Genomic DNA, 72,089 nt, shown 5'->3' with positions numbered 1-72,089 from the left:
AGGAAGTTATTTTTATTGAGAAAATAGAAACCTTCAGGATTTAATAACTTGCTTGAGGCCATCCAGTTAGAAATACCCAGAGCTAAATTCTGAAATATGATGGTTGTTATTATAAACCCAATGGCTGCCCTGCCCGTGTCATCAGCACATCTTTAGTAGGCTCCCTGTTAAAATCTGTGGCCATTTTGGTTGATTGATGGGAACACTAGTCATGGAGAATGCTGAGTGCCTGGGGAAGTTCCCCAAGGAGGATCTGAGACACCCTGAGGATATGGTGCCTTCTGCAGTGCTCTAGACTCAGCCCTGCCCACTGCACTCGCTGAGCTGTAGGTACCACGTCTTTGGTATCTGGCTACATGCAGAGTATAGGTCACTAACAGAGAGAAAGAGAGAGAGACTGACAGCAACAGCAGAGGCAAGTCTAGACTGGCCTTTGTTCATCCTTGCACACGTGTGGCTGGGGTCAGTCCACAAGGGCAAGGAGAGGAGGAATGGACACCACTACTCCAACCTCAGAACCCAGCACACTATGCTCCTGAATGCCACAGACCTGTCTAATCTTCATTCGTTGCTCCCAGGAAAATGGCTGAGGGGTAAGAGCTTGTTTCCTAAGCTCTCCACAGTACACAGAAAGACTCATGTAGCAGGAATGCAGACTAGAGAAACACGTACGTATTACCCATGATTATTTCTGTTGATATGCAGCAAGATCATTCTTTGAAGACAGTGAAAGAAGTAAGGAGCGGTTGGCAACTGGCCTGTTATGTCTGAGAACAGATTATTTGCAAAGTCCTAGTATCCCCCTCGTTTCCAGTAATTTCACAAAATGAAAGCTTGAATTGTACACACAGTGAGCTTAAAAAAATGTCAGTTGCAAATAGATAATTTGCTATTTCAAAGCCCTCAGGGAAGGAAACAGTTATTTTTTACTTCTCATTTTTTTCTCTCTTTTTCCTGCACCTCCCAACCATGTGTGTGTGTGTGTGTGTGTACACAACGTTGTGGAATGACCACATGGCGCCTTTTGGGTAAATTTGCAAAGATCTTCTCAATTCCCCTTTTGTCTCTTAAGACATAATTATTTATAATTTGTCTCCCAGTGGATGGAGAGCCATCCAGTGTACAAAGAGCCCACCTGGGATGAAGTGTCTAAGAAATTACACATGTAGAAATGCAATGTCCAAAAGATGTCATCACTCAGGGCTCTGAGCTAGAATGACCCAGAATGGAGGAAAGATTATGGCTTTGCCACCTAAGACTAAAGGAGCTGAGACGCTTGTGTGCATGCAGTCAATCAGAGAAAAAACTACAACAGAAGATAGCAACCATCCAGCTCATTCATAACTTACAGAATCATTCTGTGGCATCCAACAGGGAACTGGAGATAACAGAAGCCATCTGGATGAGTTCAATCGAAATGAACCAATATTTGATGTATCTCGTCATCTATAAACATAAGAAATAGGGACTTAAATGCTTCCTTTTAATTGATATTTCTGAAAAGGTTCCTAACTTTGCTAACTTTTCCAGGGTTGTACCTGAAGACAGTCAAACAAATGACTTCCTAACTCAAGGCCAGGGCTGACTTCCTGGGTGTGCTACCTGAACAGTATCCCAGGGTCCCACGCTTAACAGGGTCCCTCATTTGGTTTGATGTTCTGCTGTGGCTATCTTGAAATTCCTAAACATGTTATCTTTGAGCTTGTGTTTTGTAAGTGAAATGTGACGGGACAATGGAGCATGTGAGTGACAGAGGAGTTATGTGTAATATGCATGTTCATCATCATTCTTGCAGCCCTGTTTACAAATAGCATTCACAATGCCCAATGAACAGATAATTCTGGTGGACCCACAAGGCCATGGAGTTCAGCGATACTTAAACCAAGTGCTGGGTGAGTGTGTTAGGTCTACACCTGGGCAAAAGGGGCATTGACAGTCCCCATAGGTCATGCTTTCTGTCTGAACCAACACTTGCCTAACATGCAGAAAGAAGGTAAGGGCATCCTAAGAAACATTAATGTGCAAAAAACTCTGTCCCCTCTTGTCTTGTGTTACTTCCTTGAATAAACCAATGGCTTATACTGACAACAATGACACAGAATTAGGGAAGGATAGAGCAGTCCATAGTTCATCTTTCTTTCAGTCTTTCCTGACTCATCAGTAAGCAAAAGAGAGAGACAGCGTTGTTAGAGTATGTGTGTATGAAAAAGTGAAAGTGTTTCCGTTCATCTGGTAAAAACAGGATACACATACATGTGTGAGTTTTGAAAGTCAACTTGTGTCATCTGAAGATGCTTCATACTAGTTAAATGCTCTTGTATTTGCATTTAAAACTGGCATTGTGCTATATAAACAGTACATTTCATGCAAATACTTCAAAATTTTAATTTTTCTTTAACTTAGAATGATATTAACTACCAAATAAAAACCCCCACTATGACAGGTCAAGAGAAAGACTAGGGAAAAAAAGAAAAGTTTTATTTTAACACCTTTAAAGGAACTTTTCTCCTGCTTTTTAAACTAAGATCCTCAAATTTTCAACACTAAGACCTGTGAATGATATAGCTAGCCCTGCTCAAGGTCTAAATAAGTGCGTAGGCCTATGGTGGAAAGAACTGTGTTAAGTGAACACTCCAGGTAATAATGACCAGAGAGAACACTGTCCTAGGGCTCAGCTCCTCGAACAGGAAAGTGACCGAAGCCCAAGGCCACTGGGTACAGAACATTATTAAAAAAACAAGGCTTCCCTTGAGCTGTTCTTTTATCATAATTGGTCTGGAAGGTTGGTTTTCAGGAGGAAAGTCTTGCAGCACTTCCATCTCTACACTGTCTTTACACATTCTCAAACTCACCACTATCCACCCAAATGGGAATCACTGGGTTATAATCACAGAGACAAAAAAAAAAAAAAAAAAATCAGGTTAATGTGAAGAAGTCATGAAAGAACAGGGTGAGAATATTTTCTTTTCAAATAAATATGTGATAAAGTAACAAAATACGGATGTGTTTCTTCAAAGAATGTAACTTTGAGATCATAATGACCTTATTTGCCTTTAGTTAAATGTAAAATAAAACAGAAAGCTCAGATATAAAGTTTCAAAGGACTTCTAAAACCACAGGATGAGTGATCAGTCTCCTTTGACATGGAGAAGAGGGTTAGGGAGGTTTGCAAAGGCTAGGAATAAACCACCTTTGAAGACAGAGTAGAGATGAGTGAGTCACTCTCTCTGAAAACCTAGATTAACCCAATGAAGCATACGTTGTCTTTCCAATTATCACTAGACAGATAGTTGTAAGAATTTAACAAAGGTTTGGACACAGTTAAACCCACAATTTGGATTAAGGCAGGATTTATAATTAAAGAGGATTAACATTTTTTTTCAACTTAATGAAATATCAATCTGCTATAATTAGGAAGGAAGTAACAATGAACAGCTTAATAATTTTAACTAACAATCATGTATCAGTGCACAAAGCAGAAAAGACTAGACCCTGAGGACTGTCTATGAAAATTCAAAGACAGGAATAAATAGCTACTAAAACTAAGTCACTTATGATTTTATTTTTTCCAAAAGTGATGACTAAGATGAGCCACTCTAAGATTCAAAGGATGCTATCTTTACATCTTAGCTGCATCACATTCCATTTCACCCTCCTCTTATTCACACCAACTCCTCCACATCCAGACCCTGTCCATCATAGAGATAAACTTGTCTGGCTTATTGTTCGTAAAACTCAGGCTAGTTGAAAACTATTTTGGGTTTCTTACTCAAATCAGATTTCAACTGTGATTTTTCAAAAGTTAATAGGTTAGTACAGTGGCCTGTTGTGTCAACAGAGTCCTAGAAAAAAATTAATCATGAAAGCAATAGAAAAGGTCAAAAGGAAGAAACTGAAAATGCTACAATAAAGAAATCCCAGAGCCTATTATGTGTATTTCTAAGGTGTTTTAATTCAAAGGCAGAAGCATGACAAAGAAAATAAGATGATAGTACTCAATCACGGTTGCTGAAAGGGAAAGGTGACATAAGATATTAGCAGGGCATGGAAACAAATTTCAGCAGCTCATGATGACTTAATATTCTCTAAAGAATCGAATGAAAGAGGAGAAATTCTAATAGAGGTAGGAAAAGAATCTCTGTCAACAAATTATTTTTTAACTGTTAGGTGAAGTTAATGAAACTGGCATCGGCTGCTATGGAAAATACAATCATCGTTTCAGCACTGAAGAATGTGAAGCTCTGAACTTTTGTCAGAGCGTGTGATTAATGTTGTGTTCACACAGTGATAGAGCAAGGTAGGGCTACAGGAGTTGATGGCAGTGCTAGAACAATTTTCTACCATTCCCATCCACCTTAACCATCCTATGCTGGTCGTTAGTAATGCCACACGGGGCTCAAAAAATCGCAAGTTGCATTATGGGTACCTTGGCAATGGAGAGAATGTGGGGATAGTTTTACTATAGTGGGAGTCTGAATATGTGCATGAGTGAAATGGAGTTTCTTCATGATCTTAGAGTCGAAGAGAAAGAGTGTTTATGTCATATGCTGGTATAGCAAAGCTTCCTTATGCTGGCAATGGACTTGGCACTGGCCCTTGAATCTATTTATCTTTCAAAAAACCAGAAGATAGTTTAAGGAACCATGTGATTCCCATCCAAAGCTCTTTTTGTAATTTCAAAGGTCCAACATTTTTTTAAAAAGGAAACGGAACTTTAACCACACAAGTAAACCCCAGAAGTTGAAAACTTGAACAAATAAACAAAAAATAACATATAATTAATATAACCCAACATATAAATACTATCAAACATGTGAAAGATTAATCTTTAAGGTAATGACAACAGTTAGGTTTCTTTCTTCAAATAGTTTTCTAGAAATTTTTTTCTTAGTAGAACCTTGCTGATAAAATACTTGAATTAAATACTGCCCAACTGAAAAACTAGTGGACAAGAAGGTGCTGACAGCTTTTATTACACTTCCCTACTTAAACCCTTCCAATGGTATCAAATTACACGGCCTGTGTAATTTGATCACAATTATCACAAACTTCGTGGCTTCAAACAATACACATTTATAATCTTACAGTTTCTGCGAGTCCAGGGTTAGAAGTCCGAGCACAGCTCAGCTGGTCGTCTATTCAGGAGCTCATCAGACTGCAATCAAGATATTGTCCAGGGCTGGTTTCTCATCAGAGGCTCAACGTGGAGGGATCAGCTTCTAAGCTCCCTCAAGTTGGCAGGTATCATTGCCTTGCAAGCTGGAGGATTCAGGACACTTATTTTTTTTAGGTTTAGAGAGGGTATAGTTTCTCTACAATATGCTCCCATTTCACTTTTTAGGACTTAATCGTCTTTCCTGCTCTCCTTGATTTACTTTAAAACAAAACAAAACAAAACAAAAAACAGTATTTCAGGAAATTTGGGCCTTATGCTATTACCTATGTCTTCAGTTCTCAGCCACTATATTTTTGCACAGGCTCCTTTTCCCGAAATTCCTTCTTACAAACACCTACATTTGTTGAAGGTGTATCTCAAATGTATGCTGCATTTCTTTTCGAAATGAAACATTTTGCTGATGATTCTTGTGAAAATTGTCAATTCTGCCATTTAGTTTTGGTTCGTTTCAGAGTAATTATCTCTTGGAAGCACTGGCTACTGCCCAAAAAATACATCCTAAGAAGATGACTGGGCCATGGAGTAACCCACAGACTCCATACTGCTTCCTCACTGCATTATCCCTTTTCTTTCCTCTGATTTCTCAGTCTTCTTGTGTTTTCACATTATAGCTGTAAATTATGTCCTCAGCTCCACCTGTCCTGGTTGTCGTTGGTTTTCTAAATACTGTCTCTGCTCCAAGTTAGAGCTGCCCTCACCTGCTCTCAAATTGCCTCCATTGAATTATCTTCTTATCATTGAAATGCTTCGTTTTCATCCTCAGCTGGTCTCTATTTAGGAAGTGCCCTAATTTTAGAGTGTGAGAATCACCTGGGGGAAATGTATTTTTATGCAAATCCCTGGGTTTCCCTCCCAGAATATGTATCAATAGATCTGGTGTGGGTCCCAAGATTTCATATTTTTTTTCAAGCTCCATAAGGTTCTCTGATGTAGGTAATCTGTAATCACATCCTGAGAAACAAGATTGCACCTATTCAACCCCACTTTCTAATTTCAAGTCTTTATCAGTTTTCTCGTGGTTCCTTCTTTACCCTCATCTCAGTCAATGTCAGCAGATGACTGAGCTCGGTGGTTTTCAAACCATAAAGTGGTTCCCTTATGTTACAACAACCTGGGAGGCTCATAGAAATCCCAATACACAACCCACTTCTCATACTAATTAAGTCAAATCTTTTTTTGGAGTTATTTTTTAATCAAGGTATAATTACATACAGTAAATGCACAGATAGTAAGCATATAGTTCAATGAGTTTTGACACACGTATTCATCTGAGTAACCAATGCTGTAATCAAGATATAGGACACTAATATCAACTTAGAATGTTTCCTCTTGCCCTTTCCGGTCAACCTCCCTCTCCTCCAAAAAGTAGCTACTATTCTAATTTTTATCCTCTTAGATTACTTTTTGCCTGATTTTGATGGAATCAAGATGGAATCATGGAAGTGGTTTCCCTGGCTACTGGCTTCTTTTGCTAAACATAATGCTTTTGAGATGCATTCACATTTGACATCATTATTATTTAAAATTTTTGAAGTATTTATAATGTGCCATCAAATTTGAGAATCAAAATCCATTCTAATATTTTTCACCTTCAACTGTATATTATGATAACGTAGTGCCCTTTAAAAACATCAGTACTTAGCCAGGCACGGTAGTCACGCCTGCGATCCCAGCACTTTGGGAGGCCAAGGCAGGCGGATCACTTGAGGTCAGGAGTTCGAGACCAGCCTGGCCAACATGGCAAAACCTTGTCTCTACTAAAGATACAAAAATTAGCCAGGTGTGGTGGCAGGTACTTGTAATCCCAGCTACTCGTTAAGCTGAGACAGGAGAATCGCTTGAAACCAGGAGGTGGAGGTTGCAGTGAGCGGAGATTGAACCACTGCACTCTAGCCTGGGCGACAGACTCTACCTCAAAAACAAAACAAAACAAAACAATCAAACAAAAAAACAATACTAAAACCTTCAGAATTTCTTATTTAATTGATCTAGGGTCAGATCTGAGCATAGGTACTTTTAAAAGCCCCTCAGTTGATTCTAGTATGTTGCCAGGGTTGAGAATCTCTGGATTAGCCTCAGAGGTAATGGAATTCCACTTCGACTTCATGCAGATCTTCCCCCATCTTTCTTTCCCATCTCTGAGGAACTGCTGACCTTTCCCCTTTCATTTGTGCTCCTGACCTAATAATAGTGATTATTTCATGAATGCTTGCTGTATGCTAATGATTTTCATATATTATTTTGTTTAGACTTGCATTAATCATGCTTTTTGGAATAAACAAGATGATGGTTACAGAAGGAGGTTTTACAACTTGTAAAAGCAGGAACCAGGATCCAAACATCTGCTTATTGCTCATGGAGTCATACCTCCCAACTATTTTATGTCCATTGTCCTTCAGTCATCCTTCTTCAATCTTTCCATTGACTTTTTTATTTCCCTCACTCTACACTAATGCTTAGGTTTCCTCTATCCTAAAGAAAGAATAAATTAAAAACCCCTTCTTTTAAGTATGTCACCCTTTAAGCTACATCCATATTTCTTTCTTTCCATCATTTCCAGCAATTTGTAACCTCCTATTTTGCTGTTCAACCTATTGCACAAACAAGCTTTGGCCCCTACTACCACCGAAATGGTTTTTATGTCACCAGTGATTTCCTAACAATCTTTTCAGCTTAGTTTTCTTTTTTTTTTCTTCTGAGACAGGGTCTCACTCTGTCTTCCAGGCTGGAGTGCAGTGCATAATCATGGCTCACTGCAGCCTCCATACTCCTGGGCTGAGGCAATCCTCTCGCCCCAGCCTCCCAAGTAGCTAGGACGTGCCACCATGCCCAGCTAGGTTTTGTTTTTTTTTTTAATTTTTATCTTTTGTAGAGACAGGGCCTCATTATTGTTGCCCAGGCTGGTCTTGAACTCCTGGCCTTAAGCAATCCTCCCATCTTAGCCTCAGAAAGCACTGTGATTACAGGTGCGAGCCACCTGCACCCTGCCTCATTCTGTTTAATTCTTGACCACTCTTTCCCCATATTTTTTTCAGATGCTCAATTGATTGGAAGAGGCCAGTGGGAGACAGCTTATTCTCAACTAGCAACAAAAATCTGAAGAACTTATATTAATTAAGGTCAAATGAGGAATCAGATTTATAGTTCTAGTAATAATTACTAGTAACTATAGGCAATTGTTATTGCTTATTTTGTACCTATTTAATGCGCTGCGTACTATCCAAAGAGGAGACTATAAACTGCTCTCTCGAGATGCAGACAATCTTGTTGAATGGGCAAGACTCAAGTTTATAAAACTATTGCCATTTTAAAAATCATTAAGCAGTTTAAAAATGAATCAATGTTATATTGTATGGTACAAAATACAAGTACAGCAAGTATTCAAGTTAGAAAAAAATGTATTTCTTGGAAAATATACTCACAGAGTACCTTATTAAACCTGAAGTAAATTATAAGGTACAAATCAGAGAGGTGGGATAAGAAGGATAGTTCACGCAGGGACACTTGCACCAGCAGAAGCAAAGAGCTCCATTTCTCAAGGATGGTTTTCTCTATTCTTTGGCTTTTTTATAATCCTCTTCTAACACTTCCTTTAGTCTCCAATTTCCACCTCTTTCTGCTTCCATGGGTCAACACACTTCACACTATAATGCTTCCTGAGCAGAACGGCAATCCCATCTCTTAGCTGTGCCTCCTATCTAGATCTATTAACTGCCTGGCTCTTTAACCACCTTTAGAAGATCCTAACAGCATCTCCCAAATTATACTGGGATTGGATCTAAGGAAGGACAAACTAACCAATCTCTTTCTCAACAGAAAGAGTCCTTTCTGCCCCAGAAGAGTCCTTTTTTTAAAGAACTGTCCACAAGGACTGTTCTATTTTAATAACATTTAAAGATCATGTTCATGTCGAAGCATAGTAGGTGGCTCACATTGGCACAACAATATCATACTTATTTTTTTGAAGAAACAAAGCTTTACCCTTCTAAATTTTCATAATTAAGATCCATTTAATCTAGATTTGGCCTTACGAAGTGATCTATCCAACTCTGCTTTTTCTAGATGGACTAAAAAATGCCTGGAAATGAAATCTCTTTTCCAGCTAAATGAGTTGCTTTCAAAACTAAAATCCAGGCCTCAAACTTCTAGTACTGTCTCACTCCACTATACCATAATGTCACCCTTCTCGCCAAAGAAATATTATCGGAATCTGGAAAGCATCACAGTATCTGAATTTGTTGCCTAACAGAGTATAGATCACACAGATTGCTTTATTTAATCAGTACATCTTAACTGAGCAATTCATTCTGAAGGCACTAGAAAATAAGTTAACCATTTTTCAAAAACCAAGACAATTCATCTCATGAGAATACTGCTATTATACCAAACATATAAAATTGTGGCCAAAGTTATAAAAAAGTCAAACAAGGCCATACATGGTTGGGAATAAGGTCAATCATTGGTTGGAATACTATCTGGAAGCATGATCATCTGAAGTTGAGTATGACGATGCTCAACTGATTGGACAGAGGCTCCAATCAGAAAACGGAGTGGTCCATGTTGTCACCAACTATGTGTTCCTTTCTAAATAAAACTCTGAATAAGAACCAAGATAATTTCTAATATTTTAGCCCAGCTAACCCCCAACTAAACCATTAATGGCTCTTTGGAGAATGCTGTAATACTAACTCTGCCTTCTATGCAGAGTTCCGCGGGGCTTTTTGGCACAGTAGGCTTTAAGATGTCAGTGCTTCCTAGTTAGAGAAGTTTTGAGTTTCTTGATTATCATGATGATAAATCCCATTTCCTGCTTTACATGAACAATTGCAGCGCATCACACAGGTGACACCTGTGCAGCTCAAGTAGTTATAAATTTAAATGCTAGAATCTTGTTCTATTTGGTTCTCATTTTAAGGAAGACAGTGCATTTCTGAATCTGGGCAAGAGACCAATTTTAAATAGGAGTTGAATTTTACCCTCATATAAGTCTTTGACTTAGGGTTGTTAAAAGACAACCTCAAGGTCCTAAATTTGAAGTTTAATGTACAGTCTAAAATAGTGACATCACTTTCTAATGCAAGTTGCTTTAAAGATAGATATTATTCTCTTTACATAGGGACAGGATCTTTATTGGTTAGTATTTTTTTTTTCCTGCAAATCACTATTATGTAGAGAAAGAATTTGAGTTGTGGTAAGACGTAAAGTTTAAAGGTAAACATTAAAAGATACAAGACACAATTAATTCATAATAATCATCTTGTTGATGGAGCCAATTTAGAGTATTGGATTGTAGTACATTGTTGTCTGAGAAAGCAATGGTTTCAATCAAGTCACCTAGCCACCCCTAGAATGTAGTAGTAAGAACAGAGGGCTTGGCACATTGGTTTTACACAGACCTCTATGGCTCTGACCCTGGGCTTGTCGTTTGGACCACTCTAATTCTGTGTCCTCCTTTGAAAAGTGAATACATAGGACTGAATTTTTTTAAAACATCAGTTTAAAAAATTATAGTAAAATACACATAAAACAAAATGTACTATCTTAACCATACCGAAGTGTAGTTCAGTGGCATTATCACTGTGCAACAATATTGTTATGCAACCACCCTACCACCCATCTACAGAACTCTTTCATTTCCCAAAATTGAATTTCATACTCATTAAACAACAGCTCCTCATTCCCTCTCCCCACAACTCCCGGCAACCATTATTCTAATTTATGTCTCCATAACTTTGACAACTCAGGCACCTCATACAAGTAGAATCATACAGTATTTGTCCTTTTGTGGCTAGCTTCTTTTGTTTAGCGTAATCTCCTCAGGGTTCCTCCATGTTGCAGTATGTGTCAGAATTTCCTTCAGTTTTAAAACTGAATAATGTTCCATGGAATGTATACATCACATTTTCTTCACCCACTGATAGGCACTTGGGCTGCCATCCACATTTTGGCTATTGTGAATAATGCTGCTATGAACATGGGTGTACAAGTATCTGTTTGAGTCTCACCTTTCAATTCTTTGGGGTATATTCCCAGAAGCAGAATTGCTGGCTTGTGTCGTAATTCTATTTTTAATTTTTAGAGGAACCATTATACTTTTTTTTCCATAGCACCTGCACAATTTTAACTTCACAGGACTGGATATGTTTAAATGTCCCTTCCATGTCTAGAGTTCTAGGACCCAGTACTTGTTTTTAAAATAACCTCTTTAAGTCATTTCCTCTTTAGCTGGAAATCCTGCTCCCCGTGGAAAAACACTGGGATGTCTTTTACTTCAGAAAGCCTTCATTTGGGTTATGTGCCCTCCCGGCACCCTTACTTACAAGTGGCAAGCCCTCATCATGTTTTACATTTATTTCTTATTTTCCTATAAGACATGAGCTCCTGGAAGCAAAGGTTATGTATTATTCTTCAATATTTCCTTAGTTCTTGACACAGAATAATCAAACAGCAAATGTCTGATGAATGAATAGGTGGGAACAAAACAGGATCAAATATTTCCAAATGAAGAATTGAAAAAACGATTAAACATAGTAAAATTAGAGGACTTTTTTTCTCCTAATGCAAAATATTTTCCTGGAGAGGCTGGAACTCAAATAATCAAAATGATAAGCATGATAATAAAAATGCCTACCTAGGGCTATCCCAACCATTAGCCAGGGCGGAATCTTTCCACCTGGGCCCTGGTGGGACACCTAGCCTAACATTCTTGCTCCTGCTGGCTGGCATTCCCAGAGGATGGGCTATACAAGGTGTTTGATGCCCATCAACATGGAAGTGCAGAAGAGACATTCAATGTCAGTCCATGGAAGAGCGTAGAGGGGCATTCTCCAAGCACCCCCATTCGCTAATACAGTGAACTCCTCTTTGATGCTGGAAGAGATCTGGAAGTTCAGCGGTTGGGGGGGCCCTAGTATATTGGACGATGCGGCTGAGGTTCAGAGAAGAGAAAAGGCGATTCCTAAGTTATGCAGCAAGAAGGCTACCTACGCCCTAGATCTGGAGATACAGACGCTCTTCGCAGGGATAGAAACTATTTTTAAGATAGCTTTTTAAGATATAAACTATTTTTAAACCACTTCGCTAAGCGCTGGAGGGCAGGGTTGTAACTGGATACAGGAAAATAACGCTTCAGTAAGTCGCCTGCATCCCACGCTAAATAAGAGGCTCTGGACGCCTGGGCGACAGAGCGAGACTCCGTCTCAAAAGGAAAAAAAAAAAAAAAAGAGGCACTGGGCTGTAGGAGAGTGGTAATATTTCTGGACCCAGACAAGGCGGCCACAACCCTCCCGGGGCAACAACCCTCCCGCCCGGCTGGTTTTTTGGAACCTCTGCAAACACTTTCTCCGGGGTCAGTTTCCCGCCAAACCGGGACGGAGGATGTCCAGAGGTCCCGGGAGTGGAAGCCGCTGTCCCTGTGTCCACTGGGAAGTGGGCAAGGCGGGATGCTGCCGGCCAGGCTGCCCCGGGCCAGGACCCGGGAACACTCACTTGCTCGCTGGGCCTCTGAGGGGTGGGAGGGGCGGGGCGGTGCGCAGCCTCCCCCCGTCAGGTCTGCGGTCCGGGCCCAGCCAGGCTGCACAGGCGCGCGGGGCGCACGTCCGCGCCGGGGCTGCCAGGTGAGTCGCGCGCGATCGGGGAGCGGGGCCCACGGGTCGGAGGGAGTGGGTGTGGGGGACCCTGCGCTGACCTGGGAGCGGAGCCGCAAGGTGCCCGAGGAGCATGGGAAGGAGCGTCCCCGCACGTCCCCGCAGCAGGCAGGGGCAGACGGAGCAGCGCCCCCTTCTTCTTTGGAGGCAGCAGGAGCACCCCAGATCCGGTGGTGGGAGGCAGAGGTTCATTTTGCGGAACAAAAAGCCCAGGGCGAGAAGACATTTGACTTGGAGAGAACTGGGGGAGTTAGGGATTGCTGATTTCATCTCATAACTTTTTTTCACACCCAAGCGAGGGGTCTGGGAGGTGGGCAGGGAGAGCGTTTAGGAGACAAACAGAGTTAATCCCTCATCCCATTGATCACCGCCGCGCTGAATGTTCTCAAAGCTCACCCTGCATCGTGGTGGACTGTATGGTGTTGGAAACGACCAAAGGCACTGCCCCACCCCGACCCCCAACAAGCAAGGAAAATGTTTCCTGTGAAATGTCTTTCTTCTCTGTCTTGTTTTTTTGTTTCGTTGCTATGGATTCGTGAACTAGCTTGTAATGGTCTCTAAACCTCTAAATCGTATGTATAATATTTACGTGTCCATGCATGCATTTTTCTGAAGCGAGCTTTCAGATATTGTATTTGTTTCTCCCTGAGATTAAACAGGCAAAACCATATCTTTGGGCTGCATCAACATGACCTCTTAATAGTCTTCAGGGAAACTGAGTTGCAGATTCTTATTTAAAGAATTAGGGATTGGCCGGGTGCGGTGGCTCACATCTGTAATCCCAGCACTTTGGGAGGCCGGGGCAGGTGGATCACCTGAGGTCAGTAGTCTGAGACCAGCCTGGCCAACATGGTGAAACTCTGTCTCTACACAAATACAAAAAAATTAGCCAGACGTGGTGGCACGGGCCTGTAATCCCAACTACTTGGAGACTGAGGCAGGAGGATCCTTTGAACCCAGGAGGCGGAGGTTGAAGTGAGCCAAGATCATGGCCACTGCACTCCAATCTGGGTGACAGAGCAAGACTTTGTCTCCAAAACAACAACAACAACAACACAAGTGAACAAAAACCAATAAAGTAGGGACTGAGGGAAGAGCCTTGAGGCTCCCAGAAGGGTTGGGGAGAAAGATTCCTGCAGAGACCGGGGAGGACAGCACTCACCCAGTCACAAATTCACCTGTGTTAAGAACTGGTCTGTTTCCCACCAGTATGAAGTACAACTAGGTTTCAAACATGTAGACTGGGAAATCGAAGTGAGTCTTTGTGAATGGAAGGTCTACTTAAGTTTCTTTTTGACAACCCAAAGTGACCGCAACTTCGGAGCTTCTAAGGACTCTGGAGAGAAGGTGACAGATGAAGTGTTCCGACTGTGCACCTCCCTGGTCCATTGGCATCTTGGGAAAAGGAGGAAAGAACCAACTGTGACCTCAGCATGGGAGCAGAACCAGAAAAACCCAGGGAGTCTGGGGGAGAGGTAGGAGAGCTGAGAGAGATACAGGTATTGTTGGATAAGGAGCTTAACTTACCCAACAAAACTGATCTGCAAAACCAACAGGCACCTTAGGAAAATCACCTTTCATCATTAATCCCACCTTCCTTGTTCCCACCAAATGGGCAGGAGTACTCTGTGGAGGTGAAGTAGTATCTGCTGCCACTTACCTAGATAGCATTTCTGATCCTGCCTTCCTTACCCGCAGAATCTTGGAATCCCAATCTGTGAGGTTCCTAGGTGTGCTGGCATCAGGATAGCAGTCCACAAACGGTGTGTTACCCAAACATTAACATCCTGTAACTAGCCTCAAACAATCACAGCAACTTTCCAATTTCAGAGAAAAAAAAGGCTAAAATTGTAAGCTTTTTCTTAACAATGTTTTATTTCTTAATTTTTGTGGGTACATAGCAGGTATATATAATTATGGGGTACATGAGATGTTTTGATACAGGCATGCAATGTGAAATAAGCACATCATAGAGAATGGGGTATCCCTCCACTCGAGCATGCATCCTTTGTGTTATTAATACAAACAATCCACTTACACTCTTTAAGTTATTTAAAAATGTGCAATTAAGTTATTATTGACTATGGTCACCCCATTGGGCTATCAAATAGTAGGTATTGTTCTTTCTACCATTTTTTTTTTTTTTTACACAATAGCCATCCCCTCCAGCAGTCCCCCACTACTCTTCCCAGCTTCTGGTAACCATCCGTCTACTCGCTATGCTCATGAGTTCAGTTGTTTTGATTTTTAGATCCCACGAATGAGTGAGAACATGCAATGTTTGTCTTTCCATGCCTGGCTTTTTTCACTTCCCATAATTACCTCCAGTTCTATCCATGATGTTGCAAATGGCAGGATCTCATTCTTTTTTATGGCTGAAAAGTACTCCACTGTGTATAAACGCCACATTTTCTTTATCCATTCATCTGTGGATGGACACTTAGGTTGCTTCCAAATCTTGGCTATTGTGAACAGGGCTGCAACAAACATGGGAGTGCAGATATCTCTTTGATATACTGATTTTCTTTCTTTTGGGTATATACCCAGCAGTGGAAATGCTGGATCATATGGTAGCTCAGTTTTTAGTTTGCTGAGGAACCTCCAAACTGTTCTCCATAGTGGTTGTACTAAAATTATAAACCTTTTTTTCACAAGTTTATTCCAACCTTTGATGCTGGCTTTTATTCCTGCTGAACCCAGCTTAGTTCACACTTATATTTTTGGTTATGCTGAAGCTGAATATATCATTATTTCTTGCTTGCAAAGAACCCATTGGTTTCAAGTGATTTGTAACCTCCTCACGTTTGAGAACTACTGTTGTAGCAAGAGAAGGAATTATACCCAGGATTGTGCCACGTTTGTCTTTAATGTCCTTTGAGTTGAAATGATTTGTTTGTGGACCATCTGGTGTTCTGAGTTGTGGCAGTGATTGTACTGGACCCTGAGGCTAGGGAGGAAAGAAACAGCTTCATCCTACCTGCTCACAGCCCAGACTGGTTCTTTGTGTGCTGTTCTTGACTTCACACATATTTTGTAAACTCAGACTATACTTTTATGAGGTTTTATGGAACAGAGATTAAGCTTCCTAGCCAACCCCTCCACCCTTACAATTGGCTAGTCAGTCTTCATTCAATCCTAAATTGAACTATTATTTTTCAGAACAATAAGGCAGTTGTTTCTACCTATAACCCATCTTTTCCTGATAGAATTATTGTTCAAAATGGTCTCCATAACATGGCTAAGGGTTTATTTGGCAATGACAGGAATTGTAATTTTGCTTCTTATTTTAAAAGTCATCAAAGACCCAAGCTTTTTTTTTTTTTTTTTTTTTTTTTAAAGACAGAGTCTTGCTCTGTGACTCAGGCTGTAGTACAGTGGTGCAATCTCGGCTTACTGCAACCTACGCCTCTCAGGTTCAAGCGACTCTCATGCCTCAGCCTCCCAAGGAGCTGGGACTATAGGTGCAGGCCACCACATCCAGCTACTTTTTTTGTATTTTTAATAGAGATGGGGTTTTGCCATGCTGGCCAGGCAGGTCTCGAATTCCTGACCTTGGGCAATTCGCCTGCCTGAGCCTCCCAAAGTGCTGAGGTTACAGGCTTGAGCCAATGTGCCTGGCCTAAGAACCAAGCTTTTTTTAAGAATGATAGTTGCCAGTTCACTAGCCCTTCAGTACCACATACGTTTTGCTGATGTTACTGATTGTTCTTTAATGCATTCAGCAAATGTGAATATTTACTGCACACCTTCCATGTGCCAGCACCTGGGGTACGAGGTGACTTGTGTTTTGGTTTCAAGGAGCTGACAAATAAGCAGCTTGGACTTGAATTCCCTCCCCTTCTCTTCCTCTCGCTTCTCTGTTAAGGCAAATCCCAATTAGAATGAAATAACTCCGGAGAATTATTTTGGGCGTTACTAAAACTATCTTTACTTCTTTGCTCCAGAAACAGCATTAGCTACTTAGTGGCCTCTTGATGTAATCTAAGAACTGTCTTTGGGACGTGCTGCTTCTGGGACTCCTTGGCTGTGACCATGTTCTTTCAAGTTTAAGTGACTTCCTGCTCCTTATGCATGGGTCCATTTAAGACATTCTGCCAAGGGAGAAACCATCCACTATGGTTGCCTGGCTTCAGAGTGCTCTCACTGGTCAGCAGTCCCTGACTCCTATGACCTCCAGTGCTGTGTAGATGATAGTTCCATGAATAGCACTTTTAACTAGAGTCAATTAACTTGGCAAGGAGAGAAGCATTCACTTTTGATGGGTAATACATGGTCCCAGGGAGCACCAGCCTCTCCCATTGAGGATCCTAACAGCTGGCCAGAGGCAAGTTCCATGTCCCTGGGCTATTCTTTCCCCAGTTCATACAGAATAAAAGTAGCAAACCTGTAAATGCATTCTGATCTGCACCTGGACTAAGTGAGATCTGGAAGAGTATACTCAAGAGCAGTCAACAGGGAATGATTCTGCTAATTTAGGATTTGTTAAGTTGGGCTAGTTTGAAATATACCTCTGCACTCCTCTCATGAAATGCTGGATAGAGTCAATTTAGTATCAGCTAATAGTTACAATGGTGGCAGATTCTGATGTAGCACTTAACATGATTCAGGCACCCTTTTAAACACTCCGTTTAGTATCTGGGTGACAGGATTAGTCAAGCCCCCAAACCTCAGCACCATTTAATAGATGCAACTAAGAAACCTGCACATGTACCCCTTGAATCTAAAATAAAAGTTGAAATCATTAAAAAATCATCTAATCCTCTCTCAATCCAAGGAAAAGTAGGCACTATTTTTATTGACAATTTAGCCCTGGTTCACACAATTACAGTTGGCCCTCCATAGATGTGAGTTCTACACTTGTGGATTCAACCATCCATGGATTAAAAATACTTTAAAAAATATGTCTGTAATAAACATGTACAGACTTTTTGTTCTTGTCATTATTCCCTAAACAATACAGTATAAAAACTATTTATATAACATCTATGTTGCATTAGGTATTATAAGAAATCTAGAGATGATTTACAGGAGGATGGGCATAGATTACGAGTAAATACCATACCATTCTATTTTTATATCAGTGACGTGAGCATCTGCAGATTTTGGTATCCTTGGGGATCTGGGAACCAATTCACTTCAGATACCAAGGGACAACTCTACAGTGTTTGATTTATTGAGGTTTTTGAGATATTCAGCCTTTTCCTGTCTTCACACTTGTTGTTCCCTCTGTTATTTAGAGTAATCCTGATGAAAATCAACAAAATACACATTAAGAGGCAGCACTGAGAGGTAATGTGCCAACTGGTCTTTGTGATTACAGGCACTTCAGATTTCCCTCTTGCCCACTCATTGTGAGATGCAGCCCAGTCCTGCAAAAAGATTGCCCCAGTCATATCCTGGCTCACCCCTAACTAGCAGTTTGACCTTGAGCACATCACTGCCTCCTCTGTGCCTCAGTTTCCTCTTCTGTTCAATGGGGATGATCACAGCACTACCTCACCATTTATTGTGAGGATTAAATAGATGCAAATATGTAAGACACTTACAGTAGTGCTTTGTACACAGAAGGCACTATTATTTTTTATTTATTTATTTATTTTTTTATTTTTATTTTTTTGAGACGGAGTCTTGCTCTGTCGCCCAGGCTGGAGTGCAGTGGCCGGATCTCAGCTCACTGCAAGCTCCGCCTCCCGCGTTCCCGCCATTCTCCTGCCTCAGCCTCCGGAGTGGCTGGGACTACAGGCGCCCGCCGCCTCGCCCGGCTAGTTTTTTGTATTTTTTAGTAGAAACGGGGTTTCACCGTGTTAGCCAGGATGGTCTCGATCTCCTGACCTCGTGATCCGCCCGTCTCGGCCTCCCAAAGTGCTGGGATTACAGGCTTGAGCCACCGCGCCCGGCCCTTATTTTTTATTAATCCCCATTTTTCCTTCCCAACTTCATCTCCCAATATCCCATAACCATGCTGAGTTCCTTACAACTCCCCCAGTCCTCCTGGACTAAGTGAGATCTGGAAGAATATACTCAGGGCAGTCAACAAGGACTGATTCTGCTAATTTAGGATTTGTCAAGTTGGGTTAGTTTGAAATATATCTCTGTACTCCTCTCAGGAAATGCTGGATAGTATAGATTTAGTATCAGATAATAGTAATAATGGTGGCAGACTCTGATGTTTCCTCTTTCCCTTGTGATCTCAGTAGTCTTAGACCATTCATACATCAAATGACTTAACAACTAACAATCACCTAATATTTTTTAAGCTTTTCTTACGTGCCCAGTAGTGTGCCAAGTGTTTTTCTTCCTATTTTTAACATACTATTGACAGCTTCATGAGGTGGGTTTATATTTTGTTAAAATAATTTGCCAAGTCCACTTCCCCAGTAGACTGTGACAGTGGCTTATGCATCTGTGTATGTTATTCAGCTTGTATCTCTAGGACTTGACAGAGGACCCAATACAGAGTGGGTGCTCCAGAAATGTGGACTTGGATGCATTTCACCAACAGCTATTTACATCCAAATAATAAGCTAATTGTAACTCTTCTAGATGTATGTACTTTCCTCATTGCAAAAATTCACCATCAAAATTTAAAAACACTAATAAGCAAGAAGAAGGAAGTTAAAATTGCACTCCTTCCAGCCCTAGAGAGCTTAATCAACTTGCTTAGGAACATGCTACTAAATGGCTAATCTGAGCATCAAAATCTGGCCATCTGGCTTCAGGGCTCAGGCTCTTAACGGTTGCATTATACCACAGATCCCACCCCATCCACCCCAACACACACTCCCCTGCACAAACAAATTATGTTAGCTATTAAAGGGAATTGGAAGAGTGGAAATGTGCAATTAAATCTACCACAAATACAATGTTGCAATGTGTGCAATCTATATTTTTAAAATTTATGGTATTCAGCATTTTCCTGTCTTCACACTTGTTCCCTCCATTATTTACAGCAATCCTGATGAAAATCAACAAAATACAAATTGAGAGGCAGCACAGAGAGGTAATATAGAAAGGGAATGGCTTTTGAGTCAGACAAACACGAGTGTGGATCCCAGCTAAGCCCCTAGATGTGTTACCGGAGATGAGCTGCAAAACATTTCTCAGTCTTAGTCTCCTGTAAAATAGAGGTAATAAGAAACACTTTTCAGTATTTTGTGACATGTAGAAGTGAAGTGATGGTGGCATGCACCACTCTTAGTTAATAGCAGGTCCTATTGTTAAGTCTCTAATGGCGATACCCTATAGCTTCCCCAAATGGCGACCTTGCCAAATTGTTTTCCAAAGTTACATGTGGCTTTTTTCTCCCAGTCCTTCCTTTTAATTCTCACGATAATTTAACTTTTATATTTTTATTAGATGCATTTAGTAACTCGCCTCACAGTCATTTTCTTAGAAATTCAATTTCTTCTCCACAGGGTCTCTTTTGAGATTAAAGAGAGAGAAGTGGCAAATTTAGGATGTTAGAACAATTTTCATTTAAAAGTAGATCCTTGTTTTTATTACCCTACCATTAATGTTTTCTGTTTTCCTTTATCAGCGAGTCACTTCCATTAGATTCGTATTGCCAAACTGAACTCTCTTGTTTTCTTGCAAGATGAAAGGAGGCAACCATGAATGAGCCACTAGACTATTTAGCAAATGCTTCTGATTTCCCCGATTATGCAGCTGCTTTTGGAAATTGCACTGATGAAAACATCCCCCTCAAGATGTACTACCTCCCTGTTATTTACGGCATTATCTTCCTCGTGGGATTTCCAGGGAACGCAGTAGCGATATCCACTTACATTTTCAAAATGCGACCTTGGAAGAGCAGCACCATCATCATGCTGAACCTGGCCTGCACAGATCTGCTGTATCTGACCAGCCTCCCCTTCCTGATTCACTACTACGCCAGTGGTGAAAACTGGATCTTTGGCGATTTCATGTGTAAGTTTATCCGCTTCAGCTTCCATTTCAACCTGTATAGCAGCATCCTCTTCCTCACCTGTTTCAGCATCTTCCGCTACTGTGTGATCATTCACCCAATGAGCTGCTTTTCCATTCACAAAACTCGATGTGCAGTTGTAGCCTGTGCTGTGGTGTGGATCATTTCACTGGTAGCTGTCATTCCTATGACCTTCTTGATCACATCAACCACCAGGACCAACAGATCAGCCTGTCTCGACCTCACCAGTTCGGATGAACTCACTACTATTAAGTGGTACAACCTAATTTTGACTGCAACCACTTTCTGCCTCCCCTTGGTGATAGTGACACTTTGCTATACCACGATTATTCACACTCTGACCCATGGACTGCAAACCCACAGCTGCCTTAAGCAGAAAGCTCGAAGGCTAACCATTCTGCTACTCCTCGTATTTTACGTATGTTTTTTACCCTTCCATATCTTGAGGGTCATTCGGATCGAATCTCGCCTGCTTTCGATCAGCTGTTCCATTGAGAATCAGATCCACGAAGCTTACATCGTTTCTAGACCATTAGCCGCTCTGAACACCTTTGGTAACCTGTTACTGTATGTGGTGGTCAGCGACAACTTTCAGCAGACTGTGTGCTCAATAGTGAGATGTAAAGTAAGCGGGAACCTTGAGCAAGCAAAGAAAATCAGTTACTCAAACAACCCTTGAAATACTTCATTTACTTAACCAAAAATAAATACTTGCTGATACTTTACCTAGCACTCCTAAGACGTTCAGGATGTCTCCCTCAACGGAACTCCTGGTAAATACTGTGTATTCAAGTAATCACGTACCAAAGCCAGAGCAGAGCTTCTAGTTCTTTGCAATCCCTTTATTGAGCTCCTCCATTGGGGAGATAAAGAATTGGATGCATGCGTATCAGCAAAGTGTTCAGACATAGTATTACAAGCTATTGCAACTCAGAGGCATCTTAGAGAACATCTGTTCCCACCAACTTAGTATATATACATGGAAACCAATTTCATACCCTTGCCCTAGATTGCTCAGTAAATTAGTGCCAAGATAGGAGAAAACCAATCTTTTCACTCATCATTTCATGCTCCTCTTCACTCCAGACCTGTTTGTATTGAACCATTAGATAATTCAAATCACTACTTGTATCTTTCTTAATATTTATTTTTTACATCTTATAGCTCTACAATTTGTTTCCTTCAAGCTTAACTTTGAGATTATAAAACTGGGTTTAGCCAGTTCTGTATATGACTTGCAAGCCAGTAAGATACCCTTGAAATAACTCAAGGACGTCCATGCAAATAGCTGAAATTAGTACCTGCAAGATATTTGGAGTATTATGTCTTTATTGTTGTTAAAAAGTTTTTATTGAATTTATAAAAATTATCAAATCGTATTCATCGTTATTAACATGTCCTGGGGAAGGAAGGAAAACTTTTGAGGACAGAAGTCACTTTCAAATATCATGTATGTATTGGGTGTTCAATCATATCTAACACTGTTTTGATTTTTGTGGGAAAATATTCCAGGAAACACTAATTCTCTTTAGATTTCTTGTTCTTTTATGACTACAATGAACATATGTCTATGTAATAGCTAAATATATTTTTGAATTGTATGTGTGCTTAATTATCAGTAAGCATAAATATTTGAGAAAATACCTGGTCTGGATATTTAAAACCCTCATAAACATGTTGGTACAATTAATAAACTTATTTATAATTATGTAATAGGCTGTTTGGTCATATTTTTCTGTGAAAATGCAGTTTTATCACTATTATATTTACATGAAACTTATTTTCTCTATGGTTAGGAACAAAAATAAGTTAAGAATCAATAATATTATAGAATAAGGCTGAAATAGTTGACTTACACAGAGGAAAGAGTACCATAGAAATTCTTCCTGATGTTCCAATTCTTCTAGGACATGACATCTGACTTAGACTTCAGTGAGGATGTTCATCAGGAATCTCTTCAGAGCAAATTGAGGGAAAGAAGAAGAAGCCGATGGATCTGAACATGAACTTTTCTGGACAATGGTGCTTTCTGCAACCCCTACGTTCTGAGCCATCTTCTTCTGAGCCTTTCTATAACATGTGGAATAAGCTATTTCACTAGAGGACCCCAACTTGCTCATCTGCGCTGGCTGTATTAGCATCGAGAAATATTCAGAGGTCCACCTGGAACTGCTAGCTCTTTTTCTTTTTCCTGATGTCTAGTCCAGCCCCTGGACTATTGCTAAAGTGCAGACAGACTTGCCCGTATTCCACTGGGGTCATTATTCTAGCCTTGGGCACAAACTCCTTTCCTTTCTCTCCCCATCTTTATTCCTTCTTATTCCAAAGAGTTCACCCACCAGAGAAAAGCCACTTCAACCTCCTTCATGTCTTTCTCAACTCATCTCTGTAGTTTCTTTTATTTTTTACCTTCTTCCTACCAACGTATAGAAAAACAAATCATCCTTCTGGCAGAAATTCTTTCACTGTATCTCTGGTCTTTATTTTGCTCTATTAGGGACCTTGCTCCAACACTTAATCTCACTTTCTCACATTTTTAACATTTTTATTACCCTGGATAATTGACCTTAGCTTGGGAGCATGCATAATTTTCCATTATCTGAAAAATGCCTCCCCCTTGATTAAGTTTTTCTGTCGTTCTGTTACCTAATCTTCTTCCTACAGCTGTGGGTTGGGTGCAGATAACAGTCTGCCCTCTAGGGTACTGCTGATAGAACAGAATCACAGAGATCCAAGCTAAATTTAATTCAAAGGGTCAGTTTTATTTTACAAAGTTAAGAGTTCTGGGTTATTTGTGCTGAAGGAGGCAGTTTTGAACTGAGGCCAAAAAAAGGGATTGATGATATTTCCCAGGCTACAATGGGACCTGTGTGACCTTGCTGCATACAACCAGGCCTAGGCAGAGAAAGACAGAATGAGAACAAAAAAGCAGAGCTCTGACTGCATCCACCAGGGCAGAGCTACTCAGGTCTGCTTGCTGGGTGAGAACCGAAAGTGCAAGTCAGGCTCACTGCACCTGCATATGGGGAAGCCAGAAAAACCTGTTCCAAACTTCTGAGACACGGTAATCTCTTGGGTTATTTGTAACTCTTTATTGTGGACATGTTCAAATAGTCACAAAATTTAAAAAGGAACCAAATGACCCATGCCTTAATTTCATCAATAGCCAACATCCCACCCTTCAGGTTTTATCTCTCTCATCTCACATCTTTTTTGCTAGAATATTTAAAAGCAAATTCTAGACAAGATACAGTTTTACCTATCAATGCTTCAACACAGATTTCTTTCAAAACATACAAAACCAAAACAAAATAATAACTGATTCCTCAATATTATGTAATACTAATCCATGTTTCATTACCCCTGTTTTTCCCCAAAGTATGTTTATACAGTTTTTTTTTTTTTTCCAAATCAGGATCAGAGGAAGCTCCATGCATTGCATTTAGTTGATAAGACTCTTAAATTAATTTTAATCTATAAGAGCTCCCCTTTTCTTTATTAATTGCCATTTATTTGCTGAAGAAATCAAGTCAAGTCATTTGTCCTGTAGAATTTTTCACATTGCAGGTCTGGCTGTTTTAATTCCATTTTGTTACTTATCACGTTCCTCCAACCTGCATATTTGCAGTAATTTGGAAGGTAAAGCTAGAGGTTAGATCAGATACAGATTATTTGTTGTTATTTCCTTCTCCACTTTTCCTTCCCTTCCCTTCCCTGTTTTCTTTCATTCTTTTCTTCCTCCTTCTCACCCCTCCCTCCTTCATTTCTTCTTTCTTTTCTTTTAATAGGAACACTAATTCACCTTGGGGAGGGGTGCTTTGTGTCTGACTGTCCATGCTTCGCAATTGAGCAGGGCTTTCAGAACGTATTACTCTGATCCTTCTATCATAAGTTCGCCATCTTCCTCCGCCTTCATAGCTTTATGTTTAATGTTTTCAGTTGCTCATTTCTATTTTGATCCACTAGGTTACTTATAAAATTCTAACATTCCTCTGCTTTTATTAGTTATAGTTTTTTCTAGAAAGATCTTTGATCCATCAACATTTTGTACCCTTCATTCTTAACATAGTTCTGACCCATGAATCTAGTTACTCTTTCTTTTTTGGCAAGGTAAAGGAAGCAATGAAAAGGGATGTGGAAGCTGCCTCCTAGTACTTCCTCACTGAGACCATAAGGGTTGATGGAAATTTTGACAGGATTTCCTTTCAATATGGGCCAAGTTTTTGTTCTTTTTAACATTTTGCGGTTAACAGCCAAGCTTATGAGCTACAGAATTGGAGCAGCGCCCTTGAGGAAGGAGACTAACAGAGGAAATTGCCTTACTGTTGCTGTGCTTCTCCTCCAAACCCACCATAGTGTCTTTGTGTACCCTCTTGGATCATGCAAGACATTTAAATTTTCCTCCAGAAAGCTCAGGAAAAAAAAAAAAAAAAAAAAAAAAAAACGGAATAAAACACTGATTAACTACAAGGCCATGTAGCACTCGAGGCCAAACCTTCACTCTTGCTCTAATTTTATTCTTAAATTCTAACCAGCAACATCCTTCCATATTATCTATCTGATATTTTACAGTGAGCTCAAATGTTATCAAACAATATAAGGCAGGTAACATAAAAAGTACTTGAAGCTTGAGAGTTCTTTCTATTATTGAGTTCTCAGGAAGAAATTAAATTTTAATATGCAATGATCTGTTTTTTAAATTCTATTTCCTGTCTATGCTTCTGTCTAAATATTTTCCATCAGTCTATTTCATTTCATTAATCCTACCTTGTACACATACAATTTGCCATTAAACCCATCCATTGAATTCTTAATTTCAGAGATTATGTTTTTTGATTTATGGAAGTATATGTGGTTCTTTTTATTAATTCTACCATTTCAGTGAGTTTGGTTGTCTTTCAATCTCTTTTGTCTACCTCTTTCTATATTTTCCAGAACTGAATAATCATAGTTACTTTAAAGTTTTTATCTGTCCTTCCAATATCTGAATTACCTTTGGGTCTGCTTCTATTGTCTGTCATTTCTTTCATGTCTATTGGTCATGTGATCCTATCTTCTTACATGTCTATTAATTTTTTATTGAATAACAGGAATTGCATATGGAAAGATCAAAGAGGATCCTCTGATAGGCTTACCTTTTCTTCTGCCACGAAAATAGACTTGGGAATGTATCTCTTTAAATTGTAAATAGAAACTGGACTAGGCTGAGACTAGGTTACAGTTTGGTACATTGCAGTTTATCTCTGATTTGCCTTTGTTACTGATGCTTAGAGTTTATTTTATATATGTATATATATACACACACACACACACACACACACATATTTGTGTCTAAATATAAATACATTATATATATTTGCATTTACATATTTTATAGACAGTACATGATGAATCCTGTTTCTATCCCAACTAACATCTCTGCCCTTAGTTGGAGTATCTGGTACACTTATATTTAATGTAAGTATTGATATGGTTAGGTTCAAGTCTACTGTCTTGCTATTTTTTCATTTGTCTCTTCTTTTTTGTATCTTTGTTGTTTCTTTTGTGTTTCCTATTAGAAGAATAAAATATTTTTAATATTACTTACTTTCTCTATTGTGGATTCTTAGCTATATTTTTAAATTCTTTTTATTTTATAGTAATTTTCTAGGGCTATAAATATCTTACCTCAAGTATCAAAAATTATTTAGAGTCAATTATGTTTCTTTTACATTTCACACCTACACTTTTCCACTCCCTACTGTCATCTTTTCTCTTCTCATTTCATACTTAATACTTTGTATTTTTCACTTCCCACTTCTTCTATCTTCAAAATGTAGTAACATTATAACAGCACTCACTCTAACTTCTGTTCTATTGCTGTCAAAACTTGTACTTTTAAACGTATTATAAACCCCAGTTTACATCATAAATATTTTTAGTCAGTTGCCCTTTAAGAAAATTACAGTAAGAAAAAAATAATCTTCTATAGTTTCCTACTTATTTACCAAAACCATGCTTGTCATTTCTTTCTAAAGATAAGAGAGTTCATCTGATATCATTTTCCTCCAACCAAAAAACGTTCTTTAGTATTTATTGCAATACAGTTGTGCTGAAGAGAAACTTTCTAAGCATTTATTTATCTGAAAATATCATAATTTAACTTTTTTTTAAGAAAGATGTTTTCACTGAACATAGAAATGCCACTGGATGAAGGATTGCCACTTTTAATTTTAGCACTTCAGAGATATTGTTCCATTAGTTTTTCATTTCTATTGTTTCTGATAAAAAGTTCGCTGTAAGTCATATCATTGTTTCCTGTATGTAATATGTTTTCTTTATCTTCTGGTTCTTCTAAGATCTTCTCTTTATTGCTGTTTTAAAGCAATTTGGCTATTCTGTGGCTAGGTGTAATTTCCTTTGTATTTATAATGCTTAGGAATTATTAATATTCTTGAATCTTATAATGTACTCCTTTTCATCAAATTCAGAAAATTCTAAGCATTATTTTTTCAAATATGTATTCCACTCCATCTTCACTCTTCTTCTCATGAAATTCCAGTTACACGTATGTCACACAGCTCAATATTTTTGCACTGGTCACTGAGACTTTGCCCATGTCTTTTCAATCTTATGACTCTATTCTTCAGATCTATTTAAAGTTAATTATTTCTTATATTATCTCCAATTTACTGTTAAGCTCAATGAGTAAACTTTACATTTCAGTTATTTTATTTCTTGGTTCTATAATTTCTTTTTTTTATTATACTTTCAGTTCTGGGATACATTTGCAGAATGTGCACATTTGTTACACAGGTTTACACGTGCCATGGTGGTTTGCTGCATCCATCAACCCGTCATCTACATTAGGTATTTCTCCTAATGCTATCCTTCCTCTAGTCCCCCACCCCCTAATAGGCCCCAGTGTGTGATGTTGCCCTCCCTGTGTCCATGTGTTCTCATTGATCAATTCCCACTTATGAGTGAGAACATGTGGTGTTTGGTTTTCTGCTCCTGTGTTGGTTTGCTGAGAATGATGGCTTTCGGCTTCATCCATGTCCCTGCAAAGGACATGAACTCTTCCTTTTTTATGGCTGCATAGTATTCCGTGGTGTATATGTGCCACATTTTCTTTATCCAGTCTATCACTGATGGGCATTTGGGTGGGTTCCAAGTCTTTGCTATTGTGAACAGTGCTGCAGTAAACATACATGTGCATGTGTCTTTACAGCAGAATGATTTATAATCCTCTGGGTGTATACCCAGTAATGGGATGGCTGGGTCAAATGGTATTTCTAGTTCTAGATCCCTAAGGAATTGCCACATTGTCTTCCACAATGGTTGAACTAATTTACACTCCCAATAACAGTGTAAAAGCATTCCTATTTCTCCACATCCTCTCCAGGATCTGTTGTTTCCTGACTTTTTAATGATTGGCATTCTAACTGACATGAGAGGTATCTCATTATGGTTTTGATTTGCATTTATCCAATGACCAGTGATGATGAGCTTTTTTTCATATGTTTCTTGGCCACAGAAATGTCTTCTTTTGAGAAGTGTCTGTTCGTGTCCTTCACCCACTTGTTGATGGGGTTGTGCATTTTTAAAATAAATTTGTTTAAGTTATTTGTAGATTCTGGATATTAGCCCTTTGTCAGAAGGATAGATTGCAAAAATTTTCTCCCATTCTGTAGGTTGCCTGTTCACTCTGATGACAGTTTCTTTTGCTGTGCAGAACTCTTTAGTTTAATTAGATCCCATTTGTCAACTTTGGCTTTTGTTGCCATTGCTTTTGGTGTTTTAGTCATGAAGAATTTGCCCATGCCTTTGTCCTGACTGGTATTGCCTAGGGTTTCTTCTAGGGGTTTTATGGTTTTAGGTCTTTTTTTTTTTTTTTTTTTTGAGACAGAGTCTCGCTCTGTCACCCATGCTGGAGTGCAGTGGCGCGATCTCGGCTCACTGCAAGCTCCGCCTCCCGGGTTCACGCCATTCTCCTGCCTCAGCCTCCGAGTAGCTGGGACTACAGGCGCCCGCCACCACGCCCGGCTAGTGTTTTTTTTGTATTTTTAGTAGAGACGGGGTTTCACCATGTTAGCCAGGATGGTCTCGATCTCCTGACCTCGTGATCCACCCGCCTCGGCCTCCCAAAGTGCTGGGATTACAGGCTTGAGCCACCGCGCCCGGCCGGTTTTAGGTCTTATGTTTAAGTCTTTAATCCATCTCGAGTTAATTTTTGTATAAGGTGTAATGATTTTTAATCCCACTTCTCTGTTTGAGTTTCCTTCTTCTTTACTAAATAATGTTTTTCTTTTAACTCTAAACATACCAAAATAGCTACTTTCACATTTTTACCTATTTAATCCAGCATTTGGTTTTATTAGTTTCCTACTGCTGCCAGAACAAATTACCACAAATGTAGTGACCTAAAACAACACAATTTTACTCTCTTTCAGAAGTCAGAAGTCTTAAATCAATTTCACTTGGCTAAAGTCAAGGAGTTGGTAAACCTGCATTATCTCTGGAGGCCCTGGAGGTGAATCCTTTTCCTTACATTTTCCAGCTGCTAGAGACCACCTGCATTCTTTAACTCCTTGTCCCTTCATCTGTCTTCAGAGCCGGTAGCATAGCATCTTAAAATCTCTCTGACCTCTACTTCTAGTTGAACATCTCTCCCTGATGCTGATTCTTCAGTTTTCCTTTTGTTGTAACTCCTGTGATTACGATGGACCCACCTAGATAATCCAGAATAATCTCCTCATCTCAAAACCCATAACTTAATTACATCTGCAAAGTCTTTTGTGCATGTAATGTAACATGTTCATAGGTTCCAGGGATTAGATGGTGAACATTTTGAGAAGGTTAGAATTCAGTGTACCACAGTCAGTCACTTTAAAGTCATTTTCTAATGATTTTTTCCCCTTAGCTATGGCACATATTTTTCTGTTCTGTGTATCTACCAACTTTTTACTGATATTATAAATAAATCATTGTAGAGATTCTATTATTGTCTCTGAAGACTTGGTTTTTCTTTCCTGGTAGAGAGATCAATTACTTGCTAATCACCTTGAAATTGTTTTGGCTTAGTTTTGTGATTTTTAAGAACATATTTGTGAGAAGCCCAAGATGTTTACCAAGTCGTTCTAATACAGTAAGACTCAATTACCAAATTCAATTTCTCCTCTGATCTTACTTAGACTTAGTTTTAGCCTTTTTTTCCCCCAAAGAATCTAGAGTAGGGCCTACTCTAGGGCATGGTATTTGCTTTCCGCTGCCTCAGCTAGGTGAGTTAGTAAGATGTTAATGGGATAGTTTTTCCTCTACGTGGGCCAGAACTCCAATGTTCTTGATCATTGCTTAATCATTACTATCTCTGTTCCCATAGCTTCTTTCTGATTAGCCTTAAGTCGTCTCTCCCTGCAAACACAGCCCTGGGCACAGAAATCAGAGAAATTTTCCCTATTCTGCCCATGCTTCCCTCTGCCTTGGTGGCCTGCTTTAAATCTTTCAGACACTTCATGTTGAACACTGACCCTGCCTCCTCAGCTCAAAAGGACCACTGTGTTCTGTTTCTATTCCAGATTTTTCTGCTGTGGTCAGGAAATTGTGCCAGACCATGAGCCAGAGAGGTGGGATGATTGTGGGGTTCACAGTATTGCTCCATCTATCATCCCATGCCTTGAAACATTTGATTAATTTATTTGATCTAGTTTCATTGTTACCAGTGGGAAAGGCTCTCCCTTATATTCCACTGTGATCTATTCCAGGTGAGGGAGCAGAAGCCATGGGAGATGCCTCCTGCCTTTCCCATTAATGCTGTTTACTATTTATCCTTCCAAAGTATGACAGACTTCAATTTAAACATGACAGTTTAGCTATGACTCTTCTCCCCTGAAATGATACTAAAATAATAATGGTAATATTGATATGAACAGGAAGCAAGAGGGCAGGGTCGCTGGCAAAGGCTCCTCCCTGAAGCTTGGAACTGTGGCCTGAAATGAGAACAGGCATTCCCGTTTTCATGTCCAAATGTTGCTTTTTCCAAAGCCGCTCTGGCCTGCCACGGCCCCCCACCCTGTAGCCATAAAAGCCCCAAACCCCAGGCTCCATGAGTAGAAGAGCAGAAAGGCGGCAGAGCAGCACAGCAGAGAAGAGGAGAAGAGAGGAGCATCTTAACATTGAGAGGGGTTGGAGAGGGGATTGACCACCAGACAGCTAAACTCATGGGGAAGATCATCCTCCCACTCCATCCCCTTTCCAGCTCCCCCTCCATCCCACTGAGAACCACCACCATCACTTAATAAAATCCCTGCATTCACCATCCTTTAAGTCGATGTGACCTGATTCTTCCTGGATGCTGGATAAGCACCTGGCTACCATGAGGGCAGAGTTTAAAAGGCTGTCACCCTGACTCTCCACTGAGCTGGTTTAACACTTGACTGTAAGTGGATGGCAACTACTAAGAGAGCATTAATTGTAACACACCCCTAGATGCTACTGTAGGGCCGGAACTCAAAAGCACTTGTCCTGGCTCCTGTGCCTGCAGATTTTTCATTCTGGAGAGGTTGAAAGAAGGAGCAGAAAGATTCTTGACCTGAGGACAATACATATAGCCAAAGGAAGGGTAAAAGTGAGGTCCTAAATTCTGGACAGAAAACCTTGACTCTGATAACAGTGGCAGCTCATGTTTACCTTTCCTGTCAGAATATTGTAGAATTCTTCTCTAGGGAAATGGAAAATACAGCAATGATAGATACAACTTATATAGCACTAGTGATGTGTTTGGCTGTGTTTTAACTGCTTTCTTTGTGAATGCATAGTCTGACTCCGGAGGCCATGTATAGAACCACTACACTATGCTGCTTTTCACAAAAGGAGAAACTAGTTAGATACCAATAGTTGAGGAACAGCTCAGCCTGCCCACCCCACACGACACCCACCAGTTGGTCTGCCTTGCCAGTTCAGCTTCTTAGTGCCATAGTCTTAAATATTGACATGGACAGTCATGAATAACACAGCAACCGGGGAAAGTCAACAACAGGAATCAGAGACTCCAAAATGATCAAACAAGAAAAAGAAAAAAGAAAGCACTCAGGGAAACAAAAACCCTGTAAGGAACATAAGAATATTTCAAAAAACCAGCAAGACTCTCGGAGACATCCTTAAAACAGACTAGGAGGCTCTGAAAGAATGAATTTTAAAGAACAAAAAAGAGCTCTTAGTTATCAAGCCATGGTAGTTCGGTGGGGTTGTTTCTAATGCCTTCCACTAACTGCCTACAACTTCAGGTTTGCACCAGGGAATTGGGGGTACTCCTGGCATCCTCTTTCCATTTATTTTAGCTGTTTGATATTTAGAAGAAAGTCTTAGAGGCTAGACTATGAGGCCAGAATTATGTGCTGATTTTAGTTCAGGTGAAGCTTTCTTTCATTTTTATTTTATATACATTTCAGCGGTTTTAGAGGAGATTTTTTTAAAGTGCACCTAAGCCACCAAGTTTCTTAGAGTTGCTATATGTCTTCTTTCTTATTGTCTGCATATTATATGACATATGAATATATTTTGTATGATTACATAATAACAATTTATTTTCCATGATTTAGAAATATTCCTATAGCTTGAACACATTGTTTTCCTTTCTGAAAATGCTTGCTAATACTACATTAATGCTTGTAAATAATTTTTATTAGTCACAATAGATTCTACAAACATTTGAAAAATGAAACACAGATGCAGAAAATATTATTTATTTAGTATATTTATTTGTTGAGTACAGAAATTTATAAAACAGAGGAATGCATAGCTTATGTGTTTAGGATCACAGTATCAGCTTTAATGTCTATTCAAGTAAACTAACACCAGCATCTTTTGAACCCCTATGATGTGCAAAGTACTGTGCTATACCCTTGAGATATAAATCTTAATAATGAAACAGTACTACTTTCAAAAAATACCACATTCTTGGAAACTAACTGCAGTAATCTTTTTTTTTTTTTTTTTTTTTTGAGACGGAGTCTCACTGTCTCACCCAGGTTGGAGTGCAGTGGCACGATCTCGGCTCACTGCAAGCTCCACTGCCCCTGGGTTCACACCATTCTGCTGCCTCAGTCTCCCGAGAAGCTGGGATTACAGGCACCCGCCACCAGGCGCCCGCCACCATGCCCGGCTAATTTTTTTGTATTTTTAGTAGAGACGGGGTTTCACCGTGTTCACCAGGATGGTCTCAATCTCCTGACCTCGTGATCCACCCACCTCGGCCTCCCAAAGTGCTGGGATTACAGGCGTGAGCCACCGCGCCTGGCCCTAACTGCATTATTCTTATGTGACTTTTAGGTTGAGTGTTTGTTATACTACATTTACTTATCAAAGGTCAACAAAATGTTCGTCTAGTTCTTTTTGCCATTACAAGTTATCATTATCTATTTGTATTCTAAGGAGTGCACCCAAAGGGTGCATTTCAGGAACTTATATAACTGTCTAAATCTCTCTCACCAACAACCCTGAAGTGTATTCTAAGTATACACAAATATCCTAGGGTGCTTGTACATGGTTAAATATCCCATTTATCTGTTTAAACCCTCTAGGAGATGAACAGTAAGACAGTATTTGGTATTACATACTTAGTATTATCTCATTATCAGAAGCAACACTGCAAATATATGAATCTTACACCAAGAAAGTCAAAAAGTCTATATATGACCATAAGAGATGGTCAAACAACAAGCCATCTTTTGCAAAACGTTTTCTGATTTACATAGTCTGTCAAAAAGTTTAAGTAACAGTGTTTTTTGTTTGTTTGTTTGTTTTTTTAATTTAAATTCAGGGGTAAAGCCAGACAGCATTCATATTAAAGAATTAAAGCATGTCCAATGTTAAATCCTGTATTCAAGTTTTAACAATTTGTGAAAGCACTGATAAAGTTCAGTTTTTGTGGCTCTAACAGTTTAGCTCAGAGTAAGCAGTTCCGTCTTTTGTTGTTTGTATCCTTGAAGCACTTGGGCACTCTGTCATACAGGACTTGGATTATCCCTCTTCCATGTCAATGTGTTTTTTTTTTTTCCTTGCAAGATTATGAACTTCTCTAACACATGGTCACATATTTATCTGTGCTCCCAGCACCCAGTAATACACTAGAAGTTATGACACAGAACAACAGCAAAAAATGAGCCTCTTTTAGAATGAGAAATATCTGCCTTTTAAATCCCAATTCTTACCTGACCAATAGTTGAGTACAGAAAATTCATGCCTAAATTGAGTCTTTGTATTATTGCCTTTGGTGATGAGAGAAAAGACTTAAGTTTCTGGTAACATGTTAGATTAAATCCATTGCACAACCTTACAATGAAAATGGCCAAGTAAAAACTTTTCATAAACCCCTGTAAAAATGCTCACTGAGCTGAGAAGAAACTAAAGAATTCACAAAGGGAAAAAATAAATATAAAGGTGAGAAATCTAGAGGTCAGCAGGCAGTAAAAGCACCAATTTTCCCAACAGTATCTTCAAAATCCTGGTGGCTTTTTCACCTACATCTTGGTATCTGTGTTAGGATGTGTAGGATGATCGTATACCCTGGTTTTCCCAGGATAGTACTAGTTAACTCCAGTTGTCCTGATATAATTATCGATAGTACCCACTTCTATTCTCAAAAGTGTCTGGAATGATATATAGTCACACTAAGCATGGGAGAAAGGACATGAGGTATGCAATTCAACAAAGATGGGGATTGTAATAGGAGACTCTTGCAAAACTCTGAATGTCAATAGGCCGTGTTCTCCACGTTAGGGTGAATGATAAATAAGGCTAGGGAAGAGAAGGAGGCAGCATGTAAAATAGCCTGCATTGACTTTGACACTGGGTAGAGGGAAAGCAAATTTGCCTCTGAGAAATCATAGTCAGCATCAAGCTTGCATGTCAACTTGTTGTTACTTGCATGTTAAAAATTGAAGCTCGAGTGGGGAATTAATTTTAAAGTGATTTCCAGATGAGCAATACAACCAGGCAACTGGCAGAAGCATACAGAAATCTCTTTAAGAGATCACAAATTTAACACAGGTCTCAAAGCGTTCCTATTGGTTAAGTTTCCAAGTATAGTGAGAAAGTCACATTAAAAAAGAAATCACAAGAAATGCCAACAAAAAGGCACCATGAGAATTAGAATTAGAACCTCAAAGATATCACAGATGAGAACTATCAGACACTGATTGTAAAATAGGATGTTTATTTTGTTCCAAACAATAAAAGAGAGGCTTGAAATGAGCAATGAAAATGAGACTATTAAGAATGATTAACTAAACTTTAAAAGAAACAGACTTCTAAAAATAACAAGTATAACAAATTAAAACAAAACAAAAAAAAATGGTTTGGTTAAACCGGAGATTAGATACAGCAAAGAGAGAATTAATGAACTGGAAGGAAAATCCAAAAACACTATCTGGAATACAACCCAAAGGAAAAAGAAACAAGAAAATGAAAAATGTGAATGTTAGACCTGCAGTAGAGAACGAGAAGATCCAACACATACGTGAGCGGATTTTCAGAAAGAGATAGAAAAGAATGAAGGAAAAAACAACATTTGAAGAGAGAATGGCTGATGATTTTCCAGAAGTTTTGAAAGCTCCTAAGCCCCCATGTTGTAAATCCAATGTGTACAGGCAGGGTAAATCGAAACAAATGGATAGACACATCAGATGAAACTGCAGATCATCAAAGACATATCAGAAAATCAGCCAGGAGAAATGAAAAATCTACAGAGAGAGATCTGTAAGACTGAAAACTGACTTCTTTTTCCTTTTTAAAAAATTTTATTTTATTTTAAGTTCCGGTATACATGTCCAGAACATGCAGGTTTGTTACATAGGTAAACGCATGCCGTGGTGGTTTGCTGCATCTATCAACCCGTCACCTAGGTATTAAGCCCCACATGCATCAGCCATTTGTTCTCATGTTCTCCCTCCCCTCACTCACTGCTCCCCAACAGGCCTCAGTGTGTGTTGTTCCACTCCCCTCCCTGTGTCCATGTGTTCTCAGTGTTCAACTCCCACTTATGAGTGAGAACATGCAGTGTTTGGTTTTCTGTTCCTGTGTTTGCTGAGGATGATGGCTTCCAGCTTCATCCATGTCCCTGCAAAGGACATGATCTCAATATTGCAAAATATAAGTCATAATCCCAAAAATACAAGTCATAAAAAAGTGAAATAATACCTTTAGTGAGTTGAAAGAAAATATTTGTTTACCTAGAATTCCATATCTAGAAAAAGTAGCTTTTGAAAATAAAGGGGAAATGATGACCTTTAGAGGTAAAGAAGAGATAAAATGTTCACCACTGAAAGGCCTCCACAAAAGAAAATTCTAGGGAACGTACTTCAGGAAGAAGGACAATCATGTCAAATGGATAGTCTTAGATACAAGAAGAAATAATGAGTGCCGAGATGGTTGTAATTGTTACAGGTAGTTAGTCATAAGTGGGCCAGAAGAGGGCTCCCCACAGTCACCCACCAGGAATGTCAGGTGATCATCAGTTTTTAGTTCAGCAGTTATCATATTGCCTCTCTAAATCTTCTGATTGCCCAAACAGCTGTCACACTAAAGTGTTAATTGAACACAGGCACCAGGAAGAGCCAACTTCCCAGAGAAAAACACTTCCTCAACACAGTGTGCATGCTCACCAAGCATAAAGAGGGCACTGTGCATGCAGGCAGCCCACCCTAAGGAAAGCATCATGGAAAAGGGGCACAAGAAGCCACAGATGGGCCAGAACATGAAGTCCTAGGATCAAGGTTAAGCATTGCATTTGCCCTTCATTTCCCTCCTGAGTCTCCTTCAAGTGTACTTTCCTTTCTTTCCTGCTCTAAAGCCTTTTAATAAACTCCTTTAAATAAGCTATTTAATAACTCCTGCTCTGATGCTTGCCTCAGTTTTCTTTTCTGCCTTATGCCCCTCAGTTGAATTCTTTCTTCTGAGGAGTCAAGAATTGTGGTTGGTGTACACACGTACGGATTTGCTGCCAGGTAATGCAGATACCTTCTACTCCTAACATAATGATCTAGGTAAAGCTAAACAAAATTGACTGTGTAAAACAATAATTATAATGTCTAGTGTGTGGCTTTAAGAAACAAGGCAAAACCTAAACACAGAACTATTGATACGGCTCTGATGACTGAAGAAACACCAGGGTCCTTTGCCTCATGCTGATTTAGATAAAATGACACAGACACAAGTGGAGTGGTTTTAAGGAGCAGAGAGTTTAATAGGCAAGAAAGAAGAAAGAAACTCTCCAGTACAGAGGTAGAAGGAGGGGGCTCTAAGCTAAGAGAGGAAACCCTGAGTGCCACAGAAAACAGTCAACTATATTAGGAGGCTGGAGGAGGCAGTGTCTGATTTGCATAGGGCACAGGGGATTGGCTTGACCAGGTATGTCATTCACATAGCCTGCAAAAAAACTGGCCCGCCCACCCTAGCCTTTTAATATGCTAATGCGGGGCACCATGATGTGCTGCACATGTGGGGTTATCTGGGAGTGGTTATGACTCTCAGCAGATGGGGTGACAAGGAGAAGAGGGAGGGAATCACCATATTGGATGGACCCAGTTTCTCATGGCCAGCATTTGCATATCAAAGCTTGCTGACTGACGCCTTCTGCTAGACAAGAAATGTTTTTGGAGCTGCTTTAAAAGAAAGAAAACCTTTCCGAGGACCCCTTATCCACTCTATCTGCCTAAAATAATTTCTTAATAACTCCTATAATATTTCCCCCTGAGAAGATATCATCCTAACTACTGTTAGGGGGCTTTGGGCCACAACTCTTTCTGGCTACTTCCTGCTGCAAAGGAGCATCGAGTGGGAAGGGAAGAGCAGCTAGGGCTCCTCCTGGGGTCCATCTAAGGGTCGTTGGCAGAATGTCATGTCCATAGGTGGTTCTGTTTGCGGCACCATTTGGCGTTTGATTGCTTCTAGACAAGAGGAAACAATTCGAGTTATAGTATTGAGTATACAAGGTCTGAATATTAATGCAAGGCATATAAGCAAGAGGGGGTTTAATAAAAGAGCTAACCAATTCCATAAAGAAGACTGGAATTCATTAAACAGGGTTTGTAGCCACTTGGGGCTGAAGCCTGCATTTTCTCTTAGCCTGTCAATAATTTTGATTTGATCTTTGAGTACCTGCAGATTTTCCTTTACTTTACTAGAGGTGTTAATCCAGAAGCAGCACATTTAATTTAAAAGTGCACAGGTGCTTCCTACTTCAGCTGTAAGGACATCTTAGGCCCATCTATTTCGTGCTACTACTGAGGCTAAAGAGTCTATAGATTGTTGTTGTGCCTCTGTGGCACCTACAGTTGCCTTCCATCCTCATTGCATCATAATAGAGATATTAAGTACTGATCTTTCAAGTAAAAGGATGCCTGTAAACTGGAATAGACCTCTGGCTATGGAATTTTCCATCCATGGTTTTTCTAAGATGGGATTATCATATGCATGCCCTCCCCAGTCTGCTCTTTCAGTTAAATCTATATATTAGAGTATAGAAATGATAGTGCTCTTTGTCCGGCATATTTGAGATAGTGTAGTTTCTAGAAAACAGCCTAAGTTAGGGATATCCCCAAATGATGCTGCCATCTCAGTAGAATTTAAAAATAGTAAGTGGGAAACTACTGCTACTATAGTACAGGTTCCCTTCCAATGCCTTGGGAGGATTAGGTGTCCAGGAGCCACACACACACAAACACACACACACATGCACACATACACACACACACTATATATGTGTGCGTGTGTGTGTGTGTGTGTGTGTGTGTGTGTGTATATATATATATAGCCCCATTCCTTGTAGGGACGATCCTAAGTTGTGCCTTGTGAGAGACACCAGCAGATTTTTCTCGTATCTTAGAAGTTTCCCTTCTTTACCCGTAATAGGGGCTTCCTTGGGATCAGGACATCCATATTTAGCATAGTCATTTACAATGCCATTTGGAATTTGACATGCCAAGTGAGAAGGGTTCACCTGACAAATGGAGTTTTGAAAAATTAGAGACATAATATGCCCTGGCCAATATCTCAGATGACCCTTGTGGCAAGGGCTGTCAGTCCAGATGTTTCCAGTTTGCCCACAGATCTGTAAGCAGCTACTATTAGCAAACATCATACAAGGGTCTGGAATTCCATGGGGGGGTATGTTTGGAAAGGTCCATGTGTTATTCTTTACATTATAATCAAGGTGGTTACTTAGAGCATACTACTCCCATTGGGGCTTCCAACCAGAAGGAAAGATTAGATTCTGAAAGCTCCCCACTAGGCCTTCTGATCCTTTTAGATCATGCTTGTTGCACTCTTCTCCCCCACATCTTTGAACTATCACCAATTACAAGTGTGATGTTACAATATCTGAGATCTCCCAAGTATGGCCCTTTTTTCACTGCTTTTTAAGCAGAGGGAGGCATTACTCAGTCAACTTTTCCCAGCCTGAGGGTGTGAGGAGAGTGTTCTTTGGCACTGGGGGAAGAGTGTTCTCCTGAGAGGAGTTAGTTATGCAGTTAAAAGCGCTCCCATACCATGTCCCATAGGGTATTTCCTGCAGAGCTAAGAGTGAAGCGGAGAGAGTAGCATATACTGGAGATAACGGAGCTGGAGTAGCTGATGGTACAACTGGAGGGGGACCGGAAGGATTGTGACATTCAATAGCTGTCTTAGATTGCTCCTCTGGAACCTCCTTCAGCTCTGGGGAACTATTCCCTGTGGGCTTGCCTGCCATGGCTGCTAAAAGATCTGGGTTGGTTGTACAGAGCTTGTAAAGGTCTGGGTTGTCTCACAGGGCAAAGACAGTCTGCACATAGGGGACCTCAATCCATTTGCCCTTCTGCCTGCAGAAAAGATCCAACTGTTGGATAATATTAAAACCAAGGCTTCCCCCAACAGGCTACGTTTGTTTGTCCCCAAGATGGTAAGAAGGACATGCCCTTGTGCAATAGAATATGAAGGGATTTTTCTTCAAAGTCTCAGAGTTGAAGGAGTCCCAGTGCTTTAAAATACACTCCAGGAGAGGGCATGCTGAAGACAATCTGCTACCCATCTAGAAAGAGAAGTGAGAATAAAAGTGTCCTTTTAGTCTCCTTACTTTCTGTATGTTACCCAGGGTGGAGAAGAAAACAGTGGGGGCGTCCCTCCAATTATTCCTGGGTCCTGGCACCCTGTTAAATGTGCTGCCCATGACTGTAGGTGTGATCCTCTAAGCCATGGCACCAGAGGAACTAGACTTTTGAGACCTAGTCACACTTACTCAGGTAATCCTAGTCCTCTGTCTATTATTTCCCTTCGACCTTCTAGACTTGTGTGATCTGTGTGCCTCCCTAAAAATAAAATGGATCTCAGGAAAAACTGTATAATTGGACAAGGCCCCTTTAATGGCAACACATACTAGATTGAACTTTATATCCTGCTATTATGGCCCATGCTAAAGCATTTACCCTTAGAAAAATGGGTCCAGTTAACTTCTGGACTTAAAATCCCCTTACTAGTTAAGTACTGTCTTAATCGGAGACAGAATAGGTGCCTTAAAGGAACGCAGGAACTGAATGGCCATTTTCCTGCTGATGGGACAATACTGAGACTCAAATTTGGCTATGGAAGACATTTAACTCCTAACTGTTGAGAGCAGAATTTTCCCATTCATGGAAGAGGCTTAGAGCCTGATTTCCAGTGGTGCACAAGGAAGCTCACGTTACCATAAAAAAAAAAGAAAGAAAAAATAGCCTCATGAAGAGAATTTCTATTTCCAGTAGGTAGCGATGTTAACTTACAAATACTATGTGCTCACCAGAGGAAGGGTGGGGGGTTGGGGGGGGAAGAGAGAGAGAGAGAGAGAGAGAGAGAGAGAGAGAGAGACTGTGGGTGAGGGGAACAGAAAATTGGAACAGCATTCCTGAGCTACTCTCCCAGTTACTAAATTCCCACACATTTGACACACACACAGAGTAAGAGACTACAGATAGGAAAAAGGAGAGTTTTTGGACAGGATAGCTGGGGATTCTCTTCCAACACCTGAAATGGGCTGTTGGAGGCTGAGTTTGGTCCAGAGGCCTTTGAGTAACGCCAGGGGGTGCCCTGGCCAGAAATTCTCAGTTGCCTCAGAACTTTTCCCAGTCATGGTGAGGTTTTCCCACAGAAAGAAACTGATTCAAAACATGGCCACATACCTGTGGGTATTCGGGGGTTCTCCATGTTCTCACCAACAAGTCTGTCATCTGTGTCTTTAGAACAGCAGGCATGATAAGCCTATTTAACCAGCTGATGGATGCCCATTGATTGATTTGATTTGATTTTAAAATAGAGGCTAAGACCACCTCAGAACAATAGAACAGATTTTAAGCTCATTCCAATACTTATCATGCTGTACCTTGGTTTCCCAGCCAATGCACTAAAATGATATGGCTCTGATGACTGGAGGAATACCAGGGTCCTTTGCCTTGTGGTGGTTTAGATAAAATGACACAGACACAAGTGGGGTGGTTTTAAGGAGTGGAAAGTTTAATATGCAAAAAAGATGAAAGAAGCTCCCCGTACAGAGACATTGGGAAATGGGCTCCAGGCTGACAGAGGAAACCCCAAGAGCGGTGGAAAACAGTTATGCTAGGAGGCTGGAGGAAGTGATGTCTGATTTGCATAGGCCCAGGGGATTGGTTTGACCAGGTATGTCATTCACGTAGCCCACAGAAAAACTGGCCCTGCCACCCTTGCCTTTTAATAAGCAGGGAGCCATGATGTCCTGCAAAGTGAGGTTATCTGGGGGCGGCCATGATGCTTAGTACACAGGGTGACAAGGAGAAGAGGGTGGTAATTGTCATATTGGATAGACCCAGTTTCTAATGGCTGGTATTTGCATATTAAAGCTTGCTGGCCTGGCCTTTCAAGCCACTTTTCTGCTAGACAAGAAACATTTCTGGAGCTGCTTTAAAAGAAAAAAAAAAAAAAAAACCTTACCAAGGACCCCTTAAACTCTGTATCTGCCCAAAACAATTTCTTAATAACTGCTATAATACTATTAACACTTTGGGAGAAGTGATACTGAATTAATACAGCAAGATCTTTGCATTTGGGAAGAGAGTAGACACATTGACTAACTTTGGCTGTGTTAAATTTCAGTATGAGAACATCGAGGAAAAATATCTCAAAAAATAAATGTAAAGAATTTAAAATCTAAGGCAATGGAAGGAAAATATGGAACAAGAAAAAGAGAGCATAGGAGGAGTAGCACAGAGGACATGGGTAAGTTAGTGTCAATATTATTTTTCTGTAATTGGGTTATTAGATAACAAGTGTTTATTGTCTTAATAAACAAGCAAACCCATAAATTAGGCAAAGGAAGACTTTGCTTAGACCAGTGATGAGAATCTGTCATGAACCAAGGAGTATTATTAACCTAATTCTGTTTACCTGAGAGTTTTAAAAGATGAATAAATACATAAATGAATGAATAAATAAATATCAATTAACCCAAATGAAATCAAGAAAGAAGAGGGAAACAGAAGCACAAGAGACAAACAGAAGCCATAAAATAAGATAGAAGAATAAATACAAATATGTCAGTAATCACAATAAATGTAAAAACACTAAATATTTCAGTTAAAAAAATAAAGACTTTCAGACTATACCAAAAGTAGTATAACGTATGTTCTTTTAAAGAGACAAATATAGAGTATAGACACATTGGTAGATTTTTGTCTGTAGATTTTAGACACATTTAAAACAACTTCCTAACTTATGAATAAATTTAAAAAATGGAACAGAACTGTAAGGATGAAAGAAATAGTATTAGAAATTTCAGATATTCCAGTTAAGAAACACTAAGTCTGTATGAACATGCAAGTGACTTCTATCAAACATTCAAAAAGAGTCAAATTTCAGTTTTCCATAAAATATTATGAATGGAAACTTGGATAATAAGCTAGCTTTTAACAAAATCTAGGAAAAGAACAGTAGAAGGAAGAAAAACCTACCAGTTAAATTCATTCTTAGGCACTGATGTAAAAAGTCCTAAAAAAGAAGAAAAGCAAAACTAAATCAATAATGCATTTTTAGCAGAAAACAATACTGCATAACTAAACTGATTTTTTAATTTCAGGAATGTAAGATCGGTTAAATGTTAAAATCAGTTTATGTAATTCACCTTATTCATGAACTAAACAAGAAGACAATATAAGCTTCTCAACAAATAGGAAAAGATTAATAAATTCAACATACACATTTGATACAAACTCTTAGCAAACTAGAAATAGAAGAGAACCTCCTTAGCCTACCTATCTACCAAGGAACCTCTAATAAATATAATACTTAATTGTAAATTGTCAACAGCCTTTCCTTCATATCAGAAACAAAATGATGATGTTCACTATTGTTATTTTTATTCAATGTTGTACAGAATTCCCTATCTTGGGGTCAGCAAACTGTGGCCCATTAACCTAATCTAGTTTACTCTCTGTTTTTATATGGCCCAGAACTAAATGATTTTTTCATTTTTAAATGGTTGGGAAATAATCAAAAGAATATTTTTGACACATGAAAATTACACAAAATTTAAATTTAACTATCCATCGATGATGTTTTATTTCCTTACATATCATCTATTTTGATGCTATAACTACAGACTTGTACACCTGCAACAGATAATATATGAACCACAAAGCCTCTTTGGCCCATTACAGGAAGAGCTTGAAGACCTCTCTGTTTTGGTTGGAAGAAAGACAACAAATTAATTAGTTAAAAAGTTAGTTTTGCTTTGGTATAATTTACATACAATAAAATTAATCCACTTTAAATGTACCATTAATTGTGCTTTGAAAAATATACACAACCGTGTAGTCAGCACCACAATCATGATATAGAACATTTTTTATCACTCTAAAAAGTTCTATGTTCTCTTTTTCTGTTAGTTCTCTTCCCTCACATCCAGCCCCTAAGGATCTCTGATCTGCTCTCTTCATTTTGTAAAATTTCCTATAATGATACACTGTGTCATCTTGTTTTTGAACTTCTACTTAGCATAAAGCTTTAGAGATTTGTCATTTTTTTTTTGCTATGTCAGTAATTCTTTCCTTTTTATTGATGATTAGTATTCCATTTGTGCAGAAATAACTGAATTTATTTATACATTTCACCATATGAAGGAAACAGGTAGTTTCCGCTTTTTGGCTGTTATACACAAATCTTCTATAAATATTTGAGTACAAATCTGTATGTGAATATATATTTTCCCTAGGGTAAATACCTAAAGATAAAATTGCTGGTTCATATGATAAAGGTGTGTTTAGTTTCATTAGAAGCTGCCAAACTGTTTTCCAAAGTAGCTGTGCAATATTCCATTCTCAACAGCAATGAATAAGCATTCTAGTTGTTTCATTCATTTGCCAGCAGGTGGTACGGTAATTTTTTTTTTAATGTTGCCATTCCAGTGGGTGTGTGGTGATAGCAGGTTGTGGTACTTTGCATTTACCTGATGACTAAAAATGCTGCTTCTTTTTTATGTGCACATTGGCAATTTGTGTATCTTCTTTTGTAAAGTTTGTCTAATTTTAAGTGGGTTATCTGTCTTTTATTATTGAATCATTAAGTATTCTTTATATATTATGGATATGTCTTTTATTAGATATATAGTTTGCAAATATTTCCTCCCAGCTTGTGACTTGATATTTCATTGGTCTAAAAAGTGTCTTTTAAAGAGCAAAAGGTTTTAATTTTGATAAAGTTCAATTGATAGTATAGTTTGTGCTTTTTGTTCCCTATAAGAAATCTCTTTGCCTAGTCAATGGTCACAAATATTTTCCACTGTTTTCTTCTAGAAAGCTTACAGTTTTAGCTTTTACATTTAATTATATTTAATCAGCCCTTACATTTAATTATTGATTTCAGGTTGATTTTTTGCATGGTGTGAGTTAAGTGTCAAAGGCCCTTATCTGGCATATGGATATCAAATTGTTACCACAACAATTTACATTATTTGTTTCTCACTGAATTACTTAGTCATTTTTGTGAAAAATTAATGGTCTATAAGAGTCTATTTATTTATTTATTATGTATTTATTAACTGTCTATTCTGTTCTATTGTTTAAAAAATTAATGGTCTATAAGAGTCTATTTATTTATTTATTATGTATTTATTAACTGTCTATTCTGTTCTATTGTTTATTATATCTATTTTTAGTCTAACATCTCACTCACTACTGTAGCCTTATGGTAAGTCATGAAATTACTTAACATCTTCCAGCTTTGTTCTTTTTGTAATTTGTTTTGAATAGTCTATGTCCTTTGGCCCTCCATATACATATTAGAATCATTTTGTTAATTTCTCCAAAGAGTGTGCTGACATTTTGGCTGAGATTGCATTTAACCAACAGGTCAAGTGAGAAGGAACAGTACCCTAGCAATATTTAGTCTTCTGACTCACAAACATGGTATATCTTTCCATTTATTCAGGCATTCTTTAATTTCTTTCAGAAACTTTTTTGTAGTTTTGAGGATCCACGTCTATTACTCTATCCTGCCCAGAAATTGAAATGACAAAAGTATAAGGCTGAAAGGCAGAAAAAAATACAAAAGTTATAAAAGACAGAAATAGCCAAGGCATGTCGAAGAACATAATTAGGTGGAGGTAATCAAGCTCTACTACGAAGTCATGTGAATTTACAACTGTGCAGTATTGGTATGGGGTTATGAAAACTAAACATTGTGAGGTAATAGAAAGCCTAGGAGCAGATCCTCATGGATTTGAAAATTTGATTTATGATAGAGTAGTCACTGCGGTATGTGTGGAAAGAATTGCTTAACAATAAATAGTGCTGGAAGGGCTGACCATTCATATGGAAATATAGATTCCCATATCACAGCTTTTACACAATTAATTCTCAGAGGATTGATAACCTAAATGGTACTACATAGTACTGATAAGAATATAAACTCTAAAATTTTGGTGTCTCAACACAATAAAAATTTATTATTCGTTTTTCTAAATCAGTGTAGGTGTTCCTGGTTAGAAGGTAGCTTTTGTCCACACAATGATTCAGGGACCTAAACTCCTTTCAACTTTTGGCTCCTCCACTGCCCAGCACCTCAGATGCTTCTTTTTCATCACCCTCTTCTTCTGTTCCAATGGCAATCACTGGTCCCTGTTCTCTCTAGTGGTCCAGTTGTAGATATTATTATATGGCTATTTAGGGACTAAAAGACAATTTTTGTGGCTACTGTCCCCAACCTCAAAACATAAAGAAAATGCAGATTAAAGATAACTGCAATATAAAATATCCTTCAGAAAAGAAAGAAAAAAATAGGAGACAATAATCAAATGAATTTCAAAATCCTGCCATATAGGCATTAGGAAGACTCTGTTCTCTGGCTACAGAGGAAGTTCCTTCATGAGACTCAAGTCTGCTTTCTAGGAGAAACTTCCTTTCCACATTTCTCCACTCTCTCAGAGATTCTTATTTTTTTCTCCTCTAAGGCAGTTTCAAGCTTTCAGCAAGCATCGGAATCACCTGGAGGGCTTACAGCACACATGGCTGGGCCCCACCCCTAGACTTTCTCATTCAGTAAGTCTGGGTAATAAGCATTTCTAACATTTTCCTGATTGATTGTAATGCTGCTGGCCTGGGGACTACATGTGGAGAGCCCCGCTGCCTAAGACTCCATCTGAAATGAACTTTGAGGGGTCTGCCCTCCTTAAGAGGGCTGGATCTTCAAGGCCAACTTCTTGCTGCTGGGGCCCGTTTGGAGGCATGAGGACTATTTTATAATCACAGACATTTTAAAGCCAGATTGTAGTTTATTCAACAATATAATTTCCAGGGACACGGTAGACTTCTCATCTATTCAATTTCAGTAAATCCCATGTATGAATAACTATATTCATTCTTCCCTCGACATAATTCTCAATCCAATTTATGTCTTTGCTTTTTGCTCCCTGTATCCCACCATTGGCTTTCTCAATGTAATGGCAGATACCTTGAGGCCATCTCATAAAATAACCTTGAGTTGGAAAGAAACAACCTTAATTTGATCTTTGCCACGAGGCCTAATCCTTTTGTGTAACTGAGAATTCCTAATGAGTCTTTCTTGCTCTAAGTATTTTTTCATTCTAATTTTTAAATCATGGTTTAGAGTACAGAAATAGCTTTGCCAATCCTTGAACCTCTAAATTTCTGGACTTTCTCCACTCCCTTCTACCTCTGCTCTCAAGACAACCACTTCTTGCTTGGACTCATCTTTTTCTTTATATAACTTGAGATAAGAGTAAGTAGAAACCAACACACAGTAACATTTTTAGCTCTTTGCAACTACTTCCTGCAGAGCTACATATCTATGAGGCATTTGATCTGCTTTCAAAATTACAGTAGGCACCATTTTATGTCACTGCATAACAGAGGTCTCCATATTTCTGTCTTGCTTTATCTTTTTCCTTGCTTTCTATCACCCATCCAGTATGTCAATGCCACATATTTTAGAATTTGTTAAGGTAGCTTTCTACTTGCAGATACCAATTTCCACATTGGTTAGGGTAATACTACATGATGAAATAAAATAGCCAAAAATTTAGTGGCTAACACAATAGAAATCCTTGGTTTTTTTTGCTCAAGTGGCTGCTGAATATGAGTGTTCCTGGTTGGCAGTTGTCTTAGGTAAGGTTGCTGCAACAAACTACCATGGAATAGATGGCTTATGAATAACAGAAATTTATTTCTCACAGTTTTGGAGACTAGAAGTCTGGAATCAGGGTGCCAGCATGGTCGAGTTCTGGTGAAGACCTGCAGGTCATAGAAAGTTATCTTATTGCTGTTCTTTCTGGGGTCTCTTATCAGGGCACTAATCCCATTCAAGAGGACTCTGCCATCATGACCTAATCACTTTCCAAAGGCCCCACTTCTTAATACCATCGTATTGAGAGTTAGGATTTAAAATATAAATTTTGGAGGAATACAAACATTCAGTTTATAGTAGTGGGCTATTTACCCACACATAGTCATTCAAGCATCTAGGTTCCTTCCACTTGTGGCTTCATCAGATCCTAGGATCCCAGAGTATTTGCATCTTTGTGGATGGGGAAGGAGAGAATTTATGCACTTCTTATATAAGCACAACATCACGTCTACTCGCATTCCATTAACAAGAACTAGTCACATGATCCCATCTAGATGCAAGCAAGGGTTAACCAAACACTGACTGAGCAGCTTCTTCCTGACAATTCTGTCTTCTGAAGAGAAGGGGCACAAGCACTTGGTGGACAGTTAGCCTGCTTTACCACAGATACAAAAGAGTGCAGTAACACTTCAGATGGCATAGGACACTATTTTAAGAATCTAGAGGAAAAAGGATTTTTTAAACAAGCCACCAACAGCATAAACCGCAAATTATTGATAAATTCAACTCTATGAACGCATTAAGAACTTCTATTCATCAAAATATAACATAAGGAGAGCAAAAAGACAAGCCTCAAACCAGGAGAAGATATTTGCAATATAAACCCCTGACCTTACATATCTAGAAGATATAAAGGACTTTTACAAATGAATAAAAAGACAAATGGTTCAGTAGAAACTATAGGTAAAAATAGATCGATAGATACATGAAAAGTTGCTTAAACTCATTAGAATTCAGGGACACGCAAGATTGAGCAACAGAGAACCGCCATTTCATGTCTATTAGGTTGGTACATATTTAAAATCTGGATAATATGAAGTATTGCTGAGGCAGTGAGGTGCAGTAAACCCTTTTTACAGAGCTGTTAGGAAAGAACATTTACACATCAATTTGGAAAACAGTTCGGCATTACCTCATAAAGGTAGTGGGTACAAGGGTATTTATTTTCTCATTATTCTTTTTAAACTATGCACACACATACACACAACACATATATAATTTATTCCACAATATAAATATTTAAAACAATAATCTTTTGAGAACATGACATAAGAATTGTAGAAAAGGTGATCTGAAGTCATGCTGTAACCGCACTGGGCATATTCTGTAACACTTGATATCTCTTCTTCATTCTAGTTGCCTATTTAGAACTGTTCCTTTCTCCTATCATCATATAAGTAATGGATAGCATAGTTTCTTAGATTAATATGAAATAGCAGTTCCAAACCAATCCACCCGATCATCTTAATCTTCCGAGGGCTGATGAATAAGGGGGTGAGAGAGCCACACCATGATCTCTTTTCCATCTCACCCCCCCGTCCTCTGGAGGAAGCACACCTTCTGTTTGTGTCAAAGGGGTTAATTAACAAGAGTTGGTGTCACTTCCAATAATTACTAGGAATTAAAATTTACAGAAGGCACAACGAGGGCCTGGCAGCTGTGCCAAAATAAATCTGCCTTTGATCATGCAGCCGCAGCTGTTACATCTCAGAACATATTTTCCAAATCACCTTGGCTTTTTCAAAGCCCAAGCATGAGTATGACCAGATTCCCACAGAGTTCCTTGGACTTGAAGACGGAAAGATGGGCCCTACAAAACACCATATGGATGTACCTCTAGCCTTCAAAATTAAGGGGACCCATTTTCCTCCTTTCAGAAGACTGAATTTCAAACCTTTGCTCCAGCAGGCAGAATTTAAGGCCATACATAAACTCTTCTCTTTTAACTTTCAAACGGAAATAATGAATTATTATAATAAACCGTAATATGTAGCCTAAATGAAACAGATCCCCCAGCACAGAGAAACAGGTTGAAAAATAAAGTAGAGGTTTACACCTATCTTTGTGCAACATGAGGTAAAGTCATCCTAGAATCCCTTGGCATCATAATGGCCCTCCAGAAACCACTTTAAATGTGAAATTGAGAGCACAACCACTCCTTTAAAAATCCTTAGGCAAAATTTTGCTTTCTAATCGTACATTACGTTGACACCAATGCCACAAACAAAACAACCACTAGAGGGCAGAGAACCTTATTAGAAATAAAAGTGCCTCAAAGAATGGAAAGTTTGAAATGCCTTCTTAGTCAAATATATTAATTGCTGCGAAAGGCAACATGAGGATGGGTTGTTTATACAATCTCTTTCTATAAAATATGAGTCTTCCAGTGAATATGAACCAAACTTGCAAAATTAGTGAATGTGCATATTTTTTTTTTTCACCGATGAGGTGCAGTTCCTAACCTACCTTATAATTCACTTAACCCACAGATAACTGTTTGTTTCAAAAAATTTTCCATCCATAAGAGTCTTTTGTAAAAAGAAATGTAGTGTCTATTAAAGACTGCATGTTAGAAAAACAACACCTTCCTAATTTACTCTGCTTAGAAAAGATTCTAAGGGAACCCTAAACCAAAAGAGATGGTGGGATATAGTGTATGGAGATTTCATTTGGGAAAAGCAGGATCCTGTTTTAGGAATCCTAATTTGCCCTGAGCTTGTTGCGATATAAGGTAATGACTGTGTGGCTAGTTAATTCTTCAACTGGTTGATTTCTGGATCTTGTTTGCATTGACACAGGCAGTTGTTATTGGTGGTGATGTTCATTTTGTGTCTCTGTGTGTCTTTCTCTCCAGAACGAAGAGATGCTTTTCAGCTTTAGGGTCCTGCTTCATGACAAAAAGGAATTTCTAGGTCATTCTACAACTTCCCTTGCCAACAATATTCCTTCTGTGTGCTGAGGTACAAAATATCTCCAAATAACCAAAATCCCTGTGAGCTCCAAGCTAACTCAAATAAGCATTGATGCATAAAGCAAAAATAACCTACCCTGAGGCTGCACCTGCCTAGTAAAGAAGGGAGCAGAGTATGTGGGTTGAAAAGGAGATGCTTAGGGAAGTTTTGTTTATTCCAACTGACAATCATTAGTTTCAAATCTGCACAAAGCATGGAAGTCAGGAGAGAAATTGTGAAAAAAGAGTAAAAAAGAAAATCTTGTGGGTTATTTGGTTAAATAGAGCTTGTGGAAGATTAGAAAAACAAATACAAATGAAAATTGAACTAAAGGAGATACCCCATTCTAATTGAGTGCATGTGGAAAAAATTTCAACATGGAAACTGCTGTTATGTTGTCTTTGAGAATAGGAACGTGGATGAAGTGCAATTGGAAGCTTTTGAATGGAACTCTCATCTTCAGCAATAGATCAAATAATTCCATGAAAACTCATGTAAAATCCCCTTGAATGACAGAGGGATCTCAAGTAAGCAGAATTCACGAGGATTAAGTTTCCTCCTAAAAAGCAGTGTGTGTGCTTAATTCACTACTTGGCTTGGAGTTTACTACAGTGGAGACATTTTATTTAAAAGTAAGTGAGAAAAGCTGCTAAACCATATAATAATGATGATAGTGATTGTGATGTTGGTGACAATGAGAACAAACTCCTTGTAGTGCTTGGTTGTAAGCACTTCCCGTATATTAACTCATTTAACCCTTATAATAACTCTATGAATTAGAAATTATTATCTTGATATCCATATCATAGAAGGAACTGAATTGAACCACAGGGAGATTACAGGACTCACCCAAGGTCACATATATAGTAAATGGTGGAAGTGGAGCTGAAACTCAAGCAAGTCTGTTTCAGGGGCTACACTTTTAACCATTGGTTAAGCTGCTTTTCTACAAAATAAAAATGCTTCGTTTGCAAGTTTTCTTAGTACTTATTGTTGTATGAGTAAAATGTAGAAATCTATAAACCCATGTAGTTCAGGTGTCTCAGCCCAGCTGACTTAGATCCCTGCTCAGTTTAAGAAGTATGCCTCATGTATGGTGAACATTAAATCGATACTGGCTTCTTGTTATCTGTACACATTACCATCCAGATTGTGTATTTTAAAATATACAGTAGTACCTCAAATATTTAATTTTAAGGAAACAAATCTACTTATGACAATGCTAAATGGAAATCCATGTGATATGGTTTAGATCCGTGTCCCCACCCAAATCTCATGTTGAACTGTAATCTCCAATGTCAGAGGTGGGGCCTGTTGGGAGGTGATTGGATCATCAGGGTGATTTCTCATTACTTAACACATTCTGTTGGTGCTGTCATCACAATAGTAAGTTGTCATGAGATCTGGTGTGCAGCACCTCCTCCTTCTCTTTCTTCCTCCTGCTCCAGTCATGTGAAGTGCCACTCTCCCTTTGCCTTCTGCCACTATTGTAAGGTTCCTGAGGCCTCCCCAGAAGTCAAGCTGATGCTACCATGCTTCCTGTACAACCTGTGAAACTGTGAGCCAATGAAACCTTTTCTCGTTATAAATTACCCTGTCTTAGGTATTTCTTTATAGCAATAAGAGAACTTACTAATACATCATGTTAAAAGGGAATCCTCCACAATTTTGCAGATTCTCGTCACCTGGAAGGAGTTGTTTGGAGTAATGTAAAGAAGGCAAGTTCAACCACTGTGTCACCTACTCAACACCTCATCTCCTCCTTTATTATCTCCCTCTCATTCGCACTTTTTCCTCTTCCTTTTGTAGACCTTTCCTAATACTGAAGGACTGTATAAAATTTACGTCCACCAAGAGGTTCAGAAACTTTAACAGGGCTGATGTGACAAAGTGTTGGGTCTTTCTCTGAAAGTAAGTTTTCTTCCCATTGATCATTTTAAAATAGAACATATGCTGGGCATGGTGGCTCACGCCTGCAATCCCAGCACCTTGGGAGGCTAAGGTGGGAGGATCAATTGAGGTCAGGAGTTTGAGACCAGCCTGGCCAACACGGTGAAACCCTCTCTCTACTAATAAAATTTAAAAATTAGCCTGGCATGATGGCACATACCTGTAGTCTCAGTTACTTGGGAGGCTGAGGCATGAGAATCACTTCAACCTGGGAGGTGGAGGTTGCAGTGAGTTGAGATCTTGCCACTGCACTCTAGCTTGGGAGACAGAGCAAGACTCCAACTCAAATAATAATAACAATAATTTAAAGTTCCATGACTTTGATCCAACCTAAAGAAGCTCCTAAACCAAAAAAAGGTTGAGGGAGGATCTATGTGTCTCTGTGTGCATTGACATAATTTGCCTACTCTTGTACTCTCTGCAAACGTTAAATGCTGTAAGACATAGGTTTTCTATTTAATTAAATCATACACATTTAGGCTTTTGCTTAGCAAATTTATCTGAGCATCAGTTTGACATTTTTAAATTATGTAATCATTAAGATAATCCTTTAGACCCTGGCTTTCAAAGTGTGATCTGCATATCTCTGAAGGTCCTCTGGATTCTTTTGAGGGTTCCAAGATGTCAAAGCTATTTTTGTAATACTATTAAAAATGTGTTTTGTTCTTCTCACTGTTTATCACTGACCCTGCTGATGCAAATGTAATGGTGGGTCTAACTGCTGGTCCCATAGCACAAACCAAGGCAGTGGTATCAAGCTGTGCTAATAGTCATCACTTTCTTCACCTCCACATACTTACAGCAAAAAAGGAATATTTCAGTCTCACTCAAAATGTTCCTAATGAAGCAGTAAAATGTATTATTAATTTTAAAAAATCTAGATTCTGAAATGCTTTTAAGGTTGTGTGTGACAAAATGGGGAGTATGTGTAAAGCATTTCTGTATTCTTCAATCCATAGCTGTCTTGTGCAAATGCACTTCTGCAATTATTTGAGTTGCAAGCTGAACTAGCTGCTTTTTTTCGTGGAACATTATTTTCTTTTGAAAGAGTGACTAATAGACAAACTGTGATTTTCAGACTTCTGCATTTGGCCAAGAGTTTTGGAAAATCAACGAAATGCACCTGTCCTTTCAGGGAACACAACTGACAACATTTGTTTCCAGTAATAGAGTTCAAGCTTTCATGTGAAAATTAGAATTATGGAAAATTTATATCTGTCTCATGAGTTTGACAGCTTCCAAACTTTTAAAGGCTTTTTTGATGAGATTTGGGGTAACATTAGCAAATGTTATTTTTTTTGCATTGAATAATGAAGTATGTCAATATTAGGAAACTGTTTAACTTAATAAACCAAGAGGTTCCAAATGAATATTGCATAAGAATAAAATATCAAACAGGAATAAAGGTCTATTCCAAGTGAACATAGGCAAAAATTTTAACTTAAAGACATGAAACGTTTCAGATATTCCACACTGCAACTAATCTTTAAGAAATTACCATGTGTTGAGTTTTGGTGTTGTATCAAAGAAGAATGTCCAAAATTATCTGAAATGACTCCTAAATATACTCCTTTTTCCCCCGTGTATTTCAACCAAAACAACATATCCAAATTACTGAATTAGAGCCCACCTATCCTCTAGTAAGACAAACATTAAGGAGGTTTGCAAAAACCGTAAAACAATGCCACTCTTCTAACTAGTATTTATTGCTTTGGTAAGTCTTATTTTTTATAAATATATATTATTTGTGCCACCGCATAATGGGTTTATAATTCTCATTTTAAAATAATAATTTGAATTTTTTTCCATTTTAATTTCTAAAATGCTAGGCACTGATAATATTAGTCACATTAAACAAAGCTCTTTTAAGTCCTCAATACTTTTTTTATGAATGTAAAATAGTCCTGAGACTCAAAAGTTTAAGAAATGCTGCTTCAGATATCTAGTCTTAGTGGCTACAAGCTCCATGCCTAATCATGACAGAAGTGCCATGCAGCAGTGCAAAGGCCATAAGTTTGTTGTCTACAGGCTTGAGCCTGATCATGACTTACCCATTTCCCAGCTCTGTGATCTTAGCTAATTAACTTGGCATCCCTGAGCCCTCAATCCCTTTACTTGTAAGATGGATATAATAATAACTACTTAGAATGTTAGACAGTTTCTATGAGTTGCCACAGGTAATGGGCCTATTCCAATGTCTGGAATATAGTAGGCAATAAATACATAGCAGGTCCTTTCTGTTTCCCAGGGTGCCTATACCCATTCTACAATTACGTTGTATTGTCTCTAAATCCTTTAATTTTCCTCCCAATATTACAACAAAGAACACTTACTTATTTCTTACATAATTAATACCTTCTCTAATTCCCTACTTTTGACAAAATTTTCTAACCAAAGTAATACACACATATGTGTGTGTGCTAAGTAACTAAGATCATACAAACAATAAGCATTGGAGCCAGAACTTTGCACAGTATGCCACTGGTTCTGTATGCATCCAGTTAATAAATGACTAACGGAAAATTGACTTAGTCACATCAATATCTGCTCATTTTAGAAATTTCAACAGTTTCCCCTGCCTCCTTCTGTTAGTCTCTTCATTGCAAAACAGACAGACCTTCCATCATTTATATGGGTAGACCCAACCAACACATTTACTCCTCTTCTTCCAAATAGTAGCTTTTTGTAACTGGAGTTACTTAAACACAATCAGGTAATTGCTTCTGGTGGATAAATAGAAATAATTTAATATTTTCCTTCCACATAATTGCATTTTAATCAATCGATTGGATCAATCCTTTATTATTAATTGTTACCTGACAGCCTATGTTAACTATCTTTAAATTGCCAGGTTTGGAGAGAATGGGGAATTGATTTTCGCTTATATCAGCATGTTTGTATCCAACAGATACTGGAACTATTTTTTTTAAAGAACATAATTACATAAATGTCTGACACACATTGTATATACACTCAGGTAGTAATTTCAAAACACATCATAATTTTTAGAACAGATGCTACAAAGCTGCCAGAAGAATCTAAACAAGCCATTTTTGGGTGCCATGAGAATACTTCTCTTAATTTTTTTCTTTTTCTTACTTAGGTGTTAAATGACTGTCATTATTTATATCATCTCCTGTGCCTAATCAAGTTAATTCATATCACCAAACATTTTTCTACAATAGGACACAACTTTTATCATTTTCCCCTAGTTCAGTGCAAAGCTTTATAGATTCATAGAATATTAAAGCATAAGGGGCCCTGAGGGACCATCTAGTTTATCTCTCTAAATTTACAGGTGGGGATATTACCGGCACTGTACGTGGTTCACAGTGCGGAGTAGAGGCAGGGATCTGGAATGAAGGAAGGATTTCTTTTTCTAAATTTCCTTGTCGACATGGTGACCCTCTGTCTTCAGAATTCTTTTTCTCTACTATGTGTTTTATTTCATCCCTGTCCCTTTTTCTCCGTCTTGATGGCAACTGAAACAGAGGCTACAGATCTTTCTCCTTTACACCCCAAAATTCCACTCTCTTGATGCCACCATGGGAAGTGGACTTTCACTGGGGATAAGTTGGAGTAATGGCACGAGAGGATTTTGTCTCATCACGATATGGGAGAAGACACTAAGCTGAATATTAGATTTCTCTCTTCTTAAGTCTCTCAATGATTCCGGCAATTTCTACCTTCTGGTAATTTCCGCCATGTTCTTTATATAGCTTCAGCTTGTTACCAACTTCTCTCTCTTCTGTCTTCTCCCAGCTCCATACTGCCTTTCTGGGGACACAGTTCTTTAATCTAACTCTGTGTTCCTGCTAACTCATCCCCCTGAGGCCTTACCTTTTGTTAACTTCAGTTTTTCAGCGTATTTTCTTAAATAAAAACAGTGATTTCCCTAACAGTAACTCTCATGACAACAACAAAATTATATATATATGTTATGTTTTATACATATTATATCTTAGCAGAAGTATACTTAAGGGGCTTTTTGAACAACTGGTAAAAGTGTTTAATTCTACCAAGGGAGGTCAGTGTCTTAGTCAATTTGGGCTGCTATAATGAAAAAAAAACAAAAAAAATAGACTGTGTTAAACAACAAATTTTATTTTTCACAGTTTTGGAGGCCAGGATTTCCAAGACCAGGGTGCCAGCAGAGCCTGTGTCTGGTGAGGGCTCTCTTCCTAGTTTGTAGATGGCTGCTTCTTGCTGTATCCTCACATAGTCAAGAGGGAGATCATCTCTCTTGTGTCTTATATAAGGACACTAATCCCATTCATGAGGGCTCCATTCTCATGACACAATTACCTTCCAAAAGTTCCACCCTCAAATACTACCACACTGAGCATTAGTCTTTAACATATGAATTTGGAGGGGTGGGGCACAAATACTCAGTCCACCAGAGTCAGATAAAGCAACAAGTTTTCTCTGGGAACTAAAGGAGGCAAAATTGGGAAGAAAATTGTATCAGGCTAATAGACCAGGTAAAGGTGAATATAGAACAAATGGCAGATTACAGGGGGTGGAGGGTGCCTAAAGTTCATGGTTCCTATGGCTGGTGGGAGAAAATGATAGGCAGTTGCATACAGGGGCAGATATCAATAGGTCTTCTTATGTTGGTAAGGAATTTACATGGGGATCCAGGGCACTTGGATCTGGTTAATTAACTTCTTTCCCAATCAGACCTGTTCTTCATCCACTCTGGCACTACCTGAGTTGGGTCCATCACATCTCTTTCTTGTACTATTACATTATTTTAAGGTACAGAGATGAGGAAAAACATGAGCTTCAGGAAAATAGACCCCTAACTCAGGGTGTTTAGAGGAAAATGTGTGGAGAAGTAGTAAGATTCAAGCTGGAGAGACAAGCAGAAGCCAAGACTCTTTCCAAGGATAACTCTGGCATCCCTCAACTGTCTTTCAGATCCCAGCTAACAAACCACCAACCCAAATATATTTATGCAGACTCCAGGCAGGAGCATGCTCAATGTAAAAAAAAAAAAAAAAAAAAAAAAAAAAAAACCCTTCTTCTGACTCTCCTACAAAAGAAACATAACCAATTTACATTTCTAGCAAATTTCCAGCATAGTATAAAAGTTTATTACAAAAATGAATATCAAAATAACAATATTTTATTGATAGAGATCAAAGAAACTAGTAGAGAAGCTCCATATTTATGAGAACTACTTGTAATAACATTTAGTTATTTGAGACCATCTGTGCGAACATGGAAATAGCCTCATTATATGTAAACACATAATAGTAGTTATTAAAATTTGATTCTCTTTGTACTGTACTCAAACAAAAAGAGAAACAGAGAAGCTAAGGTAGGTTTTCTATGAATGTGGAATCAGAGAAACAAGTATATGTGAAAAGAAACCGCAGAGTTTGCAAATCTTTTCTGGAATATCTAAAATTTTATTAGAAAATCCAAGATGCCACATAGCTAGCCCCAGCTATTGGCCTGACCTTAACCATGCAGACCTGGCCATGCCCTCCATGGCGATGTCCACAGTCATCCAAAACAGCAGGCTGCCCTTTGAAGTGATCTCTGCCACATCACATGTATACACACGCCTGCATATTTTTTCTCATACACCGAACTATCCTGCAAAAACTGTTTACAGATGAGACTAAAGTCTCAGCTACTGAATGAGTGCTCAAGACTATAGAATTGATAAGCCAATATATAATTCAGATTCTGGCTTCTCAAAAGCCAGCCCTTTTCTCCTTACACCTTCCTGTTCTCATGGAATCAGCTTTTCCCATGGGACTTGTAAGCTAGGTAGAGTCTTAAAGCCTTTCCCTTGACACATATTGCAAGAAGATAGCAATACTTTGAACCATCTAAACTTGTGGTTCATAGTTCAAAGACATTTACTATGTACTCGTGAAGTTCTTTTGAATACTAGTTGTCCCTACTTTGCAGATGTAAGCTGAAACCATGCAAAATGGTTTTAATAGTCAATGTGAAAATTCTTTCTGTAACCTTTAAAAATTTTTTGTGAAAACATTACTCTTGTCAAGTTTGTAAATGTACTAAAAATGATGCAAATAGTAAAATTAATATTTAGTGTACTAGAAAACAAACACTGAGGATGAAAGTATTTCATTATTTGTAAAAAATTTATTAAGAGTGCTTTAGGATATGAGAGCGATCTGGCTGAGACGTCTGTTATCCTATTGATTGCCAGGGTTGATTCAGCGACCTGGCTAGCTAGGTGTGTGTGCTCTTCTTCCCTCACCGCTTTATGTACGTCCCTCAATAAGTGCGCACTCCGTGGAAGAGGACGTCCATCCCCCAGAGAAGAGGACCAGTCTTCGATCAAAGGTATAGGAGTAGTTGCGCTCCTCTGCTAGACTCTCCAAACATGCTTTTTTTTCTTCTTCTTCTTTTTTTGAGATGGAGTCTCATTCTGTTGCTAGGCTGCAGTGCAATGGCATGATCTCAACTCACTGCAACCTCTGCCTCCCGGGTTCAAACGATTCTCCTGCCTCAGTCTCCTGAGTAGCTGTGACTACAGGCGCACACCACCATGTCCAGTTAATTTTTGTATTTTTAGTAAAGACGGGGTTTCACGATGTTGGCCAGGAAGATCTCGATCTCTTGACCTCCTGATCCGCCTGCCTCGGCCTCCCTTAGTAATGGGATTACAGGCCCCGGCCAACAAGCTCTTAAGAGTAGTTTAGAGCCACGGGCGGCTAGGAGTGGGGACATGGTTGCCACTTAAACGGCGGCGGGCATGGACGCCTGGCGCTGCCGGCTTGGTTCCAGTGGGGACAGGGTCTTTCATGATGAGATGATGAAGCTTTAACAGCTGGTGCTGGATAATCAGAAAGCACTGCTCAAGAAGAAGCAGAGAAAAAAGCTCCTTCAGCCATTCATGGTGCAGCCAAATCCAGAAGGCAGGCTAAGTTGGGTGAAGCCAAAGGCCAATGAGGAGCGCACTCCTTTGGTGGATTCTCTTATGCCCCACAGCAATGTCGTCTTCATGGCATTGATGGTCCGGCTGCTGTCCTGAAGCCAGATGCTCAAGATTTAGAAACCTAATTTCATGTTCTTCCAGTCAGCTCCCCTGTTCTGGGAGAAAATACCGAAGAGAGTGTTGATGGGGAAAACACGTCGGATACTGCTTCCAAGCCAGATCTTCAGAAGATTTTCCAAAAACAATAGTATCTCAGATAGTCTGAACTTTGATGAGGAGAGTGATGGTGAGGAAGAAGAAGGAAAGAAAATAAGATCCCAGGCTACATATTCAGAAACAGGAAGACCCAATTCCGTATCCAGCCTGCACTCGACCCCAGATGCAGCTGCTTCCGGTTCCGGTGCTGCTGCCCAACCGGCCGATAACGAGCTGGGAGAAGTGGAGGCCCTGGAGGACTTTGCTTCCGTTTTCGATTTTGCAGCCCAACCGCCGCATAACCGGCTGGGAGAAGTGGAGGGCTTGGAGGACTTTTTAAGTATAGTTCTCCCCTTAAAGTATGACAGTAAGATGTCATATAATCAGGGATTTAAAAAAGGAATGGATTGGGGCCCCTGCTCCACTTACAGTATATACTTGGGAAAAGAAGAAAATCAGAAGACATTTCTTCTTACAGCTAGAAAGCAGAAAAAGAGCAAATGATCCAACTGTCTTATCTTCACTGATCCAACCGATTTATCTCATGAAGGAGAAAGTTATACTGACAAACTTAGATCCAACCTCAGGGGAACCAAGTTTACAGTTTACGACCACGGCGTCTGCCCCATGATGGCCGGGGTCTGGTAGGGAAGGCGCTCACACGGCAGGAGCTGGCTGTCGTCTCCTGTGAAACAGATGAAGTGGGATCCGAAGGTCCTAGGGAAATGTTTGTGATCGTTCCCGGAATGACGGTGAATCATGAGCGGATCCCATTTCAGCCACGAAATAACTACGACAGCTTGTTCTCAAGATGGCAGAACAAAACTATGGCCCGGGTGCGGTGGCCCACGCCTGTAATCCCAGCATTTTGGGAGGCAGAGGCGGGCGGATGGCTTGAGGCCAGGAGGTCGAGTCCAGCCTGGCCAACGTGGCGAAGTCCCAGCTCTACCATACGAAAATTTACCGGTTCAGTAGCGCGCGCCTGTAATCCCAGCTGCTCACGGGGTTGAGGCGTGAGAATTGCTGGAACCCGGGTTGCAGAGGTTGTAGTGAGGCGAGATAGCGCCACTGCACTCCAACCTGGGCAGAGCGAGACTTTGTCTCAAAAAACCACAAAAACAAAAAAACAAACAAACAAAAAACACAAGTGTCAGGAGAGGCTTTGGGGAGGATTTCCAGTGGACGTGAGCCCTGCAGGCCTAGGCAGGGCTTTGGGCTTTCTTCTTGGCTCCTTGAAGCCCGAATCATGGGCACGAAAGGTGTTTTGCTAAGTTTTTTGGATTATCAGCACCCCTCTGTGTATTATGTGACTCATAGACCAGTTCGCCCTTCCCAGAATGTATCCGAAACTTGAAATGCAGGAGTTCTGTGAGCTCTGCTGTCAGCACCCTTCAGCCACAGCCCTTGTGCACATAAGTGCCAGCACTGGGCAAGGCACCTGTGGCGGCTGCTCCCTTCGATTTCCCTTCTGTGGACTGACCTCTCATCCCTGCCTATTCCTGCACCGCATTAGATAAGCATGTTAAGGAGAGCCAACTAGGAGCTGCAAAGACCCTTGGCTCATCCCCCACTGACAAGTCCCACCTGCTGGGTGTGGACAAGACTGTTTCTATCTCAGGCATGCTTCCCTTCAAGTGCCTCCCACACAGCTGTGCCCAGAAGCCTCACAACTCCTCACCATCACTCCTCCCCCACTCTCCACTCCCCTTCCCCACACTGTCATCCTGAGGCACTGCCTGGCAAGCTACTTTCACTGAACACAGAAGCTAAGGACAACTTAACGGTGGGCCTACTGGACCTCATCCTGTTCCTCCTCCTCCCTCTGGTTTAAACAGATATATAAATAACCTAATTTCACATAATTCTTGTTTATGTGTGCAGATTATTGGTTTTATCTAAGTCCTAATTACACCTTTTATATGTTATAGAAATAAAAGTAAATTTCCATAGAAAAAGAGAGAATAGGCAGTGTTTAGCTTATTCTCATCAAAAAACTTACAACATGGAGCTAGCATCTCTTCAATGCTTTATCCAGTTGTCATACTCCTTTCTAAATTTGGATCAGCTTGCAGCATTGTATTCTTTGTGTCTTCAATGTCTTGAAGTGTCTCTGAGAGTTCCTTTAATGTGAAGTTCTTCTTACCAGCTTCACTTCCTCTACAACATCTTCATTTTTTTCTTCACAACCATTTCCCTCATTTAGGTTGATAAGCTCACCTTCACTAAGCTCCTCTGGCTGCATACTGAGTCTCTCAATGGCAGTAGCATCAACATTCCTATGGCCGGCTATTGCTTCTATGAATCCATTTATGTGTGATTTGAATTTCACATCCAATGCTATCAATTTTCATTTTTTGTTGGACAGCTTTGTTGGCCAATTCCCTCTCTTGATTGCCTTTTTTGATAAAATGTCACATGGGTCTATCGCTGGAGACAAAGAGGCAACACAACTACATGCTTTGTTGTCTGCGTGGAAACTGAACAAATAACAAATGCAACAGCAACCGATCACCAGTACAGTATGAAAGAAGTGGTTAGGTTGGTTACTGATCACGATGTACATCTGTTATTTACAAAGTGATTTAAGGAGTGAAGAGTTTGCAGCAAAATGTGTACTTCATGTCATTACTCACAATCTACCATGGGAACTAAAATTTAAACGAAGATGTTGGGTGGGTGCAGTGGCTCACACCTATAATCCCAGCACTTTGGGAGGCCAAGGCGGGTGGATCACTTAAGGTCAAGAATTCAAGGCCAGCCTGGCCAACATGGTGGAACTACGTCTCTACCAAAAATCCAAAAATTAGCCAAGCATGGTGGTGCATGCCTGTACTCCCAGTTACTCAGGAGGTTGAGGCAGGACAATCACTGGAACCCAAGAGGCAGAGGTTGTAGTGAGCTGAGATCATGCCACTGCACTCCAGGGGGACAGAGTGAGACTGTCTCAAACAACAACAACAAAAAACCTAAGTTGTTGGGGCACTGACATTATTCAACTAAACCATGATGACTGAAATTCACGCAAAGTGGAATCATATACAGTGAGGGCTACCTATATAAACATAATCAAACCCTGGAGTATTCTGGGATGGACTCCACTTTTTTTTTGTCACATTGATTACTTTCCTTCCTTGTGTCTCCGACCTCAAAGGCAGTAGAGGGTGATGGTTTAACTGATCCTGGAGTTAAATTGCCTTTGGTTGCAGACTAGTCTGCCGGTTCCTGTCTGTAACTTGTCTCATACCTGTTTTTCTCTGGTCCTCTATTTTCTCATCTGGTAAAACTATAATAATAACCATCCCTATCTTGTAGAGTTTTGTGAGCATTGCATAAAAGAATCCATGTAAAATCCTCAGAATGTATCAATCATAGAGTAAGAATCCAGTGAACACTTTTATTTTAATAACATTATTACTCATAGTAGGTGGTTCTGAAAAGTTATTTATTTAACTAGTATTTATTGATGTTCTGTTATGTATTTGTTGCTGAGAATATAGTGGAGAAAGGTTTTTCCCCATAGAGTTTACACTCTAGTGAGGCAAACATCATTTGTTCATTCAAAATTAACACTCATTTAAAAAGATAAAAAATAAGCCTATGAAAAGATAGAAACATATAAAACTAATAGAAAAATAATTTCAGATAAATCATGTTAAATGCTTTTTTTAAAGTGAGGTTGTAAAACTGTTAAATGCAGAAGAAAAAAAATAAGTGAATTTTTTGGACACCCTAGGAGCTCTGCCCCTGCTTTAGGTACCTGAGAAAGGGTCACCTTTAGTCTTCCCCAACACAAATCTTTAAATCTGCTCTTCAGAGAATTATTTCCATGACAATGTATTTGCCCAGTTCTTGCAGTGAAAGAAAAAAACCGATTTCACCAATATTTACTTATTGCTGTTAACAGATCTAAATGTTGAACAGCAGTTGGCCACCTCAGTATCCATTGCGAGTTTTTATCTTCTTTTATGGATGAGTGTATTTGACTATGTCATCCCAGACTTTCCTTATGATAAATTGAGGTATTTGCTCATATAAATATTTCAGGAAGCAAAACAAGGAGACTTGGAAAGAATGCTTGAAGAGGAGATAGATCTATGTCCCGATCCTCCTGCTATACCACTTACGTGTGTTCTCCCTGTTGTTTAAGCAGAAAAACACAAAGCACAGTTCTAAAAATACTTTATCAGTGCAATATTTCCACTTTTGAAGACTTTTAGAGAAGGACTAAAAAGGTCCCAACCAGGGGCTGACAAAGTAGCTGCCCTGTCTTTAGAATGCAGGTTGTAAAGGGGGCATCAGGCTCTCATTGTAGCACACAGCTCTGTTGTCATGGAACATGGGAGGAAGCATTCTCCATGAATATCTTCATATTTTGAAGAACCTTAATTACAACAAAAGTGGTATTTTGACAATTCTGTTAACAATGTGGAGGAAAGGAGGCTTGGTGCTCAAATAATGTATTTCCTTGATTATTCTGAAGCTTCTCTTCATGTGGAGAGGGTCTTCTTGCAGTGTGAGGCAGACCGCTTGGGCATTCAAGGAGAAGGCGTGGGTCCTGTTCCACAAGGCAGATTAGCTGCAACCATATGTGTGTACAAAAGGAATAATGAGGGTAAAACCACAAAGTAGCGATTGTGAACTTTCTGCTTCCAAATTCTCCCAGGCTTTGAAACAGGCGAAATACAGGGCCTGCTGTCTCTGCAGAACCAACAGTAATGGTTCCAGCTGCATCCTCTCCTACACCACCTACTATTCCTTCAAAGAACTGAAAATAGAAGAAGCTAGCTTTCAAATAAAAAGTGCATATCTCAGCACTTTGGGATGCCGAGGAGGGCGGATCACAAGGTCCAGAGATCAAGACCATCCTGGCTAGCACAGTGAATCCCTGTCTCTACTAAAAATACAAAAAATTAGCCAGGTGTGGTGGCGGGTGCCTGTCGTCCCAGATGCTCCGGAGGCTGAGGCAGGAGAACGGTGTTAACCTGGGAGGCGGAGCTTGCAGTGAGCTGAGATCGCACCATTGCACTCCAGCCTGGGCAACAGAGAGAGACTCCATCTCAAAAAAAAAAAAAAAAAGGCATGTCATTGTTGGTGGATCAGGTGGGCATCTTGGTGCAGAGGGTGGGGTGTGTGGCTTGTGGAATGAAGTCACACTGCAAGCCTCAATGTCTTTGTTTTGAAAAATGGTAGTGCAATCTTCTTCAGAGAAATTCTTGTTTAAAGAATGCTCAAAACGCCGAAAATAAAATTTAAAAAGAAAAAGAGGATCAGCAATAAAGCCATTAGGAAGTACGGGTCAAAGTCAAGGATTAATTACTTCGATAGATATTTCATGAGAAAGTACTTTATGCCAGGCAGGGCTGCTGTGTGTGACTGTGCAGTGTGTAGACTGCAGAAGAGCACTCGGCTGCTCACCCTATGCAGGGTGGTGGAGGCCCTAGAGTCAGACAAGTTTTTCTCTCTGAGGATAAAATGGTGAATCAAATAGACAAAGTCTCTCTCCTCGCAAAGTATACATTTCAGTGCAGGATGCAGACACATTAGCAGGCATGTATATGACAGTGTGTTGAATGTCATGTACATGGAGTGTCATGGGTACGTGGAAGAGGACCTTGATCCACAGAGAATCCTTCTGGAGCGGCTACAGCTGGCACCATGGAGTACAGGCTGACACCTGTACATTTGTTGCTCAAATGACATATTTCCTTGATTATTATAAAGGTTCTCTGCATGTACAGAGGATCGTCTCCTAGTATGAGGCAGAGAGTTTGGGCCTTCAAGAAGGGGCGGTTCCTGTTCCCTAAGGCAGATTAGCCACAACCCTATGCCTGAACAAAAGGAACAAAATGGGTGAAACCACACAGTATGTGAGCAATGGGAGTGCTTCAGACAAAGGGAGTGAAATGGGCAAAAGCTCAAGCAAAAGAAAGGCCTGATACTTTCAAGCCTCTGACTGAATTCAGTTTTAATTGGAGCATCAAGAGTAAGAATGCAGAAGGAGCTGGAGAGGGAGGTAAGGGCCCTTACGCACAGCCCAGTCGACCATGCTAAAGTGTGTGGAGCAGCGAGTGAATGTTGGCAAGCAGGAAGGGGGAAGGGTCCCAGGATCTGCATTTTGCAAAGACCATTATGAATGCCAGGTCCAGATTGATTTGAGAGGAACAAGAGGTGAAAAAGGATGCATACCACACATTGCAGATTTTACTTTGGAAACTTGTAAATCGTCTATTAAAAATTTTAAATAAATTAAAAAGGAATTAGTTAGAATTGAAAGTAAAATTCTATAAATGACCTTACCCATTTATCCATTTGGTGACAAAACCACACAGAGAAAAGTTGTTCTGAGTGATTTTAAAAAACATAAATGACTGTGTAACCCCAGTGGGATATACCCCAGGGAAAAAAATTCCCTGCAAAAAATCACTTAAACTGTTTTCAGTAATTGTTGGAGGAAATGTTAATATAATTATTCTGAGATTTCTAATCTAATACATGTAAAGTCATAAAAACACTGTAATTTTAAAGGAATTTAAAATTTGTAATGCAAGAACAAGAAGGAATTGTTTTAGTATTACAAATTGTAGAGACTTTAATTTTTTTTTTTTTAACGGAAAACATGTGAATGACATTTTTGGTGATAACAGGTGGGGCCTAAGGGTAGTCTAAAGTGGGAAGATAGAGACAAGAAAGCAAAATTATTGTACAAATTAAATAATAAGAAATTTCTGTTTTCTCTTAGCAGCTCAAGAAGGAGAATTTGAGGAAGGCTGAACTCAGAGAAGAGAGGTGGTAAAATAGAGAGAAAGGTCTCTGGAGAGATCAGCTACATGGTAGCCAGCTGGGACCCATGGAGGACAAAGATCATTATGATATTCCCTGCAGCAAGAACCAGCAAATGAACTGTCAGGCCAGTGAGGTCCGACACCCAATTATAAGTTGTCAAACACAAACACAGTGTCTTTCCATCAAACCTACATTTGTTAACATTATTTTAATTTACCTTCTGTTTTTTGTCAAGCACTGATATTGTGTTAAATCCTTCAGACAAAGTTTGGTGCTTTCATGACCTGACTATGTGTTTGCAGTCAGTGTTTGGAGAAATGAGGGAGATGAGGGAGAAGAAGGGCTGTGTGTGTTCACATTTTGGAGCACAGCAGTCCCCAGACCAGCTTGGGAAGCAAGGTGAGCTAGTGACAAGGTGGCCGGAAAGTATAGATAAGCAGCTAGAAACAGGAGTGGAGAGAGATAGGGTGAACTGGGGGGTGTGAGAGAGAGCTGGAAGTCTTAAGATTAAGCCAAGAAGTGTGGTAATAAGATGCTGTCACTCTGAGATGGGAGGGAGAGTTAGTCTTCATATTATGCCATATTAGATACTTAAAATTGCTTGAGAGTCATACCTATGGATGTAATCTCTGCTATGCCCCAACTAGCCATGAGATTTATGGGCAAGCTATTTCATGTCCCAGAGCCTCTTCAATTTCTTACTCTGTAAGTTTCTCCTTTGTTCTTGTTTGCTTCATGGCACTGGTTGACCCCATCTGCTCCTGCTCACACACAGCCAATGGATCCACAACACACAACTGCATGGGCCCAGAGGTGGTGGGCTTCACTCTCAATCACTAATTTCCAAACAGAGCTGGGAAAAGAAGTTGATGAAGGGAGCTAGGTGAACTCATGGTCATTCCTAAGAATCTCCTTTCCTTGAATGCTCAGACAGATCCTGGTTTTTGTTTATTTGATTGATTGATTTTTTTATTATGTTTTAAGTTCTAGGATACATGTGCACAACATGCAGGTTTGTTACATATGTATACATGTGCCATGTTGGTGTGCTGCACCCATTAACTCGTCATTTACATTAGGTATATCTCCTAATGCTATTCCAATTAATAGAAAAAGAGGGAATCCTCCCTAACTCATTTTATGAGGCCAACATCATCCTGATACTAAAGCCTGGCAGAGACACAACAAAAAAAGAGAATTTTAGACCAATATCCCTGATGAACATCGATGCAAAAATCCTCAATAAAATACTGGCAAACCGAATCCAGCAGCACATCAAAAAGCTTATCCACCATGATCAAGTGGGCTTCAACCCTGGGATGCAAGGCTGGTTCAACATATGACAGATCCTGTTTTACAGACCTTCTGTGGCCCCAGTATCTTGGCACTGTTTGGTATGCAAAAGTTTATCTTGGGCAGATGGGATTTCTCCAAATCTTCCATTTGGCTGGCCAGTCTAAGACAGTGTCCTTGACGTACTGTTGCTGCCTGCCCTGCTTAGTTTGGCGTTGCCTGGTGGTGGTCACTGTGCCTGTGCAATTCCTCCATTTCCTAATGTCAGGGTCAATGCAGGGATGTGGGCTGAATCGTAACTGACAGGCACACCGAGAGCTGGGGGAGCACAGAAAGGTTGAGAATCACTGAGCAAATGACCGAATCCTTGAGGAGTTTAAGTATATCTGAAATCTTAGAGCAATACAGCCAGTCCCTGGAAATAGGGTTAAACTTCAAACTTAAGCATTATAACACATGTCTATGAAGTTTCTGTTTTGTAATGCTTAAAATTGCCGTTGACACTATGGGGCTGAGAAAAGGCCCATTTTTACCTAAAGCAGTAAGTGTGTCATTCACCAAGGCAACGCTACCTTTCCCATGATAAATGGAACTGAAGCTCTTTTTGGGCTGCTACCAAAAATATGCTGAGGAACATCTACCACATAAATGAGATTCCTTAATTGTTTAGCATAAAGATTTCTCAGCATTCTGAAGAAATTGATTCCTCCTAGTTTAAATAAGAAAATGTGTCTTTCTTTTAAGATATAAATAGTGACACCTATAGAAGGATCAAATGCAAAAAGAAATTTCTTCCATTAAGTAATTTCCAGAGATTGTCATTTTCTTAAAGACCACGTACACGCTTACTCACACCCACACACACCCAGGACTAACACAAATTACAGCTGATTGGGAAAATCTCAACTTTTTTTGCTAATTTATTTTGTTGGTTTTTCACCCCTAAAATGTCAACAAAAGTGAATAAAATTGTGAAGCTCTGCACGGTAATACAATGTTACCACGGAGAAACATGTAGGGTTGCTCATCCCATGCATTTAGTTGTTTAATTGATTGTTTTTATATTTTTTAATGCAAGAAGAGTGACATCAACTTGAAGACCCCATAAGATATTCACTTCATACAGGAACATTTTTTGCTTCTTTGATTTTTAGGGTTGACCTTACTTTTTGAGAGCCATGCATTTAATAATAATGCATTGATAGTAATGCATTTAACAGTAATGAACACAAATGTTAAGTGTATGGTTGCAGTGATAAACCTAAGATGTGACCCAGTTTGTATCTGGACATCTTCCATTAGCCTTTGCTCTGTCTGGTTTAAAAGAGATCCTACTTGCAACTTAAACAGAAAAAGGACATCAACTTGCATTCCCTGTGCTCTTAATTAGTGTTTCCTACGAAACAACAAGGGAAAGCAAATAAACAGAAAAAACGCACAAGGGGTGTGAAATTCAATTCCTGGAAGAGGAAGGTTGATGGTCAATAAGTGCATGAGGGCATGTTCAACCTCCCTTATAAAAGAGAGAAAGGAAGATTAAAGCAGCAATATGATGCCATTTCTTACCTGCTCAGCAGATCAGCCAAAAATTTGAAGTCTGACCACCTGAGACTGGGTAAGGACTCACTGCTTCTGAGGTCACACATCTATATGCGTATTTTGAAGGAAAATTTGGCATCATCTAGAAAAGCTGTACTTTTTTAAATTGTGAAATATTTTTAGTATATAAAAAAGGTAGAGAAAATATAATAAACCTCTATGTATCTTCCATCTAGCATGAAAAATATACACTGAAAATGCTCTGTTTATCTTTCCTCATTCCCCTTTTCCTCATCTCAAGTGAAACCTCTGTCTTGAACTTGGCATTTGTCATTTTTCGTGCTTATTTCACTACTTATGTATGCCTCCATACACCACATCTTTGGCCTTTACATAAATGGTATTGTATTGTATATTCCTTCTTGCAACTTGGGTTTTTGTTTATTCTTTTTTCTTGAGCTAAATATTATCTTTATGAAATTTAGCCACATGTTAATTTATCTATATATCCATGATATATGTAGCTGTAGCTTGTTAATTTTAACTTCTTATAGTGTTCCTTTGGTAAATACACTGTAGTTTATTTTTTAGTCCCCTACAGATGATCAATTAGTTTTATTTTTCCAGGATTTTTTTTTTTTTTGGCTCTTATAAACAATACTGCAATAAGCATTCTTGTGTGGATATTTACTTTGAAAACATGGGTGAGTTTTTCTGGGTCTGTCTTGTACTCTACAGAGTAGTATGGGGTCGTTTAGAAGAAAACTTCTCAACCTTTAACGTGCATTTGAACGTTCTAAAAATGCAAATACTGATTCAGTAAATCCAGCGTGCGAATAGAAATTCTGCCTCTCTAACAAGCTCCAAGGTGATGGCAATGTTGCTGGCCCATGGACCGTGCTGGGGGTTTATCAGATCTCAGAGCTGTTTGCTTCCCAGGCAGCTTCTTAGTACATCCCTGTGAGCAAACATCAGTATGCTTGTAGTCTCCTCATCTATACCATGAATGGCATTATTCTGGTTTACTCTTTAATACTGAATGGACCACTTTATACAGTGTAACCTTTCCAAAAAACTGAATACGCCATAACAAAGTCTTTAAGAGATACAATACCTTTTTTTTTTTTTTTTTTTTTGAAACTGAGTCTTGCTCTGTTGCCCAGGCTGGAGTGTAGTGGTGCGATCTCAGCTCACTGCAACCCTTGCCTCCGGGGTTCAAGTGATTCTCCTGCCTTAGCCTCCAGAGTAGCTGGGATTACAGGTGCAGGCCACCATGCTCAGCTAATTTTTTTGTATTTTGTAAAGACAGGGTTTCACCATGTTGGCCAGGCTGGTCTTGAACTCCTGACCTCAAATGATCCACCTGCCTTGGCCTCCCAAAGTGCTGGGATTACAGGCCTGAGCCACTGTGCCTGGCTAAGATACAATAGCATTTCTTTACAAAGTCTTAAACTTGTCATAAAACACTCCTTTAATTTGATATATAGGTGAAGTTATATGTCAGCATTGGCCAGATGCTGGTGCTAAGCACATATAGTGATGGAGTTAAAGGGTTACGATGGCATTTACCCAGGGGAAAAAGGCTGTGTCCCTTGTCTTTTATTTTCTTAACTAATTGGTGAAATGTGTTTGTCTGGAGGTTTTTTGTTTTGTTGTTTTGTTTTTTGGTGTGTGTTTTGTTTTAATAAAAAATGTAATGAATGCACTTGGCAAAGAAAACCAAAATTAATGTGTGAAAAATAATGAAAGTCTCTGCCCACTCTGTGCTCTAGGCCCTCTCTTTAGAGGCAGGTGCTGCTGCCAGTTTCTTAAACACTGTAGCAGACAGACCTTTACGGTGGCCCAATGACCCCCAACTTCTAGTTTCCCACCCTTGAGCTCTCCCATCCCTTGAAGAGCGCAGGACCTATGACTTGCTTCTGACCAAGAGAACACAGGAAAGGCGGCGGGCTATATGTGATGACGATTGTGTGATGATGTGACTATGTTATGAAGACTGTAGTGCTATCTTGCTTGAGCTTCTTGCTTGCTTGCTGACTTTGAGGAAGCAAATGGCATGCTGGAAACTTCATGTAACAAGAAACTGTGGGCAGCTGGTAGAAGGCAAGAGTGGCCTCCCATGGACAGACATTGCTGATAGAGGAAATCACTCAGTCCTACAACCACAAGTATTGGATTCTGCCAGCAACCACATGGGTTTGAAAAAGTAGCTCCTTCTCCAGTCAAAACTCCAAATGAGAACACAGCCCCAGCCACCACCTTGATGGTAGCCTTGCAGAGAATCCGACTAAGCCATGCCCAGACCCCTGACCCAAAGAAACTGGGAGATAAGTATGCATTGTTATAAGCACTAAGTTTGAGGTGACATTGTTATACAGCAATAGAAAATTGATATAGTACCTTTCCATAAATTGCATGTGCAAAATATTTATACATGATTATTTTTGTTCCAATCTTGGAAATTACTCAGTATGTTCATGTATACATCTACCCTCTTAAATTTTAAGGCAGCATAATATTCCAGTGATTGAGCATGCAAATTTTACTTAGCCAGTCCCCAGTTATGGACTTTTAGGTTGTTTTCCTAAAAGACCCCACTCCGTCACCAGAAAAACATGAAAGTGGCTGCAATGCCTCGAGACAGTAAATTATTTTTTAACAAACTTCTGTTTTAGTTCCCACTCAACTGTCCACTTTGTCTTTTTATCATTTCTTCCAGCTGAGGTTTGAAGCAGGGTTGCTAATCATCCTGGTTTGCCCAGAACTGAAGAGTTTTCTGGGACGCAGGACTTTCAGTGTTAATACCAGGACAGTCCCGGGGAAAAATGGGACAGTTGCTCACCCTATAACCCCTTTAAAAGTGCAAATAAAAGGAATAAGGTGAAAATCCCTAAAATTGCAGGTGACTTCCTCAAATCTCAGCCAACAGAGAAGGAAGTGCATTTCTGATACCTGGCTTCTGCTGGCAGAGGGTCTGCTCATCTCAGCTTTGAGGCCTCTGCTAAAAGTAAATATGTAAGTTTCTTTATCTAATGAA

At 39.4% G+C, this 72,089-nt stretch overlaps 1 protein-coding gene and 1 long non-coding RNA gene across 6 annotated transcripts; both read left to right on the top strand.

Annotated features, from left to right (window-relative positions):
- Positions 1-12,359: 12,359 nt before the first annotated feature.
- OXGR1 (oxoglutarate receptor 1) lies at positions 12,360-22,474 on the top strand. 5 transcript variants are annotated; one of them, XM_025364681.1, is made up of 4 exons: positions 12,360-12,524; positions 14,521-14,672; positions 18,060-18,111; positions 20,417-22,474. In XM_025364681.1, the coding sequence occupies exon 4, from the start codon at positions 20,433-20,435 to the stop codon at positions 21,444-21,446; it is 1,014 nt and encodes a 337-aa protein (XP_025220466.1). In that variant the 5' UTR covers positions 12,360-12,524; positions 14,521-14,672; positions 18,060-18,111; positions 20,417-20,432; the 3' UTR covers positions 21,447-22,474. The 5 variants fall into 5 exon arrangements, with proteins under 5 accessions (XP_025220466.1, XP_025220467.1, XP_025220464.1 ...); XM_025364682.1 differs by having other exon boundaries at positions 20,360-22,474; XM_025364679.1 differs by lacking the exon at positions 12,360-12,524 and adding an exon at positions 12,617-12,792 and having other exon boundaries at positions 14,521-14,585; positions 20,360-22,474.
- Positions 22,475-23,718: 1,244 nt separating this feature from the next.
- LOC112611064 lies at positions 23,719-66,696 on the top strand. Its single transcript, XR_003116536.1, has 3 exons — positions 23,719-23,831; positions 52,180-52,281; positions 66,180-66,696. It is a non-coding gene; the product is annotated as an uncharacterized LOC112611064 (long non-coding RNA).
- The last annotated feature ends 5,393 nt before the right edge of the window (positions 66,697-72,089 follow it).

This window comes from Theropithecus gelada, chromosome 17 (assembly GCF_003255815.1).
Source record: "Theropithecus gelada isolate Dixy chromosome 17, Tgel_1.0, whole genome shotgun sequence".
NCBI lineage: Eukaryota > Metazoa > Chordata > Mammalia > Primates > Cercopithecidae > Theropithecus > Theropithecus gelada.
The sequence above is the reverse complement of the archived record's forward strand: the minus strand, read 5'-3'. Positions and strand labels throughout refer to the sequence as shown.

Excerpts from the sequence above, each read along its gene's own strand:
- OXGR1 (XM_025364681.1), top strand. The coding sequence starts at position 20,433 with ATGAATGAGCCACTAGACTATTTAGCAAATGCTTCTGATTTCCCCGAT.